Source organism: Hibiscus syriacus, unplaced genomic scaffold (genome assembly GCF_006381635.1).
Source record: "Hibiscus syriacus cultivar Baekdansim isolate YM2019G1 unplaced genomic scaffold, ASM638163v2 tig00113725_pilon, whole genome shotgun sequence".
NCBI lineage: Eukaryota > Viridiplantae > Streptophyta > Magnoliopsida > Malvales > Malvaceae > Hibiscus > Hibiscus syriacus.
In genome coordinates this window covers 17,311,573-17,383,661 of record NW_024063471.1, presented here as the reverse complement: position 1 = coordinate 17,383,661, position 72,089 = coordinate 17,311,573, and the positions used below count along the sequence as shown (strand labels likewise).

The window sequence follows — 72,089 nt, the reverse complement described above, 5'->3', positions numbered from 1 at the left end:
TTGGCGAAGTCCCCGGCAACGGTGCCAATTTGACAACTGTCGTTTCGATGTCAAAATAAATTCCTTATTCTCAATCAATAAATAAATGAAATACATAATAAAGAGAAGTAAGGGTCGATTCCACAAGGACTTAGAAAATTATAAATTTATGTCTGATTTATTTATGTCAGGTGTGAACAGTAAAAATGGGGGGAATTTTGGTAAAAAGACATTAAAATAATAAAAGCAATTAAATAAAAAAAAGTAATTAAAGTAAAAATAAGAAGATGAAGATTGTGAATAAATTCGGTAAAAGTAGCCTCAAGCTTCGCTTTGATTCAATTTCTTTATGATCATTGAATAAGATTTTCTCTTCGGGATTCACGTCGGTTACTTTGTCTACAAGGGCTATCCCCGTGACTCTATCTTGTATACCAAACACCCAAGGCAATCTTTGATTCTGACTTCGATAATTGATTCTAACGACATCAATTGTCGTAGATCAATTACCGTTTAAGTTCGTAGCATCCGACTCAGATTGTTACTTCTATAAGCATCAATTCCGATCTCAATTCCCTCTTGGCAAAACTATCTCCCCAAATGTGTTCCCAGGAAGTCGAATTGCTTTCTATAAGCCGAATCTTCCTCCCACACATTTAATCGCAACAACCTCTTGACCAAAGTCAATCTTTGATTTTGAAAAATGTTTTGATTTTGAAAAATAAGCGCAGAGATTAAGAGAGATATTCCGAAGATATTAAGGGATCCTTTCAATTCTCCTGTTGGAATTGAATCATCGCGACAGCTCTCGGCTTATGAAAAGTTTAGCTAAGAATGACAAAAGTCATACTTAGCATATTGAAAACAAAGCTTGAAAATAAAATAAAAAAGGGAAAAACTTGAAAAGTAAAAAGAGAGAACTTTAATAAAACTAGAGTGAAAAGAATAATGTAATTTGATTGATGAGTTTAGGCTTACCCCAAGTGGGTATTTATAGCCTCTCAAAGCCTAAAGGATAAAGAAAGAAAATAAATAAAATAATCCTAAAGATAATTGTTTTTAATTTAAATTCAAACTTAAACTAGTCTTCTAATGTAACTCTACTCGTCAATCTTCTAGAAGGCGTGCGGAGGAAGTCTTCTAGAAACCGTCGCTGACTGGACCTTTTAGAAACTGCCACGTCAGACCACGTCGTGCCCAGAGTCGTGCCCATGTCTCCAGCCGTGACCAAATAATAAAAAAACTACAGAATTCGCCTGTTTTGTCACAAATTCTGGAAAGCAAGGACATGTACAAAAATAAGTATAACTCGACCAATTCAGGAGCAATAATTTCACAAAATCGAAGAAATAACAAGAAAAGATTAACGATTTTGAACACTCATCAAGATCCATAATTTCTACATTAGAATCGTACACCCAACTAACTTACACCTCGTGAGTACTCAGGGTATCTGTGCCCAGCTAGCAAATAATGTGTCTTGGAACTGACTGAAATATATCTTAATATTCTAATTAACAAGATGATTGTCATACTTTCTAGAGTAACTCGAGTGCCCTTGTTGTTTCTCGAGCGTTACACAAAGGCTATTTTTATGACATCTTATTTCATAAAATTCTTAGCTCTTGTTGTAATCATCAATTGTTCTCCCTTGTAAGTTTTTTAGAGAAGTTCTAGTAGTCCTAAACCCCTTATCGAGCTTTTAGACCAAGTTAGACTTCTTGCCCAAAATTGTGTGATAGTACCAATAATAAGCCATATAGTATCATACTGATCTGGCAGTATCAATACCCTTCCTCGGTTCTGATACTAATTTTACATTTGTTGTTCTGAGAATGCCTTATAGTATACCGTTATATCGAGTATTGATACAGGTATCAATACCATCTTAGGTATCGATATCGAATTAAGGTTTGATGTTTGAGAAAATAATTTAATAAGGGTTTCAATACTTCTTTTTGTGTAGTATCGATACTCCCTTAGTATCGGTGCCAAATTTGACTATTAGAATTTATAACTTAACGCTTGTATTGATACCCCATCCTTGTGTATCGATACTTAATGAACAATATCAATATCCTTTGAATAGGGTACTGATAATACCCAACCAAAAACTTCTTGTATTGGTTATCTAAAGAACGACATTAGTACTATTCATTTAGTATTGATACCAAGACTAAAAAAAACTCTATATTTCTACAAAAATGACACCCAATTTTATCCTTAAGCCTCTCTAAGGCCCTTAAACGTTAATTTAGTCTTATGTAAATTGAAAGGGGTCATAATAAATCATTTTTCATGTTGTATAACATCATAAGCCATAATCTACCATGAATGCACTTACATGCTTATGAACTCATACAAGCTAACTAAACATATCTAATAACTCACAAGTGGTATAGTGGAGTTAAAAAAGTGTTACCATGATCCTAAGTTGTTGGAAACCACTCAAGGCTTAACCAAGCACTAGTTTCTCTTTGTCTTTGTTCTTGAAGCTTTCTCTAATCTCTTTCTCTTGATATTTTTGGATTAATCTTGCAAGGCTACAAAATTACTACCTTTTTTCAAGATACAAAGAAGAAAAATTAGAGTTTGAACTAGAGAATAAGACAAACTTAAGTGAAGGAAAAAAAGATAACAATGGTAAGCTTTTCTCTTCTCTCTAGTTGTGACCTCACTCCCAATTAATGGGATTCAACTTTTGAAATTTAAAATGGGTATATTACCCTATTTATAACTTTACATTCAAATCAAAAATAAATTTTTTATCACTATTTGGGATCAACCTAAACCCAAACCAACTCAACTTGGACGATGGTTTTTCAGCATGGTAAATAGCTTTATCCAGAAATTTCTCGGTTTAGCTCGAACTACAAACCTAAGATTTGGGACGTTACACTCCCACTACTCACCTCCTTCCAGTACTCCATCATTTCCAATATCTTACAAATTAGAATATCATGAAAAGAGGATGTCTCCCTGTTGAGTTAATCAATCATGGAAATAGCCAAGAGGGGGGTGAATTGACAATAAAAATTTTAGTCGAAGCTTTTATAGAAAATTGAAAATATTTGCACAGTGATTTAGAGTGGTTCGACTTTCTCAACCAAAGTCTACGTCCACTACCTTAGCTATCCACAATAAGGATTTTCAAACAAATTCACTAATTTGTTCTTTCTTTTAAGGACCAAGATTAACCTTACAACTCCCTCAAGAATTATACACCAAATTCTTGAGAACACTCTCTCCCAAAGAGAAATACACAAATTTGCAAACTTACAAGAAAAACCTCACAAGGCAATATGTTTGCACAATTCTAAAACAAAGAAAGAACACTCAAAGATAAATAAAATAGAGCACAAATGGTGTTATTGAAAGCAAAATGAATATTGAACGAAAAATTGGCTTGAAATGCTCAAACTTGAGGTTTAATGCTTTCTCTTTGATTCTCTAGCTTATCTTCTTAATTATTGTTGATTAATGGCTCTAAGCTTGTTTAAATACTCCTTTGATCACGTCTAAACGTTGGGGATCATTAGTGTAGTCAATAGAGCCATTAGTGTGTGAAAACAATTAAATAAAACAGTTAGGAGTGTGTGTGCACCGATGCATAGCCAAGGTGCATCGGTACACTATGTGTAAAATTCAAATATTTCGACCGTTATAAGACTTGGTGCATCAGTACACTAGGGGTGCATCGGTACACTAATTACATTTTCAAATAAGCCAAGAGTGCATCGATGCATGGTCTGTGCATCGATACACAAAATACATTCGATGTTTCAAAATATTCAAGAGTGCATCGATGCATGGCTTGTGCATCGGTACACAAAATGCATTCGAAATGGGGGTGCATCGATGCATCAATGTAGTACATCACTTTGTAAATTTTATTTTTGGCTCGTTTTTGGTTCGAAATACTTTGTGAAAATTGTTTCAAAAATATTTTAAGTATAAAACACAATTTTACACTTTTAGTAAGGATTGAAATTGAACTTTGAAAAACTTGGAGTAATATTTTGATATTCGAATAATTGATTCGAATATATTTTGAAAATGATTTGTAAAATCTTAAAATTCATTTATACTTAATTTGTTATATCGAAACATCAAAATGTTTTCAACAATCTCCCCTTTTTTGATATATCAAAACACTTGAGTAATTTTAAGATTTCTTTTGAAAAATAATTTTTGAAATCAATTTTGTAAAATTACTCCCCCTTACTATAACTCTTCTTCTCTCCCTTTTTGCTAAATCAAAAAGACTTAAGCCAATTGATTAAAATTTAAAGCTTAAGCTGCTAAGATCACAATCAAGAGAAAAGTTAGCCATTAGTTTCATAATTCAATATTCATAAACAATGTGAAATGGTAAATTGGTCATATTGTAACTAAAATCTAAATGATGCAAAACTTAATAAACATTAAGCTCAAATTAATATTGTAACCAAACCAATTATATAAGTATAAGCATTCAAAGTTAAACATCCAACATCTATAACTAATTCAAACATTTAAACATTCAAAATGTTAAAACAATAAAACCTAAGTTCAATCAACGAAAATAAAGCAAGAACGGTCTAATCATCCAAAGGAGGATCTAGAGGAGGAGGAGGATAACGTGCTCGTATCTTAAGTGTGAGCGCAACTAAACGTTCATTCATCTCCCGTTGTTGAGCCGCCATAGCAGTTAAATGGGACTCAATGGATACAAACCTTAGATCAAATGACTCCAAAAAAAATCGAAAATATGGAGGCATTTGATACTCTTGCTATGCCGGCTCGTCCTTGGGGACGTGATCATCGATGTCTTGTATAAGTTGTTGAAGCTCTGGATCATCGTCTGCTTTTGGAGTTGGTCGTGAAGAGCTAGGTGCCGAAGGAGGTGGAGCTCTTGAAGAACTTGCTCCTGATGTTTGTTCAATGGGTTTATAAACCCATTGGTCACCTTCTTTTTTCCATCCCCATTTTTTTAAGGAGGTGAGATTGAGTTTGTTCTAGAGAGAGATGAGAATATCAAGACCGACCCTAAGACCAAGTTTGATAAACAAATTACTTAAAAGATAGCTGTAATCTAAAGTTTATCTATTCTTGGATGGGACAGAGTTTACGGTATCTACCAACTCACTAAAAATGATATGTTGTAAATTTATTTTTTTGTTATGTTGGATTCAATGTATCTACCAAAAATCTATGACCCTAAGAAAGGAGTACCTACCTCCGGATGGTTTAAACCACCAAGAGATCATCAAGTGTAGGAATCGATCGTGATGAGATCTTAAGGTACTAACACTATCCTTAGACTTATAGGGTGATGCCACAGTCACCTTTTCAAAATATAAACCTAAGTTATCTAGTCCAAAATGGGTAGCGATTGTGTAGGAGTAAATAAAAACAAATTGACATAAAAGATAGGATCGAATTCCTATGGTTTCGGTTTGACGCTCGTTTTGGACACATGCCGCATTGGAATAGAAGATGCAGACTAATTGATGATAAACAATATATTTGAGTTAAAACGTTTATCAAACTTCCAGGATTTAAGAGTAGGAAGATATTGAAAATTCATATCTTCCATAGCTTGGATCGAAGGGATACACTCTTCCCGTATTTTGTATGACTCAAAACAAATATGGTACCTATGGTAGAGATCTTGTCTACGACTAGGTACATTTAAACAAGAGTTTAGGACAATCATATTTGGGACATTCGGGGTTGGATTTGGATTAGGTGGAGGAATAGGAGGTCGGTTTTGACTTAAACAACTCGATGACGTCCTAGGTTGCTTAGGATTAGACATGGTTTACAAAATTGGAATAGGATAGGATAACCTACAAAATTTGAAACAAATGTGATAACTCCTTGAAAAGGTCATATTTTGGGACCTTTTCACTTAAGTTATTGAATGTCTACGAGCCCATTTAGGACCATTTAGATGCATTTAGGAGCATATAGTTGCATGTGGTGGATTTCAGTTTGCCGTGGCATTTTATTTTTACAGCGGTGCTGCTTTATGGGAAAGGTACTTGTTTGACGGTGTGTAGGTATTGAAAGCAAGGAAAAGAGGAAAGAAAATGCCGTGGCATAAGGAGACTGCTGAGCAGAATGAAAATGCCGAGTTTGATTGGCATTTCGAAAGAAAACAAAGTGAAAGAAGATATTTTTGCAGCCAGCGGTCTCTAACTCCTCGAGAGCTCTGCCCAAGAAATCTACCTCGAAGATCCTGCTTGGAGGAACCGGCACTGCAACCGCCGACTTTGATAATAACGCCGCCTGACCAAGCAGGTTCTGTCTGTCCTTGGGCGTCTGCAGTGGGATTGTGACGGGTCTAAGCCAGCAACCCAGGCTGGATCACAACCAGCTCTGCCCGACTCCCAAGTAACTTAACCATGGTTTTGGGGTTTCCTAGGATGGTTAACACCAAACCTTAGCATTTCTTTTCCCCTCTAAATAGAGGAGGAAGCCATATTGAAGAAGACTTTAGTTCCAGCCACATTTGATCTTAAAAATTTAGAGAAGTCTCATCTTTCTCCGTCAATCCCACTTGCCGTGGCATTTCTCCTTGACTAGCAGAAGGGAGTGGCGTTCTGAGCATCCGAGAGGAGCTAGTCCGCTGGGAGCAATCCTTGGTGGCCAAGGAAGGCATTTGGTAGTGCACGTCGAAGGCTTTCTCTCCTCCCGTTAGTCCTTGCTTTTATATTTTGTTGTTGGGTTGTAAGGAACGAATGAATCTTGCTTTGTGCTTGTTGATTTCGAACCCCAGCATGAACTAATCCTATTTGGTGGGAGTTCGCATGGTTATTTAAGTTGTTATTTTAATGAATGGTTGTTGTTTCATGCTCTATTCTGTTTTGTTTATGATGCTTAAAGCCTTGAGGTTGTAGGAGATACGAGAGTAGCCTTTCCTTATGAGGGTTCATGAGGTTCGAGAGAATGCCTTGGCAATTTATCTTTAGTCTTCAAGAGAAGCTAGGGAGGAACTACATAAACAACGGGTTCTAGATAGTAACTAGGCCTAATCCACCTTAGAGATAAGGATAGGATTTCATTCGACTAAAAGGAGTTATGTATAAACGATAGGTTAGATGTTAATGTTGCCGCAAAAAGGTATTACCGAGACATATTCTATTAGCTAAGTCAATAGGATCACTGCTTGGGCTTACTCCAATCGGTTTTGCCAGGGCATCTTTGGTCTGTCGAGTCCCTTACTAGAGATAGCATAGGGCACATCAGTAGACTCTGTCGGGCAGGGTAAGCATAGAAGAAGCACCATTCATAGAAATAGACTTATGTTTTCCTTGTGTCTCCCATCACTCATTTCCATTGCTGCTTGTCTTGTGAGAAAGCTAAAGTCCTACATATATTAAATCTAGTATTTGCATTTTATTTTGCCTTGACATTTCCATTTGTTTTCACGTATCACAATTTAATTTGCCATGACATATCCATCTGCTACCACACTATCACCATTCCATTATCACCACATCCATTCCATTTTGCCACTGCATTCTCATTTGTACATTCCATAACTAACTTTACTTAGGTGACAAATTAAAGTGTCTTGACAAACCTATTTGATTTCCCCAATTCCTTGTGGAGACGATACTCGACTTATCACTTTATTACTTGTTCGATTGTGTATACTTGCACACATATCCGCACCCATTTATAGTACTCATAAACAGCGGACAAGTTTTTGGCGCCGTTGTCAGGGAATTGGCAACTGGAAGTTAAATTGATTTGTCATAGCATTTTTATTTTACTTGTTCAATTTTTTTTTATGTAGTTTTACTTGTTATTTTCCTTGTCTTTTTCAGGTTTTTATTTTACGTACTCAAAGTGATCCAGCAAAGATGTATCAAACTGGAAATCAAGGAATGGGTCAAGAGGAATATCAACATACCGAGGTAATTCTGAATGCTGGGAATGCAACCAGGCCTCGTAGTATTCGAGATCATTTAAATATTATCATGGACGAACTAAATCCTGGAATTATGGCACCCATGACTCAGACAACCCACTTTGAGCTCAAACCGGTTATGTTCGACATGTTGGACTTTATTGGACAGTTTGGTGGTGCTCCTCATGAGGATGTAAGGCAACATGTTTGGGCATCCAACTCAGCATGTCTATTATGCCACGACAATCACAATGAGAGTGACTGCCCGACCAATCTAGAGTCCATCAACTTTGTAGAGAACTACAATCGAGGCAATAACAACCCCTATTCTAACGATCTTGGATGGTGTCAACATCCAAACATTTTGTGGGGAAATCAAGGAACCAGCAACTCTAGTCAGCCCGCTAGGCAGCAGAACTTCAGTGACTCCCAGGGTTTTCAAACGAATATGCCATGGCGTAATTCTAATGAGGGAGTACCATATTCATCTAACACAAGCTCTTTGGAGGCCACTATGCAAGATTTTATCGCAACAATGAAGACCATGCTGCAAGACCATGCGACCTCTATAAAAAGTCAAGAAGCTCTGCTTTAGAGCCACAGTTCGTCGTTGAGGGCCTTGGAGGGTCAGGTTGGCCAAATTGCCACGGCATTACATTTTTGCCCACATGGCAGTCTACCTAGTGATACTGAAGTCACTAAGGATCAAGACATGGAGCATTGTGGTACATTCACCTCAAGGAGTGGCATCAAAATCTATAAAGATGCTAAGTTTGGGAGGAAGACACTCGGAGAGCCCGATCATGAGATTATGCACGAAGATCCGAAGGTGCAAGAAGATTTACATTTGCTGGAAAATAATGGTGAGGGTTCGAAGAGTACATCCAATGAAGAGAAGAAAAATTTTGCCACGGCAAAAGAAAAGCCCCCATCAGTAGGAGTTGATGACCAAAAGAAAGCTGCAGAATTTTGTCGCAACAAATTTTTATGCAGTGATAATCACTTCAATCTTGATGAAGAAGACGAAGAGGAGCTCGAGGATATTCCAAAGGAGATGAGTAAGTCTAGCTCACCCATAGCTAGACTGGGTATTAAATTTGAACCTTTGAATCCTATTGAATTTACTCATCCTAAACCTCAACTAGCTGCTCATTTTTCTAGGCTAGAAATTGTGAAAGAACTAAGGAATGAAATGGAGATTAAGAAAAAATTCACTAATGAGAAATTATTATTTGCTGCGGTAATTTCGTGGTATGCTGATATTGTCAAATTTCTCGTTAGTGTTGATTTGCTTCCTTACTTGACTGGCCTAGGAAAGAACAAGGTCATACACGATGGTGGCTACTGGCATAGGGATGACCTCGACCTCTCCAACGAATTTGCTGCCCAAGTGATTTCAAGTTGCCACAGCAAAAAGGAGCGAAAAGAGATCCCATTCCACTACCATTCAAATTCATGCATAAAGCACTTTGAATGAGAGAGGACTACTGCAAAAGTCCTAAAATTTAGATGTGAAAGACCCGAAATCCCAAGGAAATTTATTTTTAAGGCAGAACTGTTACATGTGTGGGGCATTTTGGTCTACACTGGTGCTTTGATCGAGCGTGACAAATCTGCACTTTTATGGGACAATGTCGATACTAGCCAAGCATCTTGAAGATGCCGTGACATTTCAGATTTACTTTTGTGCATAAATAATATTTTATTATGCTATCGTTTTAGTTTATTTTCTTTTAAGTGCTTATTTTTCTTTGCAAGGTCCATCCCATACAGCCCACCGAGTCAATGGAGGAGAAATAATATGAGATGCCACGACAAGTTCCTTTTCGAAGGAGCCGACGTCGCCTACGAAAGGCATCTCAACATCAGGAGCCCCCGCTCCCAACTGTTCAAGAAGGCCCTCGCACTCCTCCAGCTGCACCAGCTTCTGACTCCGAGCATTCCAGCCCCGTTAAGCTCCACAAGCGCACTCGCTGTGCAACTGCTACACCACCACCATGAAGCCAAGGTACCTTGCATTGCATTGCATTCATAGCATGTAGTTTTCATTTTTCTTAGATTTAGTAAGCATTGGGGACAATGCTTCTCTCAAGTTTGGGGGAAGTAGGGTTCTCGTATCATTGTATGATAGTATTAGTAAAATGAATATGCCATGACATTAGTAAATATAGAATTAGTTTTCTGGAATTAATTGAGGATGCCCGATGATGAAGAATTCTTGATGGCTAGGATAGAATGTATATGTCTGGTTGAGGATGATAGAACCAACTCTAGGACTTGCTTCTTTGAAACCCTTGAACACGAGTGTATGTTTTCCATGCTTGAGAAACTTAGAAATTTTTTATAAGAGAATTCTTAAATGTCGTGGCATAAAACTGTGAATGATGAAAACCCCGCATAAAAAATATATATATATATATATATATATATAAATTATAAATAAATGCCTTGGCATATCTGTAGAGGAACACTCCGCTATGTCTTGGCATATGAGTGAATGAAAGTAGTCACAGGATGACTCTACCTGACTAGCTCGGGGGTGGAAGGTATGCTCCCTTTCACCTAGAGTGTGGAATGGTAGAATGATGGGCTGACTCACCTCGTAGCAGAAGTAAATAAAAGAAAATAAAGGGGAGTAGTAATTTGAAAATGTCATGGTAAATTGAGAAAGCTTGAGTAGAAAATTTTTAGGTTTGTTAAGCATGGACTGGATACAAACACGCACACACCCACATAAATAATCTTGCCCTAGGGGACGGTACTTGATTTCTCAAACTAGTCTAGCATGTTGAAGCCAAATGCTGAGGGCTAAAATTTTATCCCATATAACTATTCTGCTTCTGAACTTGTCATGGTATTTTTGTTTTGCTTATCACTATCCATTGCTTGAGGACAAGCAATAGCTTAAGTTTGGGGGTGTGATAACTCCTTGAAAAGGTCATATTTTGGGACCTTTTCACTTAAGTTATTGAATATCTAAGAGCCCATTTAGGACCATTTAGATGCATTTAGGAGCATATAGTTGCATGTGGTGGATTTCAGTTTGCCGTGGCATTTTATTTTTACAGCGGTGCTGCTTTATGGGAAAGGTACCTGTCTGATGGTGTGCAGGTATTGAAAGCAAGGAAAAGAGGAAAGAAAATGACGTGGCATAAGGAGACTGCTGAGCAGAATGAAAATGCCGAGTTTGATTGGCATTTCGAAAGAGAACAAAGTGAAAGAAGATATTTTTGCAGCCAGCGGTCTCTGACTCCTCGAGAGCTCTGCCCAAGAAATCTACCTCGAAGATCCTGCCTGGAGGAACCGGTATTGCAACCGCGGACTTTGATAATAATGCTGCCTGACCTTGCAGGTTCTGTCTGTCCTTGGGCATCTGCAGTGGGATTGTGCCGGGTCTAAGCCATCAACCCAGGCTGGATCACAACCAGCTCTGCCCGACTCCTAAGCAACTCAACCATGGTTTTAGGGTTTCCTAGGATGGTTAACACCAAACCTTAGGATTTCTTTTCCCCTATAAATAGAGGAGGAAGCCATATTGAAGAAGACTTTAGTTCCAGCCACATTTGATCTTAAAAAGTTAGAGAGAGAAAGTCTCATCTTTCTCCGTCAATCCCACTTGCCGTGGCATTTCTCCTTAACTAGCAGAAGGGAGTGGCGTTCTGAGCATCCGAGAGGAGCTAGTCCGCTGGGAGTAGTCCCTGGTGGCCGAGGAAGGTATTTAGCAGTGCACGTCGAAGGCTTTCTCTCCTCCCCTTAGTCCTTGCTTTTATATTTTGTTGTTGGGTTATAAGGAACGAATGAATCTTGCTTTGTGCTTGTTGATTTCGAACCCCACCATGAACTAATCCTATTTGGTGGGAGTTCGCATGGTTATTTAAGTTGTTATTTTAATGAATGGTTGTTGTTTCATACTCTATTCTGTTTTGTTTATGATGCTTAAAGCCTTGAGGTTGTAGGAGCTACGAGAGTAGCCTTTCCTTAGGAGGGTTCATGAGGTTCGAGAGAATTCCTTGGCAATTTATCTTTAGTCTTCGAGAGAAGCTAGGGAGGAACTACATAAACAACGGGTTCTATATAGTAACTAGGCCTAATCTACCTTAGAGATAAGGATAGGATATTTCATTCGACTAAAAGGAGTTATGTATAAACGATAGGTTAGATGTTAATGTTGCCGCAAAAAGGTATTACCGAGACATATTCTATTAGCTGAGTCAATAGGATCACTGATTGGGCTTATGCCAATCGGTTTTGCCAGGGTATCTTTAGTCTGTCGAGTCCCTTACTAGAGATAGCATAGGGCACATCAATAGACTCTGTCGGGCAGGGTAAGCATAGAAGAAGCAACATTCAGAGAAATAGACTTAAGTTTTCCTTGTGTCTCCCATCACTCATTTCCATTACTGCTTGTCTTGTGAGAAAGCTAAAGTCCTACATATATTAAATCTAGTATTTGCATTTTATTTTGCCTTGACATTTCCATTTGTTTTCACGTATCACAATTTAATTTGCCACGACATATCCATCTGCTACCACACTATCACCATTCCATTATCACCACATCCATTCCATTTTGCCACTGCATTCTCATTTGTACATACCATAACTAACTTTACTTAGGTGACAAAGTAAAGTGTCTTGACAAACCTATTTGATTTCCCCAATTCCCTGTGGAGACGATACTTGACTTATCACTTTATTACTTGTTCGATTGTGTATACTTGCACACATATCCGCACCCATTTATAGTACTCACAAACAGCGGACAAAATGTATGCAATTCAATCAATCCCAAAACTCAAATGAGTCCACATTATTTCAAGGTTTTCTAAACCGAATCCTAATGGGAAAAGTTTTGAAAACTATTTTGGAAATCAATGTAATTATAATGTGTATAGTTTTCAAACAACATAATTAAATCAAAAACATCAAAACGTAATAAATCAATGATTTTTGATTTTTTGTATATTTCGAAATTCAAAGAAACTTTTAAAAAATGAGTGTTTTTGGCGAAATTGATTATAAAATCTAGTTTGGAATCATTATATAATCAATGTCCGATGTAAAGTTCATCTTAGAACTAATCAAAACTAGTCCTATGCTCAAAATTGACAAAATAGTAGTTTTTAGAAAAATACCTTGAAGATTTTCAGATTTGAGTGAGATTGGATGAAGTTTGCACGATTTTAATGATCGTAGCAAGATTAAGAGTTGATAAACGAGAAGATTTCAACTTGAATCATTAGTTTTGAGTAATTTTAGAGAGAGTTTGAGAGATAGAGAGACACACGGCTATGACTATTTAGGTTTGAGTTTTGAGAAAAATAAAGAAATTAGGCAATTAAACCCAAAATCCCGATGGGTGTATTGATGCACAGCAGAGCGCATCGATGCACATTCAAGGAGTGCATCAGTGCATCTTCATGGTGTATCGATGCACATTCAAGGGATGCATCGATGCACTATCTAGTGTATCGATGCATAGTGCACAAAAAAGTCAAAAATATATTTTAAACACTTAAAATGCTAAATTAATTAGCTCTAGTGGTATTGGCAACTCATAGATCAAAAATTAACTATGTTCAATCAATCAAATCTATCCTTAAACATTATTTGAACATATAATTAATTTCACTAAAAATCATAAACTCCCCCAAACTATTATTAAAGAATGCAATCAAAAATATTATTTTTTATAAGCATTTTTCAAAAACTAATTAAAAGTGCTAAAATTATTTTAAACACTAAGTGAAGATAGGTTAGTTAAACCTAATTATCTTCTAAGTGTCCAAAATCTTTCTTTATCTAAAGGTTTTGTAAAAATATCCGCTAATTAGTGCAAAGTATCAACAAATTCTAGAACTACATATTTAGTGACATGATCTCTAATGAAATGATGTCTAATTTCAATATGCTTAGTTCTAGAGTGTTGGATGGGATTTTTAGTGAGACAAATATCACTAGTATTGTCACACTTGATAGGTATGGTATCTACTTCAATTCCATAATCTAAAAGTTGTTGTTTCATCCATGAAACTTGTGCACAACAACTACCGGCTGAAATGTATTATGCTTCAGTGGTAGATAATGCAACACAATTTTGTTTCTTTGAAAACCATGAAATCATCATATTTCCTAGGAATTGACAAGTATCGGATGGGCTTTTCCTATCTATTTTGTATCCTCCATAATCCGCATCAAAGAAGGCATGCAAGCTAAAGCTAGAGTCTCTAGGATACCAAAGTCCTAAACTAGGAGTGTCCTTAAGGTATCTAAAGATTCTCTTAATAGCTAGTAAATGTGATTCCTTATTATATGATTGGAACCTAGCACATAATCAAACATTAAACATAATGTCCGATCTACTTGTGGTTAGATAAAGCAAAGAGCCAATCATTGACCTATATAATTTAACATCCACACATTTACCTACTTCATCTTTGTCAAGCTTTGTTGATGAGCTCATTGGAGTGGCATGAGGTTTTCCATTTTCCAAACCAAATTTCTTGAGCATATCCTTGACGTATTTTGCTTGATTGATGAAGATGTCATCTTTTATTTGCTTGATTTGGAGTCCCAAGAAAAATGAGAGCTCCCCCATCATGCTCATCTCGAATTCACTCTGCATTAGCTTAGAAAATTCTTGGCAAAGAACAACATTAGTATAACCAAATATTATATCATCATCATAAATTTGAACTACTAATAAATCTTTACCTTTATGCTTTAAAAACAATGTAGTGTCAACCTTGCCTTTTGAAAAACCTTTTTCAATTAAAAAATTTGACAATCTTTTATACTAAGCTCTAGGAGCTTGTTTTAAACCATAAAGAGCTTTTCTCAATTTAAAAACATGGTCTGGAAATTTTGAATCTTCAAAACCAGGAGGTTGTTCCATATACACTTCTTCTTTTATAAAACCATTTAAAATGCACTTTTAACATCCATTTGATATAATTTAAATTCATTGAAACATGCAAATGCTAATAACATTCTAATTGCTTACATCCTAGCTACGGGAGCGTATGCTTCATCATAGTCTATTCCCTCTTATTGAGTATAACCTTGAGCAACAAGTCTAGCCTTGTTTCTCACTATATTAAAACTTTCATCAAGATTATTCCTAAATACCCATCTAGTACCTACATTATATTTATTACTAGGCCTTTCAACTAATGTCCATACTTTACTTCTCTCAAATTGATTTAACTCTTCTTGCATAACCATAATCCAATGTTCATCATTTAATGTTTCTTTAATATTCTTAGGCTCTATGCATGAGATAAATGCAACATAATTACATATACTTCTTAGAGAAGATCGAGTTGTTACCCCTTTGGATGTATCACCTATTATCTCACCATCCTTGACATAGTTGTATTCTCTTGGGTAAGCGACTTCCCTTTCTTCAATGGTTGGATTCTCAAGAACATCATGAGTTTCCTCATCTTTTGTTTCTTTCTTTGATGATGGTTCTCCAACGTCATGTCTAACGTCATTTGTGTTTATAATACTTACATCATCATTCACACAAGAATCCTTCCTCAGAAGGGGATTATCATCGGAAATAACATGTATAAACTCTTCTACAACTAAAGTTCTTTTATTAAATACCCGATAAGCTTTAGAATTTAAGGAATAACTCAGAAAAATTCCTTCATCACTTTTAGCATCAAATTTGCCAAGATTTTCTTTACCGTTGTTTAAAACAAAACATTTGCATCCAAAAGGATGAAAATAACTAATGTTAGGCTTTTTATTTTTGAAAAGTTCATATAGAGTTTTCTTTAAAATAGGCCTAATCATTACTCGATTAATAACATAACAAGCGGTATTTGTGGCTTCCGCCCAAAAATATTTTGGCAAATTATTTTCACAAATCATGGTTCTAACCATTTCTTCTAAAGCTTGATTTTTCCTCTCAAGAACTCCATTTTGTTTAGGGGTTCTAGGTGCTGAAAATTATGGTTAATACCATTAGAAATACAAAACTCAGTAAATCCAAGATTTTCAAATTTAGTACCATGATCACTCCTAACACTAGTTATAGAGTAACCTTTTTCATTTTGGATTACTTTTGAAAACGTGATGAATTTTTCTAATGATTCATCTTTAGTACTTAAGAATAGAACCCAAGTATATCTAGAATAGTCATCTACCAATACAAAGCAATATTGTTTTCCACCCAAGCTAATAGTTTTAATTGGCCCAAAAAGATCGATATGGATCAATTGTAATACTCTTCTAGTTGATACATCATTAATGGGCTTAAATGAAGCTCTTCTATGTTTTCCTTTAGTACAAGCATCACATATTTTATCATTATTAAATTTTAGCTTTGGCAACCCTCTTACTAAATCTCCTTGAATTAGTCATTGTAGAACACTCATGCTAGTATGCTCTAGTGTCCTATGCCATAACCAACTATCATGTTCATCCTTAGCAACTGGGCATAAATTAGTCATATTTAATGAATCTAAATGCACCATGTATATGTTTCATATTCTATGACCAACAAGCATAATCTTATTAGATGTAATTTCAATGACTTTACAACCATTAGTTTCAAACATGACATTGTATCCCTTATAGCATAATTGACTAATACTCAATAGATTATGCTTTAATCCATTCATATAGAAAACATTTTTAATTTGTATGGAAGAGGTATTACCTATAGTACATATACCTTTAATGTATCCTTTTGAATTATCACCAAAAGTCACATCTCCTCTATTTTTGTCATTAAGCTCTATGAATCGGCTCTTGTCTTCGGTCATATGTCTTCAGCATCCACTATCAAGGTACCATGAGTTTGAATTTGTTTCACGTGCCTTGTAGCAATGCTCTTTTTCCTACAAACATAGATTAATTTTTAATTTTTGGTACCCAAATTCTTTTGGGTCCATATTCATTATTTTCCAAAATTCTAGTCCACTTGGGTATCCATTTGTGTAGGATATCCTTATCTTTAGTAGTAATGAGTTCTTTAGGAACCCATATACTTCTAACAATTTTTCCATTAGAGGTTCTTTGGGGACCTCTATGATTTTAGTTTCTAAAACTTTTTCTAACAAAGTTTGGATTTTGAATTCTCTCATTTTTCAAAATGTTTTGTTCCAACTTTATTAAAAAAAACTTTAAGATCATCAATTTTCTTTTGATGATCGTCATGAACTTTTGAAAGTAAGTTATGCAAATCAATATTTTTCTTTTCAAAATCTTCAATTTTGATTTGCAATTCGTTAATCTTACTTTCATGATCATTGTTGGTTTTGGACATAAGACTATTTTATTCTTCAATTTTGAAATATCATTTTTGTATTTTGAAAATAAAGTTTTATAATCTGAAGCCAACACACTATAATCCTCTAATAAGTCATCATAAGATAAATTATCTAAATCAAATGAGTTAGAGGTTACTTAAGAGTTTTCCCCGATGGCCATTAAGCACAAGTTTGCTACTTCTTGTTCCTCTTCATTGGAACCTTCCTCATCGCTCCATGTAGCCACATGAGCCTTGTGCTTCTTCTTGGATTGACCCTTTTTCTTCAATTGCGGGCAATCGTATTTGACATGACCCAGCTTTTTGCACTCATAGCAAATAATAGGGTCTTTCTCTTTTGGATCAATTTTGAAGCCTTTGTTTCGTTTGAATTTTCTTCCTCGGTTGGGCCTCATTAATTTTCTGAACCGTTTGGCAAATAATGTCATTTCCTCGTCATCGTCATCTTCATCTGAATCACTCTCATCTTTTGTAGATTTGAGAGCAACTCCAATGTTCTTCTTCTTCTCCGTATCCTTCTTTGGTTCACCAATTTTCTAGAGGTCTACCTTATCTTGAAGCACCATTTCATGAGTGAGGAGTGAACCAATCAACTCTTCGAGAGCTAAAGGCTTCAAGTTTTTAGCCTCGATGATTGATGTTTTCTTTGATTGCCAAGCTTTTAGAAGAGAGTAAAATAACTTACTTACAAGCTTCTCGTTTGGAATGATCTTTCCATATGATTTGAGACTATTGACAATCGTTGAAAATCTATCTGTCATAGCTTTGATATCTTCATCCGGTTTCATCCTAAAATTTTTAGAGCTATGAGTTAGGAGACTAATTTTAGATTCTTTTAGCTCGTCTGTGCCTTCATGAGTGACTTGTAGCTTATCCCATATCTCCTTGGCGGTTGTATAAGATGAAACTCTCCCGTATTCATCCAGTCCAAGAGCACAAAAAATAATATGGATAGCCTTTGAGTTGAGCTGGAACAATCTTGTTTCTGCTTCACTCCATGTTCTTGAAGGTGTGGAAGGTATAATGTATCCGTCTTCTATAATATTCCATGCTCCCATGTCACTTGCTTGAATGAAGTATCTCATTATATTATTCCAATAGGTATAGTTAGCTCCATTAAAGAAAGGAGGCTTGTTGACGGGCATTGAATCAAGACCAAAGTCAGAGTTTGAAGTAGAGGTCATTGATGACTTGATTATCGATATAACTCTTCACGAATCAACTCAAGAGGCTATTAAACCTTTAAATGAGTGAGGCTCTGATACCAATTATCGAGTTAATCGATCAATGAAATAGTCAAGAGGGGGTGAATTGGCAATAAATATTTTGGTGGAAGCTTTTGAAGAAAATTGAAAATATTTGGACAACGATTAGAGTGGTTCGACTTTCTCAACCAAAGTCTACATCCACTATTTTAGCTATGCACACTAAGGATTTTCCAAAAAAATCACTAATTTGTTATTTCTTTTGAGGAAAAAGAGTAACCTTACAACTCCCTCAAGAATTATACCTCAAATTCTTGAGAACACTCTCTCCCAAAGAGAAATACACAAATTTGCAAACTTACAAGAAAAACCTCACAAGGCAATATGTTTGTACAATTCTAGAACAAAGAAAGAACACTCAAAGATAAATACAATAGAGCACAAATGGTGTTCTTGAAAGAAAAATGAATTTGAATGAAAAATAGGCTTGAAATGCTCAAACTTGAGGTTTGATGCTTTCTCTTTGATTCTCTAGCTTATCTTCTTAATTGTTGTTGATTAATGGATCCTAAGCTAGTTTAAATACTCCTTGGATCACTTCTGAACGTTGGGGATCATTAGTGGAGTCAATAGAGTCGTTAGTGTGTGAAAACAATTGAATAAAACAGTTGGGAGCGTGTGTTCATCGAGGCATAGCCAAGGTGCATCGGTACACTATGTGTAAAATTCAAATATTTTGACTGTTATAAGACTTAGTGCATCGGTACACTAATTACATTTGATGTTTCAAACAAGCCAAGAGTGCATCGATGCATGGTCTATGCATCGGTACATAAAATACATTCGATGTTTCAAAATATTCAAGAGTGTATCAATGCATGGCTTGTGCATCGGTACACAAAATGCATTCGAAATGGGGGTGCATCGATGCATCAATGTAGTGCATCGGTATATCACTTTGTAAATTTGGTTTTGGCTCATTTTTGGTTTGAAATACTTTGTGAAAATTGCTTCAAAAATATTTTAAGTATAAAACACAATTTTACACTTTTAGTAAGGATTGAAATTGAACTTTGAAAAACTTGGAGTATTAATTTGATATTCGAATAATTGAATCGAATATATTTTGAAAATGATTTGAAAATCTTAAAATTCATTTATACTTAATTTGTTATATCGAAACATCAAAATGTTTTCAACACTCCCTCCTCATCAACAATAGTTTCCTTAAGCTTTAGCTAATCGAGCTCCTAATCTCAAATGAAAAAATATTCAATTTACTCAAATAAGTCTTCACCCACACTACCCACAAAAGACACTTTTTCGAAATGATTTTTTCTTAAAAAGTGAGACTTTAAAAACCACATATTTTTATTTTATTTCTTTATGATTATTTTTTTATCTAAAGGTAATGCGATTTAAAAACCCTCTCGTTTCAAAAAAAAAATAGGATTCCTTTTAAAAACGTATGGTTCGAGGAGTCGCCACCAATCTTTGATTAGGGTGTGATTGGGCACCCAAAAATGTTTTGTCATTTTAAATAAATTTTAATTAAAACGACAAGTTGAAGTCTGCATTACCAAAAATCGAGTTCGGGAGTCGGTTACGCATGGGGAAGGATTAGCACCCCACAATGCCCTAAATCGGTACCTAATAGATTAATTAATGTCTTTGCAATGAAATTTACAAATTCAAATTTAATTTGATTTTAGATCCCGTAAAATAACAGAATATGAATTTTAAAATAATATTCAAAAGCACCCAAAATAGATTAAATTAAAATTACCAAGTCTTGTTAGAAAGATGAAGAATATTCAATTATTTAAAAATATCGAGACCAGATTTTAGATAAGTTCTAACAGCCTTTTCTCGAAAAATTTAAATAACTGAATATTTCTTTTTCTTTCACTCCCAAATTTTAATGTGACGAACCATTTTTTAAGTGTCAATAATGGGATACACTTTTAATTTAAAATCATTGAAAACGGCATCTCTAGTGAGTTAAGACAAGACATTCAAACAATTTTAAATTAAAAGGGTATTACCCTTAATCCAATTATGTAATTAGGTCAAGATATGCACGTGAGGATATCATACAAATTGTACAAAATTGATGCATGAATGAATTCATGTGATTCTTAAATTAATTATTTGCATGCTCATACATATGTAAACATATCAACATGTAAAGCACATATGTACCACTAATTAAAGACACCATACTTCTACCTATTTGCAATATCACCTTATGCCGATTTATACTCGTATCAATATTATCCGGAACAAGAATGCATAAAAATGTATAAGATTTATTTGGTATTAGAGTTTCATCTTATGAAATCAGCAAACAAACTAAAATCTAAATAAATAAAAAAATAAAACGTCTACGTTTAATAATTACAAATTAAGCTAAATGAGAAATCGAGTAATTATTAAAGAATCAAAAAATTCGATTACACCTTTAACAATCTAATAACAAAATAGATATTTAAAACCAATTTATATCATTGCAAAGTATATGGGTGACACGAAGATTAACCACCTAAGAAGATGAATAAGCAGCATAACCAATAGCACTTATCTTCTTGCTGGTTCAACAGATCAACGTGAGTCAAGTATTAATCAACTCAAAACTAACAAATATCACACGTAGACAGCTGTTTCACCAACTAACCTTCAAGTTTTCGCTCAGGCTTTGATTATTTGATCCAAGAACGAAGAGGAGAGTCTTAATCCGTCGAAGTCGGGAGACTAAATGCAGAATCGAGCAAAGGGAAATCGAAGGTAAAAACCCTAAAACTTGATGTAAAGTGAAAACCAAGATATGGAGAGAGCTGCTGCTGAGGAAACGTTTTTTTTTTCTTTTTTGATCATCCCCTCCCAAACAAATATTTCTCTTTGTTTTATATGGCTCTAGGGTTTTTTCTTTTGCCTTTTTGTCCTTTGCTTAATTGTTTTTCCTTAATTATCTGATCTTTTCCTTATTAAGAGATTTGAAAATCTCTCCTCATAAAAGAGAGATTATTTTCCTTCTTAGATTGATTTGGATCTACTGTACTTTAGGAAATAATAATAATATTTCTTTTCAAAAGATTATTATTCTTGTCATAAAGCTCATATTCACTTTAAATAAAGCTCATCGATCGGTATATGGAAACATCATCGGCATGCTATTGGTCTCGGGGATTGTAAATGAGTTGAAGGGTGGAATGGGCTCGAATGAAATTCCGGACAAAATGAGCATCTACAGCTGCCCCTCTTTGCTTATTGTCGTGCAACAAGAATAGAGCAAAGATCAAAGGATGATCATATTTGTTCGGTTATGGGGAAATCGAAGGGTTAATCTGCTCCACTGTAACTTCAGGATAAGTGAGACTTGAAAAATCTTTGGAAGAGGAGTATGCTCCCTCTTCTCTCAGGGAGTATAGGACTTGAACAATCTTTGGAAAACGGGTCTGGTCCCTCTTATTTCAGGAGTATAGGACTTTAACAATCTTTGGAAAATGGGTCCGCTCCTTCTTCCTTCAAGGAGTATAGGACTTGAACAAACTTCGGAAAACGGTTCGGCTCCTTCTTCCTTCAAGGAGTATTGGACTTGAACAATCTTCAGAAAACGAGTCCGCTCCCTCTTCTTTCAGAGAGTATAGGACTTGAAAATTTTTCAGAAATGGGTTCACTCCCTATTCTTTCAGGGAGTATAGGACTTGAAAAATCTTCATAAAATGGGTCAACTACATATTCTTTTAGGGAGTATAAGACTCGAACAATATTTGAAAAACAGGTCTGCTCCATCTTCTTTCATGAAGTATAAGACTCGAACAATCTTCGAAAAACGGGTCTGCTCCCTCTTTTTTTATGGAGTATAGGACTCGAACAATCTTCAGCAAATTGGTATGTTCCCTCTTCTTTCAAGAAGTTTAGGACTTCGACCAATCTTCAGCAAACGGGCTTGTTCTTTCTTCTTTTAAGGAGTATAGGACTCGAACAATTGATTTGCTTCACTATTCATCCGTGAATACTTAAGATTGAATTGCTTCAAAGGTCAAACCTGAAAATCAAACATTACCAATCATTAATGTATGCATGAAAATATTATACTTAAAAATTTAAAATTTGAGAAAATTTTTGAAAATCCATCTCTTGTCTCACAACCACTAGATATATGAATTTGCTTTGGCTCAATTGTCATCTAAACATCCCTCTTTTCAAGATTTTGAAACTGGTTATCCCCTCTTGATGTTTCAATATATTCAATCTTCAGCTATCTTTGGGAAAACTGTAGACATTTAAGTCATCATGAATTTATGAATGCCATGATCCTATTTATGCCTAAAATGTATGCAATTATTCAATTTAATGCATTCAAATGAACAACATCTCTTTTTGATCTCAATGGAACTAGGTTTCATATTGGGCACAGAACATTTGACCAGTTCACCCCAGTTAACAATCTCAATACCATATATTTTGGTTCAACATGACCTTGATTTCTTTCTTTCTTGAAACCCGCCAGTACCCATGACCATCTTCCTGATTAATGACAATCATTTTGGGTCATCCTTTAATGGGTTGAGACCTTTTATGTATTCCAAAGTTTTAACTTCCCATAACCATTCAAGCATACATGTTAAAACTATTGTCAGCTTTCGAATACCTGCATTTTCCAAAACGTTTTACACAATAATACATAATGATTTCATATACTTCAAGTTAAGCAATATGTTTTTACTCTTCAAAGTAAGATGCTTGAAAAATGGAATTTAACAAGAAAATATCTCTTTTTATTTATATAAAAAGTAGAGAATTTTTGGGTAACAACATGCCAAACTTTTAACTGGAAAAAGTAAAAGAATAAGAGAGTAGGTGTCTTCAGATATCAATAATGAAATTGCTTTTGAACTGACACACCGTTAGAATGAATCGAGTGTAGCTTCTGTCAAAAGGATCTCTAAAATTTTAACGATGCGTAAACGTGTGAAGCTCTTTCTAAATTACCAAATCTCCAAATGTTGGATGCCATAAACCAATATTGAATCTCATGTGCATTTAATTTCTCTCTTGGTTTTTTCAATCGAGACTTATTAATCTTTAGTCTCAACCCTGTCACCAGCTAACATTGTTACTACTCATATCATGAGCTCTTTCAACTTCCAAAATCAATTCAAAACCTCCACCATGCATGAATTCTGAATATAAACAAAACTCAAGCCGCCCTTTGTGGGTTTTCAACTTGAGACCTCATTTGGTTTCAAGACGCCCTTTTTGAATTTTCATCTTGAACCATCTTTTATTCATTTTTTCTATTTCTTTTTCCTTTTTTTCATTTATTCTTCAAGCAAAATATCTCTTAACCGCATCATAATTCACTGGATAGGGTAATTCCGATCCATCCATCTCAGTTAGGACTAGAGCTCCCCCAGAAAAGGCTTTTTTGACAACATAAGGTTCTTCCCAATTAGGCACCCATTTTTCTCGGAAATCTTTTTGAATGGGTAAGATCCTTCTAAGAACTATATCCCCTTCGTGTAATTCTCGAAGGTAAACTTTCTTATCATGTTCTCGTATCATACGTTTCTGGTACATCTGATCATGATAAATAACTTTTAATATATTTTCTTCAATCAAATTCAATTGGTCATATCTAGCTTGTACCCATTCTGCCTCATTAGCTTTACCTCTAAAAAAACCTGAAGTGAGGGAATTTCCACCTCAACAGGGAGGACAGCTTCCATCCCATAGACTAAAGAAAACGAAGTGTCCCCAGTTGACGTCCGTATTGAATTACGATAGGCAAAAAGAGAAAATGGTAACTTCTCATGTCAATCCTTATAAGTCTCAGTCATATTCTCTATAAGCTTCTTAATGTTCTTATTAGCCGCCTCTACTTCCCCATTCATCTTCGGGCAATAAGTGGTGGAATTATGATACTTTATTTTGAATTGTTCACAAAAAACGTCATCATCTTATTGTTTAAATTCAATTCATTGTCGGAGATAATCCTATCCGGTAACCCATATCTATAGATGATTTCCTTCTTTAAGAATTTACATACTGTTGACTGAGTAGCATGTGCATAGGAAGCTACTTCTACCCATTTGGTGAAGTAATCTATTGCTACCAGAATGAAGCGATGACTGATTGAAGCTTTGGACAAAATTTGTCCAATAACATCCATTCCCCACAATGAGAATGGCCACGGAGTTGTCATCACATGCAACGGATGAAGAGGGGTATGTATCCTATCTCCACATATTCCTTCATGTACTTCTTCAAGAATTGTTTTGGCTTCTTTAGTGTCCACACACCTTAATAGGATATGATCCAAGCTTTTCTTATATATGGTCTCACCATCAAGCACATATATTGCAAGATATCATAGTACCAGGGTTTCCATCTTCTTCTTCTTTAATATTAAAGCAATGGGTTGGATACTCATAAGCCTTCATTTCAATAGGCACCATATTTGAGTGCTCGTTCATCTTAAATAATGTTGCCAAAGTAGCCAATGCATCTGCCATTTGATTATCTTCTCTAGGAAGTTAATTGAAAGTTACATCTTCAAATTCTTCGATAAGTTCCATAACTAATTTACATTATTCTACAAGCTTGGGATCTTTTATTTCCCATTCTCCTATGAGTTGGTAAATTACCAGAGTTTAATCCCCATATACCTAGAGTATTTTCACTTTGCGTTCAATGGAAGCTCTAAGACCCATAACAAAAGCCTTATACTCAGCCATATTATTCGTACAATCAAAATTGAGCTGACTGGTAAAAGCATAATGCTCTTCGTCTGGTGAGACCAAGATTGCCCCAATCCATGCCCCAAGGCATTTGAAGCACCATCAAAGTTCATCTTCCAATATTTACTAGTGGATGTAACTGCTTTTTCCACTAAAATAGCCATTAAACCCTCATCTCAAAAATCAAAGTTCAACGGCTCATATTCTTTAGAAGATCTTCTTGCAATAAATTCTGCTAAAGGGCTCTTTTTAACTTCTTATTGGCGTACATACTGAATATCAAATTCGAACAACATGATTTGCGAACGAGCTAATCTTCCAGATAATGCAGGTACACCCATTAGATACTTCAAATGATCAAGCTTGGATATAAGCCAAGTAGTATGATATAACATATACTACCTAAGCCTTCTGGTAGCCCATACTAATGCACAATACAATATTTTAATTGGCGAGTATCTAGTCTCACATTTGGTGAACTTCTTACTGAGATAATAGATAGCCCTTTCCTTCTTCTCAGTTTGGTCATGTTGTCCCAGTACACACTCTATTGAATTTTCATAAACTGATAAATAAAGAATTAAGGGTTTTTCTGAGATAGGTGGCACTAAAATTGGAGTGTTCGAAAAATATTTCTTCACTGCTTCAAATGCCTCTTGACAATCCTCACTACATTCCTCTGAGTTATTCTTGCAAAGAAGACGAAATATATGATTACATTTTTCCGTCAACTGCAAGATAAATCGAGCTATATAATTCAATTTCTCCAAAAATCCTAGAACCTCTTTTTGCGTTCGTAGGGGTGGCAAATCTTGAATGGATTTTAATTTATCTATATCTATTTAATTCATTTTCGGCTTACTACAAATCCCAAAAGCTTCCCATATGTCACCCCAAAAGTATAGTTGTTTGGGTTGAGTTTTAGCTGTCATTTTCTTAGCCTTTAAAAGAGCTTTATTAAATTCTCAATGTGTTCTTCCTCGGTCTTGGTATTATGTCGTGAAACAACGTCACCATGGCCCCTTTGATATGTTACCCCTATATTTTTCAATACAAATTACGTTACGTTATAACAAAACGTACCTCACATGGTAACAAACATCGTTTTTTTCAATATATTCATGGTGCATTTTAATTTGATTATAGCCATTGAAACCATCCATAAATGAGAACAATGAATTTCCAGCAGTATTATCCACTAAAGTGTTTATATGTGGTAGAGGAAAATTATCTTTTGGACTAGCTCTGTTGAGATCTCTGTAGTCAACACACATACGAACTTTCCCATATTTCTTTGGTACTGGGACTATATTTGCCACCCACTCAGGATATTTGGCCACTTTAAGGAACCTGACATCAAATTGTTTCTTCACTTATTTAATTTTGAGCAACATCTCAGGTCTCATTCTTCTCATCTTTTGTTGTACATGCTTACATTCAGGCTTAATCAACAATTTATGGACAACCCTAAACCTAAAATGTCTTCATACGACCAATCCAATACATCATTGTATTCTTAAAGCAATTCTATCAAATTCTGTCATCCTTCAACAGACAGAGTGGTACCAATCTTTACTTCGTTCTTATCCTCATCCATCCCCAAATTCAAGATCTTAGTAAGTTCCTCATGAGGCAGAATCTGTTTATATTCCTTTTCCACCATTTTTAGAAGTTTAGAAGGTAGTTCACATCCCTCATCATCATCACAATCTTCGATTTCCCCTTAACATATAGGCATTTCGAAATCAATCTCTGGGTCAGTATCATCAGCATTTATATTATTGATATCTGAGTTCCTGAAAGAATAATGAAAGAGAAGATATATATACATTTGGGATAATCTTTTCCCATATAAATAAATAGAAAGAAATAATACATACAAATATATACCAAAGAATGAAAAATGTATGGGAGAATGTTTGTCATTTGAATTAATAAGAATGCATCTTTTATTGAAAGTAAGCAAAAAGAAATAGCTTAACCCTTTACATAAAATCACATATTGCCCCAGGGTATGAAAAATAGGGAAATATTATAGTGCATTACTCTGTAAAAGATATGTAAACTACAGGCAGTTAAACAGCAGTCCAATTGTTCAACACGAAACCCGATGGTGCAGGATAAATTCTTGTAGCTCATTCTTCTTCAAATTCATCATATGTGATTGCATTAATGCCTAGATCTCCCAAGACATTCTCAACCATCATTTCCTTATTTCGTAAATCCCCTTGGAATATATGTCCTCCTGATACGAAAGTGCTACCCAACGATGGGAAGGTCATGGTTCCCAGCTAAGGTCTTCGCCAACTAATCTTGCATTTCTCATTTCCTGGCTCTCTTTGGCATCCCTCAACTTTTCTCTTAAAGTTGGATGACCCCAAACCAAACCTATCTCTTTTAGTAATAGGGTAGATTGGATTCACCAATCCTTGCAATTGACTTCCTAGCCCTTTTCTAACTTTTACCCCTCTTCTGAGGGTCAATTTAAGTCCCATTTTGGTACAGTTTGACAATCTAGGCTTTGTTATCTTCTTCCCTTCGGCCACTAATATGGCATTGACAAACTCTAGTGATCTGAAAGAATATTCAACAACTTGCTCTTCCACTTCAACATACGAAGTAGTAGTAGAAACCGAAGCAATAATGTCCTCTTCAGCGTGAATACATACCAACCTTCCATCAATTATAAATTTAAGCCTTTGGTGTAATGTTGATGGAACTACACCGGCCTGATGAATCCAAGGCCTTCCCAACAAAAAGTTGTATGTGGGCATAATGTCCATCACTAGAAACTCCACTTCATAAGTTGCTGGACCAATACTGATAGGAGTATCAATCTTGCCTAACACTTCTCTTTTAGTCCCATCGAAAGCTTAAACCACACTCTAACAATTCCTCATAAGTGTACTATCCATTGGCAACTTCTTCAAAGTCACCAAGTGCATTACATTTAAACCAACCATTGTCAACCAATACTTTGGATAGAGTGTGCCCTTTGCACCTAACTATGATGTGCAGAGCCTTATGACTTCCAATCATCCCACAAGGGATCTCATCTTCAGAAAAAGATAGAAATTTATCAGCCTGTATGTTGGCAACTAGTCGGTCCATTTTTTCTATGAGTAACTCCTTAGGAACAAAGGTCTGGTTCAAAATTTTTAATAAAGTGTTTCTATGGGCCTCTAAACTCAGAAGAAGTGATAAGATATAGATACGGGAAGGCAACTTGTGTGGTTGTTCAATGATATTGTACTCACTGTGTTTTAGGAATTTTAAGAATTCCACTGCCTCGTTCTCAGTTATAGTTTCATTAATTACAGGCTCATGTTCTTTTATCTGCAGCTCCCCCTTCTTCCCTTTATCAACAATAACCTTCTTCTCGTGCTCTTTAGAATAATATATGTCACTTCTAGTAAAGTGTCTCACCTCATCTATTTCCTCATTTTCATTCACATTCTCTCCCATCTGACAATCATACCTCCATGGAACTTATTTATTATCTCTATATGAGAAAAGAGATGGAGGTATAATAACCACCTTTGGTGCTACCCTTTCTAACACCCGAGTCTTCGGAGTAATGATAGGGGAAAACTAGCATTGTAAACCCCTTTAGATGATCCTTCTGAAGCTCAAATTTCTACTTCATCTTCTTCAACAGTCTCTTTGAAAAACTCAATTTCTTTGTTATCCATCATTTCTTGAACTAGAGATAGGAAATCAAGACACTGTTGAATATTGTGTCCTTCACAGTTATGATAATGGCATACCTCTTCACTGTTAAATATTTCAGATGACGGATTGGGCCTCGACAGTCCTACCTTAATCATTTGGCACCACACCCAATACATAGGCGATTACACCTCACTAACCTTTCTGATAATTCTTCTTTCTTTCTCTTTAGTAACTGTGTTAATCTCTACCCCTACATAGTTTGACAATGGATTTTGGACTATATTCGACTGTTCGTTGTCACCAAAATTGATGATATTCCTTGTTCTCAAAGCAGTGCAATTTTTTATAGAATTTCCAGGATTCTAGGCATGGTACTCATATTAAACACTAGAATCGTACCATTTGAGATAAGGAGGTTGTATTGGTGCCACATGATACGGTGAAACTACATGTCGATCATATAATATCTAAAATAATTCCTTATAAGTTATCAAGATAGGGTTGAATTGAGGCCTCTCTCTCCTCTGGTCCCTTGCCCCTTGTCTATTTTCATTTTGGGTTGATGACCCTATTCCCTGAGGTTGAGACACGATGATATTATTAGAATCATATTGTCCCACATTGCTAACTTTATTTTCCTTTTTCCTCATTAGTGGTCTCTTATTAGACTCCCATCCCTCGAGCTTTCAACTTTTAACTTCCATTTCAATCATTTCTCCAGCCATAACCATGTCAGTAAAACTTTGTTAAGGATTACCTATAAGGTGTGTGAAAAATAGAGCCTTTAAGGTATTAAAGAAAAGTATATTTGTTTCCTCCTCTTCTAGTGTAGGATGGACTTGTACTGCTATGTCCCTCTATCTTTGAGCGTATTATCTAAAACTCTCGTTAGACCTCTTTTCCATACCTTGCAACAACATTCTGTTAGGACTAACATCTTTCACATGTTTATACTGCTCTATAAAGGATTTAACCAAATATTTTCATGACCTAATATTAGCTCTACTCAGTTGATTATACCATCAGATTACTGAACCCGTCAAGCTTTCTTGGAAGCAATATATCAATAACTGATCATCCCCTACATATCCAATTATCTTCCTACAAAACATCGTAATATGAGCATAAGGACACCTGGTACCATCAAATTTCTCAAAGTCAGGAATCTTGAACTTTAGAGGCAAGACAAAATCAGGAACTACACTTAATTCTTTAGCATCGAGTCCATACACACTGTTATCTTCTTTCATAGCTCTGACTTCGCTTTCTAACTATTTCCATTTTTCCTCCAATTGCTTATTTTGGTCTTACTTAGCTTCTTCATCAAGGTCTAGAACCTGGTGATATGGATGTTCTTCAGGTTGTGAACTAGATCCAGGATAGAGATTCATAGAGGCACCGACTGGGTTGATGTGTACTTTCCCAGTATGAACAGGCGTTTCTTGAACATTCTGAGATTGCGCTTGGGTGAACCCTGGGGGTAAAGTGGTCACTTAGTTATAGTTCCAGGCACAGGGCTTTTTCCATATTCATTATTCCTTCCTTCCAATAGACTTGCAAACTTATCAAACATTTTCTTCTGAGCGTTCAACATGTTTTCTTGCATCTTCCTTATATTCTCTTACAACTCTAGTTGGGTTTTCTCAATTTGAGCGATTTTATCATCCATAGCTTTCTTCTGGTGCTATAAGGATGCTTGGAAGTTTCCAGTATTCTGTAGTGTACCCTTTATTGTTAATTTTGACGTTTTGAAAATGAATGCAAACTATGCGGGAATAAAACGTTGAACAAATAGTCATAAAAGTGCGAATAAAATGCAGAACAAAAAACTTAAATTGTAAATAAAATGAAAATGTATGTAGAAAGGCATTGATTCATAAAACGTTATCAGTCTTAGAACAACTTTCATTTAGGACAAAAACATTGTCATTACAAGAAAAATCCATTACAGAAAAGGCCTAGCTCTAGTGCTCAGCTCCATTATCTCATTAACAAGCCAATTGACCCTTTTTCCCAAATCTGATGTTATATTTGTATAGCTCTGGATGACCCTTGATTGGATGTCCATCTCTCACAACTGTCTTGTAATACTGCTTAATTGATTCATGGTTTCCATGATTACATGATTCATATTTGTCTTCCAGTCTTCAAAACGATCACTCGAATTTTGCCATTGCTACCTGGTATTTCGGACCGTGTACTCAAGACCATTGATTTGTATATGCCAGCTTCACAACGCATCCTCTGAATCATGAACCTTTCTTTGCAAAATAGCATTTTCTTTGAGGTTAACCCTTAAATCTGTCGCCAAGCGCTTACTATTCTCTGTAAGCAAGAAATTTTTGAGCTACAGAATGTAGGTGTTATACTCTTCATTCTTTGCCTGAGCCTGAGCTAACACTTCATCATGTCTTGATTCTATGTCTTGCATCTCTTGATTGAAGACCTCTATTCGTTCGTTCTTTGTTCCACATCTTTGCATCCAAAGGAACACTTCATCTTGCTTGCCTTGGAGCACACAATCTCGATGTTTTCTTTCTAATTTCAATCCTTCACTGCCTCACCTCTTTTCAGCTTCGAGCTCGTCTATTCTTTGTCCTCTCATCTCAAGTTCACTTAGCATGCTATTCATCTCTATTTTGAACCCTTTAAACATATTACATTTCTTAATTTCTAATTTTTCTATTCTTCATTTTCCCTGATTGATCTTGTTTAATCTACTTTGATTTTCAACTTTAAGCTCCTCAATATTAGCTTGCAACCCTTGATTTCAAAAGTGAGCTCCTCTTCTCACTTCTTGCTCAAGGTGTACCTCTGTCTTAATTCTTTAGTTTCTTTTCTTTCACTACTCAGTGCACTAGCCCAGGGCTTTTTCTCTATCTCGAGTTCTTGATCTTTTTTCTTCTTCTCTGCCTCTACTTCTCTAACTTGGCGTTCTCTTTCAGCTCTGACGTCCTTAACTCGACGATCATTTTATCCTTGAGCTCCAACTTCCTCTGCTCTGGAGTTTTTCCTAGTCCAACAATTTCTCAGGCCCGATTCATTTTCCGGCAATCTTTCTGGAAGTCCGTGAAATCGACCTCAACATTATCTTTTCTCTTTCGCATGAGCTCAAATTGTTTCCTATAGAATCCACTATCGAGGTCTAACATGAAATTCTCTTTCCAAAGAGCTTCACACTCTGCCTCCTTTCTGGCATTTTCGGTTTCGTACTCACTCTTCAGTATTTCAAACTCAAATGGAACGTATCTGAACTGCGCTTCTACAGGAATAACTTGATCATGATCCGCTAAGGGAATGACATCATTTTTCCTTACAGCTCTCCATACCACATAATCTGGTGTTAACATGACCTTAGCTGCTACCACATCAGCTCGAAAGGTTGACTTCCATGCATCTAACATTAAACGAGTGATTTTCTTGTAGTGATCTATGTGGTACACAAATTCGGATTTACTCAGACCTGAGGTGGCTGGGACAAATTGGCGCGCCCCAAATTGCCTTAACACCATTAGTGGAGCATAACATACTCCGCCCCATAATCCTAACAGATTTACCCAATTGGACTCCCCACATTTGTACAATATTTTGACAAAAGCTAACCAGGGGATTTGCCACACTATATCATGATCTTGTAAATTCCTCAAAAGTGAAACCCAATATTTTCTTGTTAAATGCTCATGCCATTCTTTGGTGATGAAATATTCTAAGGGTGAATAGGTAGTTGATAATCGACGATTGTATTCTCGATCAATCTTCCAGAAGTGGCTACGCATCCATACAGTAAGCAACTGGACACACCCAGCGAAGCGGCTACTCTCTGGTCTTTTGCAAGTTTTAAGTGACCTAAATGTTTTTGCCAAGATTTCAGGAACATGATTCACTTTCCTTTCCAAACGCTCAAATAAATCAACTACAACGGATTCTACATGACAAATAACTTTTAGGAAAATTACTAAGCCATAAATTCCTAAAGCGAACATTTCCATACTCTTCTCAATATCACTATGTTTGACAATAAGTTCTTTAAGACACGACCAAAGGAAACAATCAGACTCTCCTTTCTTTTGGATTCTGTCAGCTGCCCATTTCTCACCCATTCCGGTAATCTTCGCAAGCTTACTTCTGAAGAGTTGTACTATTTTGAGTATATTCTATCTAAGTTTATCATTTCGAAAAGAAACATGGAGGTGCACTCTTCCAACATGGGAGTCATGTCCTCCTTGTTGAAAGTGAAACAACTATACGTTGGATTCCAAAACTGGATCAGAGCTTTGATCAAGGGTTTATTTACTTTCACATACAACAAAAGGGCTATGTCACCATACTTTTTCCAGAAAGCATACTTCGGATCAGATTTCTAACTCTCCCAGATTTCACGTAGCTCTTGCAGATCATTTTGCTTCAGACTGACTGGAGTGACCTCTGGTAGTGCTGATATATAGTATTCAATCATACTATCACCCTTCTTTCTCTGAGTTTCTTCAGACCGTGACCTCACTTTTGCATTCTTTATTTTATTGTTATGAAAACTCTTGTCCATTTTATGATCGCCTTCTACTTTGATGACCACTTCGTGAACCAACGTTTTTCTTTATAAATGATCATGTAATGCAACAATAATAAACATAAACAAGAACAAAAATAAAATTACGTTGGTATATACAATGAATAATCTAATAAAATAAAATAATAAAAAAAGTATATCATAAACCTTACCCAAATGTAATCTACCCAACATTTTACCCTCATGCCTTTGTTGGGCAACTAAATCCTAACCACAATTTTTCTAGTTCACAGAAATATAAAACTTAACCGCATACTATTCTAGTTCTCATACTTCTTGCAAAAATAAATAAATAAATTCGATGAAAAGGTTAGAATGCATTTCCCCTTTGTAACCGCGGACAAAGATTCAGTATAAGATGGCAAAGTTTTGGTATCACTAACAGGGTCCTCAAATTGTCATTTGTTAGTGCCCCTTGGGCTTGTCAGACCCTCGATCCTCGCCCATTATAGGCTTAAAAAGAATTGAGTTCAATTCGAGAGGATACATTTCCCCATGTTCATGCGAGGAAACTCAATGTTTCACTAGTAAACATGAGGCATATGTACCCCAGAGGTTACTTGCAAAAGCCCATTTGGAGAAAAATAATTTTGCTCACGTAAGCGTAGCGTTCACCTCTACCTAACAGGATAGAGCACAATTAGAAGGCTCTAAATATAGAAAGGTTATAGCGATAGCATGGGAAACTCGTAATCCTTTGCCTCGATCCAAAAAACAACAGACTAAAGTAAAGGTCAGAAGGCTGAAACATGTAAATCACACATTAGTACAATTATTTCTTAATTAATCAAATTACAAATTAAAATACAAACACAATTTAAAACACACAAGGGATCAAAAACCAAATTAGAACAAACTTATAACTTTCATTTGCAAAGACAATTAATTAATCGACTATCGGCCTGACTCTCTAAAAAACTCCCCAACAGAGTCACCAAGCTGTCGAAATGATTTTTTTCCTTAAAAAGTGAGACTTTAAAACCCACATATTTTTATTTTATTTCTTTATGTAACTAAAAGTAATGTGATTTAAAAAAACCTCTCGTTTCGAAAAAATTTGGGATTCCTTTTAAAAACGTATGGTTCGAGGAGTCACTACCAATTTTTGATTAGGGTGTGATTGGGCACCAAAAAATGTTTTGTCATTTTAAATAAATTTTAATTAAAACGAAAAGTTGAGGTCTGCATTACCAAAAATTGAGTTTGGGAGTCGGTTACGCGTGGGGAATGATTAGCACCCCACAACGTCCTAAATCAATACCTAATCGATTAATTAATGTATTTGCAATGAAATTTACAAATTTGAAATTTAATTTGATTTTTGATCCCGTAAAATAACAAAAATGTGAATTTTAAGATAATATTCAAAAGCACCCAATATAGATTAAATTAAAATTACCAAGTCTTATTAGAAAGATAAAAAAATATTCAATTATTTAAAAATATCGAGACCAGATTTTAGATAAGTTCTAACAATCTTTTTCTCGAAAAATTTAGATAAATGAATATTTTTTTCTTTCACTCCCAAATTTTAATGTGCGAACCATTTTTTTAAGTGTCAATAATCGGATACACTTTTAATTTAAAATCATCGAAAACAACATCTCTAGTGAGTTAAGACAAGCCATTCAAACAATTTTAAATTAAACGGGTATTACTATTAATCAAATTATGTAATTAGGTCAAGACATACACGTAAGGATATCATATAAATTGTACAAAATTGATGCATGAATGAATTCATGTGATTCTTAAATTAATTATTTGCATGCTCATACATAGTAAACATATCAACATTTAAAGCACATATGTACCACTAATTAAAGACACCATACTTCTACCTATTTGCAATATCGCCTTATGTCGATTTATACTTGCATCAATATTATCCGGAACAAGAATACATAAAAATGTATAAGATTTATTTGGTATTAGAGTTTCATCTTATGAAATCATCAAACAAACTAAAATCTAAATAAATAAAAAAATAAAACGTCTACGTTTAATAATTACAAATTAAGCTATATGAGAAATCGAGTAATTATTAAAGAATAAAAAAATTCAATTACACCTTTAACAATCTAATAACGAAATAGATATTTAAAACCAATTTATATCATTGCAAAGTATATGGGTGACACGAAGATTAACCACCTAAGAAGATGAATAAGCAGCATAATCAATAGCACTTATCTTCTTGCTGGTTCAACAGATCCACGTGAGTCAAGTATTAATCAACTCAAAACTAACAAATATCACACGTAGACAGCTGTTTCACCAACTAACCTTCAAGTTTTCGCTCAGGCTTTGATTATTTGATCCAAGAACGAAGCGGAGAGTCTTAATCCGTCGAAGTCGGGAGACTAAATGCAGAATCGAACAAAGGGAGATCGAAGGGAAAAACCCTAAAACTTGATGTAAAGCGAAAGCCAAGATGTGGAGAGAGAGCTGCTGCTGAGGTAGCATTTTTTTTCTTTTTTGATCCTCCCCTCCCAAACAAATATTTCTCTCTGTTTTATATGACTCTAGGGTTTTTTCTTTTGCCTTTTTGTCATTTCCTTAATTGTTTTTCCTTAATTATCTGCTCTTTTCCTTATTAAGAGATTTGAAAATATCTCATAAAAAAGATATTATTTTCCTTATTAGATTGATTTGGATCTAATGTACTTTAGGAAATAATTATAATAATTTTTTTCAAAAGATTATTATTCTTGCCATAAAGCTCATATTCTATTGAAATAAAGCTCATCGATCGATATATGGAAACATCATCAGCATGTGACTGGTCGTGGGGATTGTAAATCGGCTGAAGGGTGTAATGGGCTCGAATGAAATTCCGGACAAAATGAGCTTCTACACCCTTATTGGCTAAAATACTTTCTTCAACTAGAACAAACACACCTAATTACAACAAGAGATCCTTAATGCCTAATCCTCCTTCAAACTTTGACAAACAAACTCAATTCTAACTCACTTTTGCACTTGAAGTTGAGGTATCATGTCCTTTCCAGAAAAAACGAGAATATAGTGGGTCGATCCTTCTTACCATGCCCGTAGGAAGCACACGTTGCTTGTATCAAAAATTCACTATACCAAATAACACCGAATGAATCAACTGGAGTCTTTCCGCAAATGCTTAAACTATATTTTGACCAATAAAACAATAATCTATAATCAAAGATTATTATATAATTTTTAATAGTCAAATTATTCAATAAAATTTAAAAAAAAATTAAAGGGATATTTCTAATTTTAGAGTTTAGGCATGATATAAAATGGGTATTGAATCTTAGATTTGGTATTGGTCAAAATTGTAACCAAGGAAATAAGGCAGAAGAAGGTGATATTAGTCGGGCTCGGCAGTATGTAAGCGAGGGCAAATTTGTCCATTGCTACGAACCTGTAGGGCATTTCAGTCCAAAATAAGTAGTTGAATTCTATCAAAGAGAGGTTCATATAATCTTAAAAGAAAGAAGGAAAACGAACTTGACCTTGAAAAAAATAGACGCAATTGACTCGGCCGCTAAGAGAGTTCGCTAAGGACAGTGTTCGTCTCGTCAAGAGATGCCTCAAACCCGATCGTAAAGGTTACTCTTTTCTCCTGTTTTTCTTTCCCCCCCCCCCTCCTTTTTGGTATTAGAATTTTGCTGATCCATCAGAAATCTGATTGAAACTTCCATTCTTCTTTCTTATTTCAGAATTTACCAAGGTGGCTTTCCGTATAGCGATCGGATTCGTGGTTATGGGATTCGTTGGGGTTTTTCGTCAAGCTCATTTTCATCCCTAATAACAACATTATTGTTGGATCTAGTTAGGCACGCTTCAGTTTTAAAAATTTCTAGTTGCTTTCGTGGTTTACTGAATTGATTATTAAGGATTTCTTACCCAAGTGATGTTGATCTGATTTTATTCTAATTATTTTAAAATCAAACCGCCGAAAACCCAAAGCTCTAATCTTTTTGAAAACCCGATCGTTGAATGCTCTTGGAAAATGAAATTTGTCTGTAATTTAATTGCAGGGTATTGGGGAAAGCCATGAACTTGAATTTGTTTGATTAGTCGTAGTTATTATCTTCTTGATGAATCCTTGCTTTGCATACCAGAGGTCGTTATTGTACCGAGGTTAAATTGAGACAGTTGGTTAATAGTAAAAGGATTGGGGTTGAGGGAAATGTTTTCCTTGTATAATGATATTATGTTACAAACCTTGCAAGACTAGTATTGAGCATAAACAGTTGTTAGCAGACCTGATATTCCGTGTATGCATGATATGTTTAAACATGTTTTAGAATCCTAATCATGAGTATTATGTGTATTAAGGATTTTTTCTCATGTTTATTACATTGTTTTTGTATTTATTTCTGTTCTTGTCATGTTTCATTATTGCATCCAAAATTTTCACTTCTTGTGATTAAGCTGTAATTTGCTATTATCAATGAACATTAAAATGGTTGAAGCTCACGATTTTAGTTAAAAAGAAAGAAAAGAGGGGACGAAGCATAGGGATGAGCGGTATCTTAGTTCATATTTGCTTATGCTGTTCAGGGTCCTAGACAAAGGATTAATAATATTACATGTGTGGTTAGGTTTTGAGTGCACCAGACGAAGTCTATTTCAAATCGTATGGCTTGTTGGCTGCCATAGAAAGATAAACCAAATATGGCAGCTTAACAAACTGCTACATTTCTCTACCTTTTAGTAAAACCATCTGACAATACACATAACAAACGTCGTAGCATAACATCATTGTAAACTGATATTTGCATTTGCCGTGTTTCATCTGTGTTTTAGTTTGATATATATTCGCCATGCTTCGAATGCTTATGCCGAACCTTTTGTTCAAATTCTAGGTGTGCTTCATGACGCTGATTTACTGGAAGGATGGGAACTGGTAGAGACTTTGAGCAATGAGATAGAAGAAAGAATTGTATGTCATAGATTTAGAGCTACGTCATGTGAGTTTGTGAACTGATGTTAATCCGAGACATGTACTGTCCCGGTTTTGTTGTAAGAGAATCTTGTTGAATAAAGTACAATCTTTGAGTTTTGTTCCAAATGAATTTTTATGTTTCATGCTAGCACTTTGCCTGATTATAATCCAATAAGATATCACAAAACTGAATGTAATTTAATTCGCTGTTAACCGATGTCTCTGTGCACATCTGATCCCAAGATTGTACGAATCCCCGGTTAACTCTAAATCAGTTTTTATTTTCGGGATATTTTTCTTGATATCAAATGGCATTGACCACATACGTAGATGTAGAATTCGGAAATGGTCTTCTAAAGACTCAATGTATGCAAATCTCTAATAATATTCAACATACATGTCCAAGAATTACACTTAGGTAGGAGCAACGTAGATTCATATTAAACTCTGCCAAAAGAAGGGCCTATGCTAGCTGATATGACTAAATAAAGGATTACTAGATTATATATTAAGTGTATCGGTAGCCGCGTACAATTCTAAAGAACAAAAAGACCTTTGCCATGAGTCAGTATTCAACAATTTTGTTGAGTTAATCGAATGCCGAAATTGGCCAAGAGGGGGTGAATTGGCAATAAAAATTTTGTGGAAGCTTTTGCAGAAAATTGAAAGTAATTGCATAGCGATTTACAGTGGTTCGACTTTCTCAAACAAAGTCTACGTCCACTACCTTAGCTATCCACACTAAGGATTTTCCAACAAATTCACTAATTTGTTCTTTCTTTTGAGGCCAAAGAGATAACCTTACAATTCCCTCAAGAGTATACCCCAACTCTTGAGAACACTCTTTTCTCAAAGAGAAGATTACAAATTTGCAAACTTACAAGAAAACCTCACAAGGTAAGATGTTTGCACAATTCTAGAATAAAGAAAAGAACACTCAAAGATGAATACAATTGAGCACAAAAAGTGTTCTTGAAAGCAAAATGAATATTGAATGAAAATAGGCTTGAAATGCTCAAACTTGAGGTTTGATGCTTTCTCTTTGATTCTCTCTTGATTCTAGTTGCTTGATGTTTCTTGTTATTGATCAATGGCTTCTAAGCTTGCTTAAATACACCTTGGATCACTTCTGAACGTTGGGGATGATTAGAGAAGATATTATAGCCGTTTTAGTGTGAAAACATTTAATAAAACAGCTTGGTGTGTGGGGGAATCGGTTCCCCCTTGAAGGGAATCGGTTCCTAAGTGTAAAATTCAAATATTTCGACCGTTGTACAAGGGGGGAATCGGTACCCCTTGGGGGGGATCGGTTCCCTCCGAGCATTCTGGAAATCTCGGAGCCAAACCATTCAGGGGGGAATCGGTTCCTCCTATGGGGGGAATCGGTTCCCTCTGAGCAATCTGGAATTTTTGGCTTTGAATTGGTTCGAAATACTTTGTAAAATTATTTTGAAATTGTTTTATGATTAAAACTTAATTTTACACTTAAGTAAGGATTAAAATGATTTTTGAAATATTTGGAGTAATGTTTTGATATTCGAATAGTTATATCGAATATACTTAGAAAATCATTTGGAAAATCTTAAAATCCATTTAACTTAATTTGTTTATCGAAATATCAAAATGTTTCAACAATCTCCCCCTTTTTGATATAACAAACATTTTAGTAATTTTAAGATTTTTGAAATCAAGTTTTGAAATTAATCCCCCTTACTTTAACACTTCTTCAATTTATCAAGTAAAACATTTAACACTTATTCTTCTCCCCCTTTTTGTTAAATCAAAAAGACATTGTAAAACAAGGTTTTGAAATCATTTAGCCAATTGATTTATTAATTATAAGCTTAAGCTGCTAAGATCACAATCAAAAGAGAGGTTAGCCATTAGTTTCATAAATCAATATTCATAAATAATGTGATATGGCAAAATTGGTCATATTGCTAATGATGATGTAAATGATGCAAAAATGAATAAAACACCAAACATATAAGTTCACACCATTCATAAATCCAAAATCCAACAATCCACAAAATCAAACAATCCAAAATGTTGAAACAATATTCTTTTTGTTCAAAGTTTTAAAACTAAACACATAATCAAACATCCGGATCGGTAGGAGGAAAACGGGCTCGCATAGCGGCCATCTCGTGTGTGAGTTCATTGATACGAGCGTTGGTTGATTCATTGTTTGCACGCATCTCCCGAAGAATATCTAATTGTTGAGCTCCCATTGTGGATAAATGAGACTCTATAGAGGTAAAACGCGAGTCCATGGTCGCATATCGAAAATCAAATGTCTCCATAAAGGATTGAAAATATGGAGGCATTTGAGTCGACTGTTGTGCGTGCTCCTCGGGTTGTTCAGGCTCATCTTCAGCTTCATCGATATCCCTCATTAATTGTTCAAACTCGGGATCTTCGTCAGCTTCGGGTGGAGCTTGTGAAGAACTAGCTCCCGGAGTAAGTGTAGAAGATCGAACCCATTCACCGGTTTCTTTGTTCTTTACCCATCCCGCTCTCGTTAAGGAAAGAAGATTGATTTGTTTCTTAAGAGGAAAAACGGCATCTAGACCAACTCGGAGTTCGGCTTTAGAAAAGAGATTACTAAGGATACAACCGTAAACTAGTGAAGAACATAGTTTCTTATTTGGTACTAAGTTAACGGTTTCAACGATTTCAGCAAAGATAATCTCGGAAAGGTTTATTTTTATATTGTTTTCAAAACAATGCAACCACCAAAGGTCTAAAGCTCTAAGAGTAGAATAACGACCCCCGGATGGTCGAAACCACCAAGTGATCATAAGATGAAGAAAACGCTCATGGAGATCTAAAACACTTGCACTATCATTCCGTTTATATCGTGAGCCTAAAACTTGTTTTTCGTTTGATAAACCTTCATTGTCCAAGCCTAAGGCATTGGCTATGTAATCCGGATCAAGATGGAAATATTGACCTAGGAGGTAGGAACGCACTCCTATGGTTTTGGTTTTGTCACGATTTTTGATACAAACGGCATTACAGTAGAAGATACGAACAAGTTGATGATAGACAATGGGTTCAAGTTCGAAAAGTTTATCAAATTTCCATTCGTGCAAGATAGGGAGATATTTAAAGTTAATATCAACCATAGTTTGAAGAGATGGGATACGTTCTTCCCTAATCTTATACGAGTCAAAATATTGGTAAAACCAATAACGATAATCTTTAGGACCCGGTTGATTGAAACAAGAATTTTGGATAGTCAAGTTAGGATCAAGATTTGGAATAGGATTTTGAGGAATAGGAGGAGGATTTGGTTGACGACTAGAACGACTAGATGAAGACCTAGGACGTTTAGGATTTGACATGGTGAAGGAAATCGGAATAGATAGAATAACCTGCAATTTTAAAACAAATGTATGCAATTCAATTAATCCCAAAACTCAATTGAGTCCTCAATATTTCAAGGTTCTCTAAATCAATCCTAATGGGCAAAGTTTTTGAGAAACTTTTGAAAAATATGGTTTTGAGAAACAATATATGTATAGTTTTCATAACAACATAATTTAATCAAAACACAATAATTTGAAGAACATATTTTATTTTATTAATTTCGAAAATTTAAAAGTTTTTGAAAATTCTTGTGTTTTTGATGAAATTAGTTGTAACATCTAGTTTCTATTCACTAAACAATCAATGTCCGATCACTATTTCAACCTAGAACTAATTACAACTAATCCTATGTTCAAAAATAATGAAATAGAGAGTTTAGAAAAATTACCTTGAAAGATGAAGATTGAGGGGATTTAGATGTTGTTTGCACGACTTTAATGATTTCAACAGGTTTAGAAGATGATATTTGAAGTAAATTCCGATTAATATCGTCGATTTGAGACAAAAATGGAGATTTGAGGGTGTAGGAGGTGAAGAACGGTGGAAGAGAGGGAGAGAAGAGGGTTTTGGGGTTTTGGGGGTGTTCTGCCCGATTATAACAGAACCCCAGGGGAGTATCGATTCCCCTGTGGGGGGAATCGGTTCCCCTTCAAAGGGGGAATCGGTTCCCTCAAGGGTGGATCGATTCCCTCTGCACCAAAATGCTAAAATCCGATTTTTTTAAGCACAAAATGCTAAATTAATCTTTTCTAATGGTATTGGCAACTCATATATCAAAAATTAATTATGTTCAAATAATTAAATTTGTCTTTAATTGATATTTGAACGTAAAATTAATTTTTCATCAAGAATCATAAACTCCCCCTAACTAATAGCAAGAATGCAATCAAAAATTATTATAGTAAGCATTTTTCAGTATTTATTAAAAGTGCTAAAATTATTTTAAACACTAAGTGAAGATAGGTTGGTCAAACCTAATTCTCTCCTAAGTGTCCAAAATCTTTCCTTGTCTAAGGGTTTTGTAAAGATATCTGCTAATTGGTGCAAAGTATCAACAAATTCTAGAACTACATCTTCCTTAGTGACATGGTCTCTAATGAAGTGATGTCTTATTTCAATGTGTTTAGTTCTAGAGTGTTGGATGGGATTTTTAGTGAGACAAATAGCACTAGTATTGTCACACTTGATAGGAATGGTACCTACTTCAATTCCATAATCAAAAAGTTGTTGTTTCATCCATAAAACTTGTGCACAGCAACTACCAGCTAAAATGTATTCGGCTTCAGTGGTAGATAATGCAACACAATTTTGTTTCTTTGAAAACCAAGAAATCAGCATATTTCCAAAGAATTGGAAAGTACCGGAGGTGCTTTTCCTATCTAATTTGCATCCTCCATAATCCGCATCAGAAAAAGCATGCAAGCTAAAACTAGAGTCTCTAGGATACCAAAGTCCTAAACTAGGAGTGTTCTTAAGGTATATAAAGATTCTCTTAACAGCTAGTAAATGTGATTCCTTAGGACATGATTGAAATCTAGCACATAAGCAAACACTAAACATAATGTCCGGTCTACTTGCAGTTAGATAAAGCAAAGAGCCAATCATTGACCTATATAATTTAACATCTATACATTTACCTCCTTCATCTAAGTCAAGCTTTGTTGAAGAGCTCATTGGAGTGTCATGAGGTTTCCCATTTTCCAGTCCAAACTTCTTGAGCATATCTTTGACGTACTTAGCTTGATTAATGAAGATGCCATCTTTTCTTTGCTTGATTTGGAGTCCCAAGAAAAATGAGAGCTCCCCCATCATGCTCATCTCAAACTCACTTTGCATTAGCTTAGAAAATTCTTGGCAAAGAATATCATTAGTAGAACCAAATATTATATCATCAACATAAATTTGAACTACTAATAAATCTTTACCTTTATGCTTTAAAAACAATGTAGTGTCAACCTTCCCTTTTGAAAAACCTTTTTCAATTAAAAAATTTGACAATCTTTCATACCAAGCTCTAGGAGCTTGTTTTAAACCATAAAGAGCTTTTGTCAATTTAAGAACATGATCCGGAAATTTTGAATCTTCAAAACCTGGAGGTTGTTCCACATACATTTCTTCCTTTATAAAACCATTTAAAAATGCACTTTTAACATCCATTTGATATAATTTAAATTCATGAAAACATGCAAATGCTAATAACATTCTAATTGCTTCCATCCTAGCTACGGGAGCGTATGTTTCATCGTAGTCTATGCCTTCTTCTTGAGTATACCCTTGAGCAACAAGTCTAGCCTTGTTTCTCACTATATTACCACTTTCATCAAGCTTATTCCTAAACACCCATCTAGTACCTACAGTAGATTTATTACAAGGCCTTTCAACTAATGTCCATACTTTACTTCTCTCAAATTGATTTAATTCTTCTTGCATAGCCATAATCCAATGTTCATCATTTAATGCTTCTTTAATATTCTTAGGCTCTATGCATGAAATAAATGCAACATAATCACAAATATTTCTAAGAGAAGATCGAGTTGTTACCCCTTTGGATGGATCACCTATAATCTCACCACCCTTGACATAGTTGTACTCTCTTGGATAAGATATTTCCCTTTCTACAATGGTTGGATTCTCAAGAGGATCATGAGTTTCCTCATTTTTCGTTTCTTCCTTTGATGATGGTTCTCCAACTTCATGTCTAGCGTTATTTGAATTTATAACACCTACATCATCATTCACACAAGAATCCTTCCTCGGAAGGGGATTATCATCGAAAACAACATGTATAGACTCTTCTACAACTAAAGTTCTTTTATTAAATACTTGATAAGCTTTAGAATTTAAGGAATAACCCAGAAAAATTCCTTCATCACTTTTAGCATCAAATTTGCCAAGGTTTTCTTTACCGTTGTTTAAAACAAAACATTTACATCCAAAAGGATGAAAATAGCTAATGTTAGGCTTTTTATTTTTGAGAATTTCATATGGAGTTTTCTTTAAAATTGGCCTAATCATTACTCGATTTACAACATAACAAGCAGTATTTGTGGCTTCCGCCCAAAAATATTTTGGCAAATTATTTTCACAAAGCATGGTTCTAACCATTTCTTCTAAAGTTCGATTTTTCCTCTCAACAACTCCATTTTGTTGAGGGGTTCTAGGTGCTGAAAAATTGTGGCTAATACCATTAGAATTACAAAAATCAATAAATCCAAGATTTTCAAATTCAGTGCCATGATCACTCCTAACACTAGTTATAGAGTAACCTTTTTCATTTTGGATTATTTTTGAAAATGTGATGAACTGTTCTAATGCTTCATCTTTAGTACTTAAAAATAGAACACAAGTATATCTAGAATAGTCATCTACCAAGACAAATGCATATTGTTTTCCATCCAAGCTAGTAGTCCTAGTTGGCCCAAAAAGATCTACATGGATCAATTGTAATACTCTACTAGTTGATACATCATTAATGGATTTAAAGGAAACGCGCTTTTGTTTTCCTTTAGCACAAGCATCACAGATTTTATCATTATCAAATTTAAGCTTAGGCAACCCTCGAACTAAATCACCTTGAATTAGCCGTTGCAAAACACTCATACTAGCATGTCCTAGTCAACTATGCCATAACCAACTATCATGTTCATCCTTAGCAACTAGGCACAAATTAGTCATATCAATAGAATCTAAATGCACCATGTAAATGTTTCCTATTCTATGACCAACAAGCATAATCCGATTAGATGCAATGTCAATAACTTTACAACCATTAATTTCAAACAAGGCATTGAATCCCTTATCGCATAATTGACTAATACTCAATAGATTATGCTTTAATCCATTCACATATAAAACATTTTTAATTTGTATGGAAGAGGTATTACCTATTGTACCAATACTTTCAATGTGACCTTTTGAATTATCACCAAAAGTCACTTCTCCTCCATTTTTGACGTTAAGCTCTATGAACTGGCTTTTGTCTCCGGTCATGTGTCTTGAGCATCCACTATCAAGGTACCATGAATTTGAATTTGTTTCCCGTGCCTTGTAGCAATGCTCCTTTCCCTACAAACATAGATTAATTTTTGATTTTTGGTACCCAAATTCTTTTGGGTCCATATTCATTAGTTTCCAAAATCCTAGTTCCCTTGGGTATCCATTTGTGTAGGATATCTTTATCTTTAGTAGTAATGAGATCCTTTAGGAACCCATATACTTCTAAAGATTTTACCATTTAAGGTTCGTTGAGGATATCTATGATTGTAGTTTCTAAAATCTTTTCTAACAAAGTTGGATTTTGAATTTTCTCCTTTTTCAAAACGTTTTGTTCCAACTTTATCAAAAGAAGTTTTAAGATCATCAATTTTCTTTTGATGATCATCATTGACCTTTGAAAGTAAATTTTGCAAATCTAAATTTTTCTTTTCAAACTCTTCTAGTTTGATTTGCAAATCTTTGATTTTACTTTCAAGATCATTGTTGGTTTTGGATATGAGTTTATTTTCATTTTTCAACTTTGAAACATCATTTTTATATTTTAAAAATAATTTCTCATAATCCGAAGCTAACCCATTATATTCCTCTAATAGCTCATCATAAGATAAATCATCAAAATCAGATGAGTTAGAGGTTACCTTAGAATCTTCCCCAAATGCCATTAAGCACAAGTTTGCTACTTCTTGTTCTTCTTCATCGGAACCTTCTTCATCGCTCCATGTAGCCACATGAGCCTTGTGCTTATTCTTTGATTGACCCTTCTTCTTCAATTGTGTGGGCAATCATATTTGACATGCCCTGGCTTTTTGCATTCATAGCAAATGATCGGGTCCTTCTCTTTTGGTTCATATTTTGAGGCCTTCATTTCTTTTGAATTTTCTTGCTCGGTAAGGTCTCATCATTTTTCTGAACCGTTTGGCAAACAATGCCATTTCCTCGTCATCATCATCATCATTAGAATCACTCTCATCTTTTGTGGATTTGAGAGCAACTCCAATGTTTTTCTTCTTCTCCTTCTCCTTTGGTGTTTCTTCAACTTTATCAAGGTCCACCTCATCTTCAAGCATCATCTCATGAGTGAGGAGTGAACCGATAAGTTCTTCAAGAGTTAAGGACGATAGGTCCTTAGACTCGATGATTGCCGTCTTCTTTGATTGCCATGATTTTGGGAGGGAGTAGACTAACTTCCTCACAAGCTTTTCATTTGAGATGATCTCTCCATATGATTTGAGACCATTGACAATCGTTGAAAATCTATCCGTCATAGCTTTGATGTCTTCATTTGGTTTCATCCTGAAATTTTCATAGCTATGCGTTAGAATACTAATTTTTGATTTCTTTACCTCATCGGTACCTTCATGTGTGACTTGAAGCTTGTCCCATATTTCTTTGGCGGTTGTACACGATGAAACTCTTCCGTATTCATCTGGTCCAAGAGCACAAAAGATAATATGGATGGCTTTGGAGTTAGCTGGAACATTTTTGTATCTCCTTACTCCACAACCTTGGATGAGTGATAGGCTTAATGTATCCTTCTTCTACGGCATTCCATGCTCCCATGTCACTTGCTTGAATGAAGTACATCATTCTATTCTTCCAATAGGCGTAGTTAGCTCCATTGAAGAAAGGAGGCTTGTTGACGGGCATCGAATCGAGACCGGAGTCGAAGTTTGAAGCGGAGGCCATTGATGACTTTAATAATCGATATAACTCTTCCCGAATCGACTCAAGAGGCGATAAAACCTTCAAATGAGTTAGGCTCTGATACCAATTGTTGAGTTAATCGAATGCCGAAATTGGCCAAGAGGGGGGGTGAATTGGCAATAAAAATTTTGTGGAAGCTTTTGCAGAAAATTGAAAGTAATTGCACATCGATTTACAGTGGTTCGACTTTCTCAAACAAAGTCTACGTCCACTACCTTAGCTATCCACACGAAGGATTTTCCAACAAATTCACTAATTTGTTCTTTCTTTTGAGGCCAAAGAGATAACCTTACAATTCCCTCAGGAGTATACCCCAACTCTTGAGAACACTCTTTTCTCAAAGAGAAGATTACAAATTTGCAAACTTACAAGAAAACCTCACAAGGTAAGATGTTTGCACAATTCTAGAATAAAGAAAAGAACACTCAAAGATGAATACAATTGAGCACAAAAAGTGTTCTTGAAAGCAAAATGAATATTGAATGAAAATAGGCTTGAAATGCTCAAACTTGAGGTTTGATGCTTTCTCTTTGATTCTCTCTTGATTCTAGTTGCTTGATGTTTCTTGTTATTGATCAATGGCTTCTAAGCTTGCTTAAATACACCTTGGATCACTTCTGAACGTTGGGGATGATTAGAGAAGATATTATAGCCGTTTTAGTGTGAAAACATTTAATAAAACAACTTGGTGTGTGGGGGGAATCGGTTCCCCCTTGAAGGGAATCGGTTCCTAAGTGTAAAATTCAAATATTTCGACCGTTGTACAAGGGGGGAATCGGTACCCCCTTGGGGGGGATCGGTTCCCTCCGAGCATTCTGGAAATCTCGGAGCCAAACCATTCAGGGGGGAATCGGTTCCTCCTATGGGGGGGAATCGGTTCCCTCTGAGCAATCTGGAATTTTTGGCTTTGAATTGGTTCGAAATACTTTGTAAAATTATTTTGAAATTGTTTTATGATTAAAACTTAATTTTACACTTAAGTAAGGATTAAAAATGATTTTTGAAATATTTGGAGTAATGTTTTGATATTCGAATAGTTATATCGAATATACTTAGAAAATCATTTGGAAAATCTTAAAATCCATTTAACTTAATTTGTTATATCGAAATATCAAAATGTTTCAACAAATTTAAACATATTTCATTACATTAGGGGTTGAGGATCGAGGATCATATGGGATAACATTAGAAGTTGAGGTTTGAGGAACATTTGAGACAATTTCGTAAGAGAGATTGTAAAATAAGCTTCTCCTCATCCTTTGATTTCCCTGAGAAACTTGCCTTTGCCATCTCCCTTAGTTTCTTCATATCATTCTTTGTACTTTCCTCTATTTTTTGTCCGACGAGAGCTGTCTCTGCAGTTGTGCCTGTAGCTTGAAAAATTGGTAAGCCTGAACCTGGACTGAGCAGTGGGACTATGGTTGCAGTCATGGAACTTACTTGCCCGACCTGGAGTTCCCTTCGACCACTCCTTGCTAACTCGGTTTCCCTGGTTTGAGGAAGGCCCGGAACTAAGACGGGTTTCTCTTTTGAAGAACTTGGTATGACTCCTGTCCAAGGTTTCCTTGGGAGGAAAGGCAACAGAAGACCCTTGGCAGCAAACTTCAACCCGAGTTTAAAAGAACTTTTTTGTGGCTTAGACAGATTTAGAAGGCACTTTATCAGTGCATACCATTCATTTACAAGCTGAGAAACAAAGGAAAGGAAAAGGAGAGCCAGCAATAGGTATCCCAATGTTTGTTCCCTAATCAAATTCGATTTATTCATACTGATGGAGAGACCAAACATGCCAGCCTCACTCAACAGCGAAATGCTTTCCACAATGTAAACTCCCCTCATTTTGTGTGGTTTGAGAGTAAATAAACATATGAACTGCACCAGAGTGACCATCAATGCACAAAGGCTTTGGCTTGATCTGTGTGTCGAGTAGGATCCAGCAATCACTCCCAAGCAGACTCTTCTTAAAAGATCAATAACGATATAGGAGGATCGAGCACAGCCTAAGACCCTCGTCGGCAATGGAATTTTCGTTTCTTCATGTCTGTCATCCGAGCTGACTGCTCTCATTCTTCCGATCCCATTTTGACCACTCCCGACCCACCTATGCATAATGTTTGTGTCATTCTGGTCAACAAAAATATACATTGGAGGACCCTTGTGATCCTCAAATAGAATGCCAAAGCAAGAAAGTAATGATGAAGGCAGTCCATCCATAAAAAACCATCTTCCATAAGCAGGTCTTCCCACAATAATGAACCACAATTTCTTACACCATTGCTCCTCTGCAGTGACATATCTGATCTCTTTGTACCGAGCAAGGCTGCCAGTGAAGACTACGATTATAAGAAAAGGCATACCGATAAAATGAAGGCCGCAGGGATAGCTAGAAACAAAGCTCCAGTGATGATCCCTTCAATTGTACGACCTATGAATCACATATCTCTTTAGATTCCACCTATCAATAATATATTCAAAACCCTATGCCATATAAGCATAATTTCTCACCTCTTATTACAAATGCAGCAGACTGAGATATACAAGGCAGTGCGAGAATTAAAAGGAGGAGCTCAAATCTCGGAACCGAAATCATCCATTGAGCTGCTGCACCTATCCTCCATCTTAAGAAAACTAACAGTGCGAAGTGAAGCATTAGCAAACTACCAACTCCTATGCTAAGCCAGAACAAGTTCAGCTCCATGTCCTGCCACCTGATAAATAAACTACTTCAGCATCCTAAATTTACGCATCTTTCGAAACAAAATTAGAAAGTTAAAGTTCTGTATCTGACCCTTTATAGTTCTGCATTTTTTTGACAACATTACCAGAAGATAATGGTTCTCCTCTCTGCGTAACCAATGAATAGAGATATAGACGTTTTCACTTAAAAGCATAATATCAACTTCAAACCGAAATACCAACCAAGAAAAAGGTGAAGTATTCATTTGAAGTTAGAGGTAGTCCAAAAGGAGTATTTTCTTTGCTTATGTTGTGCCTTCCATGGAAGTTTGGGTCAATTTCGGATGGAAATCGTAACTTTTGTGGCATGTTTGATGGGTTAATGAACTGAATGTCACGGTAAGCTCTAAAGGATCTCTTTAGGAGCCTCCCTTGATCCAAATAAACATTGTGAGGCCAAAATGAACAGCCATTCTTTTTCCAGGGAAGTTTCTGTCGAGGTATGAGCCACCTAAGACCTTTTGTTGTCTCAGAATATTCAATGGTTTGATCAGCTAATAGCCAGTCTGAAAGGACAAAAACTTGCAGGAGTCCTATCATTCCCTGTGATGAAAATTTTCTCATGTCTTTACTCTGAGCTTAAAATATGATGGCACAAAATTTTTTAGCTTGTTGACACAACCAAGCTATTGAAATTGCTTACATGTAGATTTTTTGATGCATCGGAAGCAATGTAAGTATTACTCGCGATTGCTCCGAGATTTGTGGAGGAAAGTGAAAGAGTTGCAGCAGCTAGAGTTGTTGCTAAGACTCCAGCAGTCACAAATGAGTGTAGAGATGTTGATATTGCAGGTGTTGAATCTGTTTAAATTTAAGAACATGTTCGTATATTAACCTTCGGTTTCGCCGATTCTGAAAACCAAATCTGGGTAATTCCTGGATTATGATGAACTCTAATCGTTGAAGAGATTAATGGGAAATTTGTTAAACTTACAGTGAATAATTTCCAATCTATTAGAAGCCACGTTCATATTTCCTGAAATATTATTCACTTTCCCCTCGGGAATAGAAACTGACACCATATTATTAGCTATTGCCATGACAGTCAAGGAGTAAAGAGCTCTTGAAAGTTCCTTAAACCTATATGAAAAAAAATGATGCTAAAGATGCAACACTAGAATGACATGTTTGCTTCTGATATTGAATGTTCAGAATTTTCATATGCACCTGCCTTATGAGTCTCCCTCCATTCACTTCTATCATGGAGGCCTCGAAACCGAAAATCAGCTTTGTAAACTCAACTACTACATTGATATTGGACTCCTTAGTAACATTTTCTGAACTCGTACTTAACCCGATCCCAGGCTTCTTGCAATCTTAGAGAAAAAAATCATCAATTAGTTCTCAAAGAAGCTACATCGTGGGCTAGGAACATTCGAAAGTGCCACTAACATTTGAAAAGCATACCATAGAGGAATGTAAGCGAGTTAACAGTTGAGACAGGAGTGCCCGTTCTGCCAATCAGCAAACCAACTTGTAGTTTAACTGTGATTATTTGAGTTTTTGGTGCAATGTTCTTGAGCTGCAAAAGTTATAAGAACTTTTAGTTAGGATGTAAATCTATATCCAAAGGGATGGTATTTCAAATTTTTTTGATGAGAATGTAAATTTGGTTGCTTACACTAAATGCAAATCGGCTGTTTCCATGAGTTCTCTGGTTAACAGGTATTAGACTACCAAAGTTCACATCTAACGCATTTAGGATCTGCTCTGTTGAATTTATGACTGGAATGCTGAAATCCAAGTACACCTTCAGCTTGTCCGTTCTGTTAGTTGCGAAAACTGTTCGAGGAACCCCATTGATCGACAACTCGTATGATGGAACAGATGACAAAAGATCAACCAGCACAGGCCTTCTGTCTAAGACAAGTTTTGGAGATATGAACAACAAAAGGTTCAAAATCAGATTTTGTACAGTAAACTGTCACCAAGACTCTTCTGTGTCCTTGAAGTACTCATATTCGTACATATGTGGACATTGTAGGGTATGGTCCTCCAAATATATGGAAAACTTGGAGCAAAAAAATCTAAACACACTCGGGTTAGACACAATCGGGTTAGACACAAAACCATATACGTCACATTCTCCCAAATACAAGTAACAAAGTCTATAACCTCAATGCACAAAGTCGTTGATCGGTTTCTTACCGAAGTGAATGATTAAGGTGGAAGAATTGCTTCTTGTGAAATTATTTCCAGCCCTATCCTTACAAATATCATCAGCCATTGTTACCACAACACGGCCATTTATGCTTTTCAAGGATAGAACCAGTAGGAAGCTGTATTTAATGTTAGGTTCAATGATGACTTAAAAAATGAATTGTTCTCAATTTAAAGCATGAAGACAGCTAATTGAAGTTTTAATTTCTGTTGTTTATTGCACACAGCAAGGCCTCAAAAACCTCATCTCATATTCAACAAATTAACAAGCTTTGAGCAAACCACCCCACTTACATCACAATTTGATGAGTTCAAACACGCTAAGCCACCATGTCGTATGCAAGCTTCACTGAATGTAATGTCGATTGTAATCTTTTCAGCATTCGTGTAATTCTGTTTGCTTAAAATAATTGCTGTTGGTGGGATTTTATCTGACAAAAGAGTCTAAACCTTAAGCAAATCACTGCACTATCAGAATCATAAATGCCGAGCCTTCAATCTGATATACTTACCAATAAACCATGAATAAGATGAACAGTTTTTCTCTCCGTTCCGGTTTGTGACGTTGAGAAGGAAGTTCTGCTTATGATTTGCAGTTAAGTTTCTCAGAACTAAGTTATCAGCATGACAAGGTTTCAATATCTGCCCATCCAACTGCTCATTAAGAACAAAGTTAAATATCTTAGTAAATTACCAATGTGCATACTTTCGGTCATCATTTCAGACATTGAGATTTGAATTCCTAACATTTTGGACTCGGCCTTTTTAAGTGATTGAAATCAAACAGAGTGACAAAGAATTAGCAGGAGTAATACCTCACAGTAAATAGAACAGCTACTGTTCCTGCAAGCATTAGAACTGTTAGGCCTTTCAAATGAGTACCTAAAAACAGCAGTAGATAACCTTGACCGCGGTGGGGGAGTTTCATCGAAATGAATGTAAACTTCTGACTCAGTAAAGTTTAGTGCACCAACAAGCATTACTGCAACAAAGAAACTCAGTTTAAGGAACTCGAAAAACCCCATTTCAGGAATTGCCATTTACTTTCATAATTCAACCAACAAACAACCAGGAAGAGAAGAAAAATATAAAGAGAAGTTGTGAATTGTTGAGAGATTTATTAACGGCTTTTATGTATATGAATTCTGGTGCTTATTTATGTTTGAAGAGGGTGAGTAAAGCTCAGGTCAACCACCTCAACCACAGTAGTCAGTCCTCATTTACTGCTGATATAAAGAAGTTCACATTCCTCTATAGCTACCATTGGCTATGGCTGGCTGTCTTTACTTTAATGCAATTGTTTTTTTTGTTCTCTCTTTTTTTTTTGTCTTCTCATTTTTTCCTGTGTAAATAAAAGAAGTTAATGCATGTCGACCCCATTGCAGACTGCAAATTTTGCTCCTCAAAGTCTCATTGACATAAAAGCTTTTGTGGGCATTTATATTAACAACTATACTTCATCACATTTCCCAAGTTTCTTTATTGGGTTTTCTTTATTACTGGATTTGAAAATTCCTTTCCATTAATACTCGTAAATATTCAATTGAAGTGTTATAATGATCAAATTCCCTGCATTTTTGCTGTAATAAAGGAAAAACCTGTAATTACCAATACCATTGTTTGAACTCATTTACAGAAAGATAAAACATTTTTGTTGAAAATATCCGACCGGAGAATGCAACAACAACAAATAAAGTAGAATCACTGATCCCACATTGAATGCAAATGAACACAAGTCATGTCCTGCAAGTCTGTTTGGAGAAACACTCCTATGCAGGATTTAAATTGCGGTTGCGGCTGTGTTTTCGATTACCTTGCGATTATTGCGGTTGGAGACGTAACAAATGTTGTTGCAGTTCTTAGAGGTACCGCCGTCATGAATTGTTTTTTACGATTTGATTTATTTTTTCTAAAAGGAGCTGATTCACCGCCATTATTGTCGTAATTGGCCCACTATTGCTGCAATTGGTCAGTACCAACGAGCTTTGAATCTGAAGCCATAGACCAGGCAAATTTCTAAACTTTGGAGGAAAGAAAATAATTGTTTTACACAAAAAAAAAATCGTCATTGGATTATTGATATGAAAGAAAGAAGAAGACCTGGAATGATTTACTGAAGGAAGAAATCTTTGGGTCCTATACAATTAGTTTGTCTGAGAAATTTACTTAACATCATGTTCACAAAAGCATTGAACAGAAAAAAATATATACATAGTGTCGTAACCAGTTTTTGCCCGGCTACGAAATTTTATTACTTGACGGGAAAAGTGATATGAATAAATGGTTTTTAAAATGTTTAGGGAGTCGCCATCGGCCTTTTGGGTCAGGTAGGCCTAAAAATTATCTTTTAAAAGAGTTTTTAAGAAAACATCTGTTAAAAGATAAACTGGTATGTGTTTTAACCAAAAATTCGTTATTTTTAATAAAAAATATATTCGTGGTCGATTATATTTGGGGAAGGATTAACACCCCACAACGCCCAAAAATTGATAATTATTAATTATAAATTGTCTATATTATTAGAAATTTAAAATTTCGAAGATATATATTTAATTTATATTCCTGTTTATTTCAAATCTATTACTATAATTTTAAGAAAATCTATTAATTTATATATATATATATATATATATATATATAAGATATTTATTTATTTAGAAATATCAGAAAATGACTTCTAGGTGCTTTAAGACAGTTCTTTTCTTAATATTAAAAAATAAATAAATATTAAAACATTTATCTAAAAATAATTAAAAAATAGATTAATATATAATTTAAAAGTAGGATATTTTATTTTTTAAGAATATCAGAAAAGGACTTCGAGGTGCTTTAAGACATCCAATTTCTTAATATTAAAATATATATATATATATAAATATTAAAATATGATTATTTTTCTAAGAAAATAATTTAAATAAAATAATATGTATTTTATGGTTTTTATAAGTAAGATATTTATTTATTAAACAATATATATATATTTATATGACTAAGATAAAAATAATAATAAAATAATAATGAAAGTACTAATTTAAACATATCAATATTAATAATAAAGACAAAATAAAATTGCAAATAAGTAATGATCAAAATAAAAGAATTTAAACTTATAAAATTAAATTGCAAAATATATAAAACTTATGGTCACAATGAAAAGAATTAAAATGTAAAACATAAAACCTAAAGGCTTTAACTCGAAATATCATAAAATTTTAATGCTAACAGTATAATTTATCCATAATTAATAAATTAGGATTAAAATAAAAATAATAAAACCTAAGATACTAAATATAATATTTACCCTAAATATGTAAATATACTGGAAATGACTAAAATAAAAATAAAATAAAAATAACATGGTTAAAATTAAATAATAACAAAACTTATGGTAAAAAATAAAAGTTATTAACATGAGTGATTAAATTATAACATATTTAAGATTAAAGGCTCTAGTTTAAAATATTATGAAATATAATAGTTAAGAGTGGAATTTAGCCATATATATTAATTATTCAGGTTAAAATAAAATTTATTAAAATTACCGGGCACTAAATAAAGTATTTACCATAAACATTTATAACTACTGGTAAGGACTAAAGTGTAATAAAATAAAATAAAGAGACAAAATTAAAATATGTCGAGACTTGATTTAGTGACCAAATTATAAACTTACAAAACTCAGAGGACTGCAAAAACAATTTACCTATGCGGGAAATTACGCACATATCCTCATCAAAACGACGTTGTTTTGATGAGGGTATATAATCCCAAAATCAGGCCCTAAAACGCTAAATTATTTCATTTTCTTTCTTTTTTTTTCTCTCTCAAAGGAGAGAAAGTTCTCTCCCTTCTCTCTAAAGGTTTTCGTTCAAATGGAGTCCGGCCTTCAGCCGAAGTCGTGCTCTGACGCCGGCACTGCCACTGCCACCGGCCACCGTACATGGTGGTCGAAATTCGGGAAAATAGCCACAAATGCTCCTGTTTTACTTCTAAGGCCGAAAATGGCCTTCTCTTATGCTAAAATGCTTTAGATCATTCCAGATCTAAAATAAACCGTAGGTTTTTACCTTCGGTTATACAATGATTCCGGCGAGGTTTAGGTTCCTCGTCCGTGGTAAGTTTCTTCGCTTCTTTTTTCTTTCGTCGTTTAGGCTCTGAATGTTTGTTGGTTGTTGACGCTTGTTGTTTTTCTTTTATGTTGTTGATATTGGTGTGTTCGTCCTTGCTCTCCTCTATTGTTGTCCATGGTTCTCTATTTGTGGTTGTTGTCTTCTCTTCGTTGCCGTGTTTTTATTTTGCAGGTGGGGTGTCTTTTATAGCCACCACCGAGGATACTCTCGGACCAGTTAAAGGAATGGCCCTCGGTGAGTCTCCGAACTATGGTGGTGACTCACCATAGGGTAGCAACGTGGAGGGGCTTCTGGATCTTCTGGAGCGTTCTGGCGAAGCGGTGGCAGCAGCTTCCATAGGGTAGCAACGTGGAGGGGATTCTGGATCTTTTGGCTGCTAAGATGATGAAACCCTTGTTGGGTTTAAGGTTTCCTGCTGTTGGGCCATAACAGGGCTCCGGGATTGGGTTTGGACCAGGTTGGGTTTTTGGGCCACTGTTGTAATTGGGCTTCGATTTTGGGCCTGTAATATGTAATAATAATATTTATTAATAATAATAAAAATATAATAATAATAATAACAATTATAATAATAAAAATAAAACGGGCCAAAATTTAGTGTCTACAGCTGCCCCTCTTTGTACATTCTTGTGTTAACAAGAATAAGGAGAAAACGAAAAGACAATAAATTTTTGTTCAGCTAACTTCTCTTGATTAAGATGGAAATGTTGAACAAGTTCTTATTATTATGAACTCTTCCATTTTCCACTGGGGATAATAATTTATCTTCTTTTGTGATTTAATCTAGCAAAAAGTTGAACAAATACTTATTCTTCAGATGAGTTCTTCTCATTATGAACTTCTTCTGGAGATGCTTATATTCAAAAGAGGGGTTGTTGATTCAACTTCAATATGTGATGAATTAAATTAAGGTTGAACAAGTTATTCTCATTATGAACTTCTTCTCCTTCTTTAGATGAGTTCTTCTTATTATGAACACTTCTGGAAATGTTGATGCTGATCTATCTCCTTCCGTGATAGCGTCAAGCAAAAAGTTGAACAAATTCTTCTAATTATGAACTTCTTCTTCCTCTTCAGATAAGTTCTTCTCATTATGAACTTCTTCTGGAAATGTAGGTGTTGATTTATCTCCATCTGGGATAAAATCAAACAAAAGGTTGAACAAGTTCTTCTTATTATGAACTTCTTCTTCCTTCTTCAGATGAGTTCTTCTTATTATGAACTTCTTCTCTTCTTCAGATGAGTTCTTCTTATTATGAACACTTCTGGAAATGTTGATGCTGATATATCTCCTTCTGTGATAGAGTCATGCAAAAGGTTGAACAAGCTCTTCTCATTATGAACTTCTTCTTCCTCTTCAGATAAGTTCTTCTCATTATGAACTTTCTCTGAAAAAGTTGATGTTGATCTATCGAGTGATGAATTCGAGCAAAAGGTTGAACAAGTTCTTCTCATTATGAACTTCTTCTTCCTTCTTCAGATGAGTTCTTCTCATTATGAACTCTACTTGGCAATGATGATCCATCGAGTGATGAATTCGAGCAAAAGGTTGAACAAGTTATTCTCATTATGAACTTCTTCTTCCTTCTTCAGATGAGTTCTTCTCATTATGAACTCTACCTAGCAATGTTGATCCATCGAGTGATGAATTCGAGCAAAAGGTTGAACAAGTTCTTCTCATTATGAACTTCTTCTTCTTTCTTCAGATGAGTTCTTCTCATTATGAACTCTTTTGGAAATGTTGAAAATATTCTGCCCAGAGGTATTTTGAATGGCCCTGAGGTCTTATTATCTTGCACTGTAGGTCTTACAGATGACCCTGATGCTTTAAATATCAAAAAATTCACGAAGGCTTTTTGAAAACATCATGCACTGTAGGTCTTACAGATATGGGAAATAGTTTACTAAGTAAGAAACTTTGAAAATCGTTTTCTTACTATTCAAAAATTTCATTTTTAGAAAAGATTAAATAAGAAACTTTGGAAATCGTTTTTTCATTATTTTCAAAATAATATGTTTATTGGGTAACATGCCCCAATCTCAAGATAATGCTCATTCTTGTGGATTGAGTCCATCTCTTATTCAGATGTTTGCATGATTCCTGTATTTGAGGTTTTGAATTCTACATTCTTCTTGTAAGGTATTTTCCATCATGAATATTCTTTTTCATACGAAGATCTATAAAACTTCATGTTTGGATGCAATCAAATGTATCGATGTAATGAATTGTCTATTGTGCAAATAATGTTCTTATGAATGCATAAATGTTGATGCAATCTTCATTTGACTTTAAAGTGATGAACTTGGTCTTCCTTCACTTGATCATTTATTGCCAAGGTTACCTTTGGATATCAGTGTAGCAACCTATGCCATCAAGCTTGTATTTCTGAAGAACCATCTGATCAACTGGTATCTTTGTATCTTTTTTGTTTCATGAAAGTCTCAGAGAAAAATGTTTCATTTATAGAACTCTTGCCGTAATCAGACTTATGACCTTGATGCCCCATTTTTTTGTGGATAAAACCAACTTACTTTATTTGCTTGGATTTGTGTAGAAATCCAATAAAGCTTTCATCTTTGAAAAGAGAATCTATCATTTTTGAAGAGAGAATATATCATCTTTGAAGAATGTAGATGTAGATATGCCTAACTCATCAGAGAATAATTAGGAGAGTATAGTCGGTTCTGATTTGACTCTTGAAACACATAACAAGGAGGATTTATCCTAATTCCTTTCATGTCTTCACATCTAATTAGATCTTGAACAAGGCAACTTGGACCATATCATGTCAAGATGTTTAATAACAACTTATTGTTCAATCTTAGTTGGCTCCACTAGTTTCTTGTTGTTAAAATTTCAGCTTCCCTTCTGTGGAAAGAAATCTTCATCATATTTTACTTCTAACCTTGGGGTTGAAGAAGACAGACTTTATCTTGGGTCCATAAATGGAAACACCATATGATCGCAATATTGGTTTAGCACCATAATTATAGTTCGTAAAACATTTGACAACACATTCATCCTTTCTTGTGATTTCTGCATAGATGTTTGGTCAATGAAGCTCTTTTCATAGTGTTTAAAGCTTTTGTATGATGTCACAAGACCACTTAAGAACAAAACTCAGTGGGAATAGAAGTGAGATGTTGGTGTGTTTCATGCCAAAAAGTTGGTCAAATTTACAAAATATGCTAGTGTCGAATTGAATAAGAGACACTAACTGATCTTGATATCGTCTCGAGCAAGTGTGATATCGATCACGTTTTGTGTTATAATAAGTGTTGTAAGAAGTAGAAACATATCAGCTATAGGAGCTATGTACGAAACGATATCCATGGAATTCTTGCCGCTGGGGACGAAACGCACATGATAAAACCAAAATAGATGAAAACTCAGTTCACCTTGACTGACAATAATAACCCCAGTAACAATGGGAATAAGGGTAATATACGTAAGTCGAGCCTCCTTCTTCAATGTCATCAAGTAAATAAGAACTGATATGAAAAACAGTTTCGTAACCCCAACAGTGTGGTTGAAACTAACCGCTAGGAACCTCAAAGAAATATTTTCAATCATCATCGACACACAAAATATCAAACTTGAAGCCGAGATCTTGAGAAACTAAACCCTAGATCGAATGGTTCGTATGGGGATCATCTTTATCTATGTAACTGTGGTGTCGCTTAACAAAGAACATGCTGTCATGTGACACATGGTTAAGAAGATTGGGTATTTGAAACTATACTTGCTGAGTAGATATTTGTTCAACAACATGATAATAATGTAACTGCCTGATGAATGAAGCAATTATGTATAGTCAGCTCTACTGTCACTGCTTCACCATTTTCATTCTTCATTCCTTTCTGTCTCATTAGAAATATTTGCTCAAAGCAATGATCTTGACAAAGGATGATATGGGCCTTCAACATGCCCCAACATTTGCTATTATGAACGTTCAAAAATACATCAACATTCATGATTCTGATTGAAAGGGTTTTCAGCATGCCCCAGCATTGGCTAATACAAACATTCGAAATGTGTCAATATTCATGATTATGATTGAAATGGGTTTTCAACATGCTCCATCATTTACTTCTTGTTGATGTGAGATTTCAAAATGCCCAAATATTCATACTGTCGTGGACCGTCAAAACGCCCCACATGGATCATTTCTGTTGAAACGGGCTTTCGATATGCCCCAATATTCTATTTCTGGTTCACTATCAATGTATGTTTGACTTGAATAACATAATCCCCACGAGGTCCAATTTTGACAAGGCATTGTTGTGGGTACTTGTGGCTTTATTCGTGACCCAAATATGTTTATCTTGAATACTATCATTCTGATGTCACTAAACAACAGTTGTCAAGTAACTTGAGGAATTCTCTTCATGTTGTCACAAACTTAAGAAATACTCAATCATTCTGACGGAAATGTCTGAGATATGTGCCTCTTCTGAATGAGGTGCCCATTCTTTCGATCTGGAGGGATCTAGTCGGACATAATGGTATAAATCGCTTGGTAATTTATTTCAGGCTGACACGGTGAATCTTGTTTTCAGTGAAGGCTCTTGAAAAGTCTGTATCCATGCAACATGTTGATTCTGATAATTACTCATCTGATTATGAAGTTATCTTTCAGGATGATTTCACAAATATTGATGGTTCTTCTGACACCGAGGAAATCCTGAATTCTGATTTTGATGAGGAGAATAAACTGTTATACTTGACGAAAATAGGGTACTCAGAGGCTGAGTCTTCAATAGCTATGGAGATATGTGGTCCGAATTCATCAATTGCAGAGTTGCCAGATTTTATATGTGTTGCTCAAATGGCTAAGGCTGATGACGCACTTCTTCCCGTATAAGATATGAAGCCATTATGCAATGATCCCAATTGCAAGAAAATACGAAACTCGGGCTATGATTTTTGAAAAAGGAAGAAGCAGAGGAAGCTTGAAAAGAAGCTTCTTAATGAAGATGATCATGCAGTTCATCTTCCAAATCCAATGATTGGTTTTGAGGTTTCTACCAAATCAGATCAGATAACTTAAAGAACACTTTCAGAAGATGTTATTGGGCCCCCTTATTTGTACTACGAGAACGTGGCACTTGCTCTATTTGGTGTTTGGACCGAAATGTCAAGGTACTTATACGATGTAGAGCCAGAATTTGTAGATTCGAAGTATGTTTTTGCTGCTGTACGGAAAAGGGGCTATATTCATAAGCTGGAAATTAAGAACAGATTTCCTCTTATTATGCTTACTCCACGTACCATACATGATATTTTTCCATTGACAAAGAAATGGTGGTTTTCTTGGGATCCAAGAACAAAGTTGAACTGTTTACAAATATGTACAGGAAGTGCCAAATTGACATAAATGATCAGTAAGGCTCTTGAAGCTTATGACGATGAGCCACCTTTGAGTGTCCAGAAGTATGTTCTTGATGAGTGCCGAAAATGGAATCTGGTATGGTTTGGAAGGAATAAAGTTGTTCCACTTAAACTTGATGAGGTGGAAATGCTTCTAGGTTCCCCTAAAAACCATACACAAGGAGATGCTAGAGACATGTTCCCCGGTGGTATCAATGTTTTGTCTCTTTTCTCTAGGATCGGTGATGCAAAAATTGCCTTCTGCTGTCTTGAATACCTTTGAAAACAGATGTGTAAGAACTGAATAATGATCGATTGGAGTAATTAATGAGTAGATTTGTCAAATTCGACCTTGTTGTCGATGACATTCCGTGTAACAACCTTACCGAAAGAAATAAACATCACTGGGATGAACTAGAAGATTTTTATTGGTGCATTTTCTTGCAATGATTGCTACATCGACTGTCTCTTCTGTTGCTCCAAGATAGAAACCTCCATATCCCATTCTTCTCGAACCATGGAAAGGTTTAGTTGAAATGGGCTTTCAGTATGTCCTTTTAGTACAAGATAATCATTCTTGATGAGTTGCTGATAATGTCACAAGAGAAGGCATTACAAGTTCAATTCTCCAGACTTTTTGACTTTTTGGACCACTTTCTTTCAAGAATGTGAAATGCTTTATCTTTTTGACATCACTTTCTTTTTCTACAATAAAGGTAAAACATGCAACTTACTTTAAGGACCTTCCTCATTTGAGACTGTCCTATTTGAATTTTTTTTTCTCCTTTCTTTATCGAAGAATGAAAGAATTTTGTAAAATATTGCCTATTATAGGTTCACAATAGAATTAAATCATAAGACATGAAATTAATGAATATCAAATAAATCAACTACTCTTTTAAATCATTCAAAAATCATAGTCCTATGTCAAGTGTCAAAATTATTGACTGATTTAAGGTGTAGGTTGATTCTGGTAAAGTAGGTTTTCTCAGGTTAGTCCAGCATATATGTCTCTTTGGGCTTTCATTAACTTGAAGAAATGGTTGTTATGCTCATCTTGTAGAGATACTTTTTGTTTTTATGCTCATATCGTAGAGATACTTCTTGTTTCCAGACTCTCCGGAACATCTTTAGGATGTGTGGTGTTTCATTAAGAGCTTAAGATCGTCTCTTATGTCGTTGTTCCACCATTTAATATTCGAGCCTCCTTTTCAGGTTTTCAAATCGAATCCTCCTTTGGTTTCAAGATGTTATTCAAAATTTACATATTGAACCCCCCTTTTATCATTTTTCATATTATGCATTAAAGATTTTTAAAAACCAATTTTTTTTGCAAATAAAAATCAATCTTGAGAGGCAGAATGAATTATGAAGATATTCTCTTTTAATTAAATGCCTTCAATCTTGCTTTGCTTGACTTGGATCTGCTTTGTAGAGGATTTTTTCATAAGATTCATTCATCTCCAGTATTTCTTGCTCTTCTTGTTGAATATGAATCTTTGAACTAATTGTACTTGATCAATCTTGTAACTTGAGGCTCCATGAGTCACTCATCTTGGTTCAATGTTTTTATTTTTCCTTTTTTTCTCCTTTTTCCCCTTTTTTTCTTTTCATCTTCAAGTATAATATTTCTTGACAGAATCTGAGTTTATTTGGTTTCTCGAAACTTTCCCATCTATTTCTGCCAAAATCAATGCTCCTCCAGAAAAGGCCCATTTTTTTACAATATATGACCCTTCCCAATTAGGCATCTATTTCCCATGGAAATCTTTATATATAGGCAAGATCGTTTTAAACATTAGATCACCCTCTTGGAACTCTCTCAGATGTACTTTCTTGTTGTGATCTTTCATCATCCGTTTTTGATGATTCTGTCCATGGTAAATAGCTTTCAATCTCTTCTCATCAATAAGGTTTAATTGATCAAATCGAGTTTGGATCCATTCAGCCTCCTCCAATTTTACCTCATTCAAGATACAAAGTAATGGGATCTCAAATTGGTAAGACTAAACAATAAGGTGTTACCCCAGTGATGTTCGAACAATATTTCGATATACATATAAGGCAAAAGGTAGCTTCTAGTGCCAATCCTTGTAAGTTTCAGTGATCTTTGTAATGATCCTCCTAAAGTTCTTATTTTCTCCTTCAACTGCCCCATTCATTTTTGGGCGATATGTCAATGAGTTTGCATGCTTAAACTGTGTACAAAGTTCAGTTCTCATAATACATAGAAGTCTTTGTAAAAAGATGTATCTCTAGGGGGGTGAATATTCAAGATTAACTTTCATTTACATGAAAACAATGTAATTAATACATAATATATTTATTTAAATCAATCATTTTTTCTTCTTTGAGTATGCCCCAATCACTCGAAATTATCTTCAATAAGTTGATCCATAATTCCTCATCTCGTCTCTTCTTGTAAGAAGATTCACGGATAATTGAAAGTTTGGTTCTTTTGAGGTCATTTGGTTTATGATGGTTTTGTATTTGGAAGGACAAATGTGTAACTTTTGAAGTCGTGTATGTGGTGGAAGGTAGTATCATAAACCAATCAACTCTACCCAAGAGGGTAAACATATAGAGTTGGTGTCTCAAAAACAGGTATAGACATGTCTTCAGAATCTCAGATAAATGTAGTGTCAGGATTTGGTTTTGTAAGGATCAAGTAATTAGCGTTGGGTGGGATATGGAAAGATATAATTTTATCACTTGCCAAAGATCTATAACTCTTGAAAAATTAAAAGAATATTTAATCTACTTGATACTCAAGAATTTCAAGATTAAAACTTAATTCCTTGTTCATAACCATAAAAGCAACACAAATTTATTTATTGCACAAAAGCAGAGAAAGGAACAAAAAACAAGTTCAAAGAAGATGCTGAAAATGAAAGGTACTATAGTGGTAGATAACAACTTCCACTTGTTTATCTATCATGCCTCATTATAATGTTGGGTGTGTAATAGGACTAAGGTTTTTTTTCCTCATTTTCCCCCCATTTTTTGATCATTTTTTTGTCAACTTCTTTGGATAAACCCTCAAGTGCACAAATCTTTGCTTCTTCCCGATCAGTTCGTATCATTATCTTTTTCTTCCCCGAGTGAAAATTGGGCTCAATTTTATATTCAGAACAACTTCCTTTGGTGATGATAGTTTTGTTCTGATTCTGAATGCATCTTGCAGCTGTGATTGGAGTAGTATTCACCAGACTCTTTATATTGCCCACTGCTTCACTTGTCCCCAGAAAAGCTGATATAAATGTTTGAGGTTTCTTTAGAGTTATATTATTCCCATTCATTCTTAAACCTATGGGCCATTATCAAATTACATCTCTTTTCATTTCTTTCTCATTTTTTAGCATCAGAGAAGTATCAGGAATTGAATCTATCATACATACTTCATATTCCTCAATTTTTCCTTTTTTCTTTTCAATATCTTCTATTGTATGATCTTTATTTGTCTTGACCCTGTTAGCTTCATTTTTGGGTTTAAATTCCAATTGTTTGATCAAAGTGAATTGACTGTTAACATCCACTTTTATGATTTCATGAACCAGAAGGTCTTGAACTTGTCGTTTGAAGTTACCGCAATTCTCGATGGAGTGTCCTCGGATTTCAGCATGATATTCATAAAAGACTTTATCATTATACCATCTCGGGTAAGGAGGCAACAAAGGCTTAGCCTAACATGGGCTAATAAGATGGGCTTTGAGTAACTCATGATATAACTTACTGTATGAAACTGAAGGAAACTTGGGTAGAATTTCCCCTGACATCACTGTCACATTAAAATTGTTTACTTTGCTTTCTTGAAGACCTTGTGACTGACGATCTAGATGTTTGCTTTGTTTAGCTTTCTTCAATGGTACTGAAACTTCTTCCATGCTTCTCTTCAACTTGATATTTGTCACATTTTCTGGGGTAATACCCGATTTTTGGAGATTTATAGAATTTCCACATTCCCTGACAAAGTTCTGGTCATTTGTTTCCATTGTATCAGCTACATCATTCATAATCACATCCAAATCTTTAACAACAAGATCCTCTAAGGGTTTCTCTCCATGGATTACAATATTCACCAGGTCCATCAATTTGGTCAGTTGTTCCTTTGAATCATCTTGGAACTTTTTCACTTGATCAGTCATCTTTTGTTGTGTCTCGATAAATTGCTCTTGCAGTGTCTTGATTATACCAACCCTTGCTAAAATCTCATTCATAGCTATTATCCCTCTTTAGGAAGGCCAAGTTAGCTCCACTTTGATTTCAAAAATTCTATCATGGAATTCTCCACGAATTATTCCACGTTGTCGTGATTAAATGTATGTAAAATAGTTTGAAATAAAATGTAATTATGCCAAGATGCAAATGCAAAAATGAAAATGTAAATACAAATGAAAAAATGCAAAATGCAAAATGCAAAATGCAAATGTAAATATATGAATGTAACAATAAGAATGCAAATTGTGCAAAACAAAAGCAAACATAAAAATATAAATGAAAATGCAAAGATGCAAAACGCAAATGTATGTATGAAAAGGTGTTACTCAAGAGTGATCATCTTAGAACATATTTCATTGAACAAAAAAGTTTCTATGCATCAAACAAAACTTTACATATAGGGGACAACTTTCAGTCCTATCTTCAACAAAACTTTACATACAGGGGATAACTTTCCCTCCTAACTTCTCTAAAGCCAAGTTAGTTTCTATTCTTGCTCAACAGTTGAATTATCAGTCTGCTTCAATTCCTCGTAAAGTTAGCTTGGTCTATCAGCTTATGGGCCATATTGCTTGTCTGGACTGCAGCTTCTTCCATGATATGTTGGTATTTTTTCATTTTCTGTGTCACTTCTTGGAGTTGCTCGTTTTCCCTTGTAAGAGAACCTTTATGTCCAAGAAGTTCTTGGATTAGATCTTCATATATGTTGCGGTTTTTTTTCAGTTTGGTGACTCCTGTTATCCACTCTTCTGGGGTATTTCCTATGCCATCATTTTGAAAGGCTTGACTGACCTTCTGGAAATCTTCATGCATGGTTTCCATTTTGGTGCTCAATTTATCGTTTTCAATCTTTAAATGACGTATTTGAGCCTCGGACCTCAACAAATCTTCTTCCTTATGGATGCCCTTACTGATACTCTTACCTTTGAATACTTTTGGTATTAATCTAGCAGGACCTTCAGTTTCCAAACTAGGTCGATCATTTATCATAAATTGTAAGGTTCCATAATCCAAAAGACTTTGGACTCTACGTTTGAAGGCAAGATAATTCTCGATGGTATGTCCTTGAGCTCTGGCATGATATTCATAATAAACGTTGATGTCATACCAATTCGGATACGGAGGTTGGAACATTTTTATGTAGTACGGGGCCACTTCTCACACTTCAAGTAGCTTATCATATAACTTTTTATATGATATAGGGATAGCATCAAAATGAGAACCATATTTTATCTTGGATCGAACCTGAGTTTTAGACGTCGGGAGCATACTAAACTTTGACGATTTCAGATTACATGATTTCTTCTCATCTATGGGAGCTTATACAGTTGTCACCATTTCTTTGGTATCTCCAGACAATTTGTGAATACAAATAATGACTGTCTCTTTCTCTTTTTGTGCAAGAGTCTCTTTTCCTTTGGCCAAAACAGATATTCTACCCATCATCTTGGACATCTTCTATCTTATTTCTCGTATCTCCTTTTGCTCTTCAATGGGCATATGATCTTTAGGTGCATAGCTCTCCTTTATCCTCGGAGTTCTCTCAGGATGTCTTTCCTTGGCCACATCATTTTTTGTTTGATCATAAAACTTTTTGTCCATTTACGATTTCTTTCCAATTTAATGAATAGTCTTTCAAGTAAACACCTTTTGATTATGCTATGATCATGCAATGCAAACAAAATAAATCAATATAAACAAGTTAGAGCAAACAACGTGTATGAAAAATAAAAATGAGAAATGAAAAAATAATTTGGTTAGTACCAGTTAATGGAAAGAAAAAAAATTCTATATATCAAGGTATAAATCCTAACCTCATGTTTTCTAGTTCCATGCTTTGTTTGGAAAAATTAACCTAACTGCATGATTTCTAGTTCGCAAGAATTTATTCAGAAAAAGGAAAAAAATCAAATAAATTAAAAAGACAAAAAAGTTAGAACTTATTTCTCCTTTGTGTACACCTACGAATAGAGGTTCAGTACTGTCTTAGATCGGATGAATTTCTAGGGCTTACTATATGCAGAGTTTCAGTTCTAAGAGTAAAGGTACATGAATTGTCCTTGTTAGTGCCCCCTTGGGTTGCTAACACTCAATCCTAGTCCACTACAGACTTAAGCGGATCGAGTTGAATTCGAAGGAACACATTTCTCTATGTCTGACACGAAGAATAAATTCTCACGAAGACATAAAGCATATGAATCCCGAAAGTTACTTGCTAGGTCTGACACGGAGAATAAATTCTCACGAAGACGTCGCTTTCACTCCTACTTAAAAGGGACAAGCTTGATTATAAAACTTATGTTATGCAATACAAGTGATGTGTGTGTGAGGAGAAATGTTCAAACCTGTGACAAACAAATAAATAATGAAATTTAAATACTGAAAATATTAAAAAATAATATAGATATAAATATTATGAAAATAATAAGTATATAACAATTTTGAAAAGAAAGAATTATAAATTAAATATATGAATTTTTAATTTCTAATTAATAGAGATAATTTATAATTGATTTTAAAAGCTTGACCAATTCCCAGTGGAGTCGCCAAGCTGTCATAACCAATTTTTGCCCGAGCACGAAATTTTATTACTTGGCGGGAAAAGTGATGTGAATAAATGTTTTTAAAATGTTTAGGGAGTCGCCATCGGCCTTTTGGGTCAGGTAGGTCGAATACCTAAAAATTATCTTTTAAAAGAGTTTTTAAGAAAACATCTGTTAAAAGATAAACTGGTCTGCGTTTTAACCAAAAATTTGTTCTTTTTAATAAAAAAGGGATTAATGGTCGATTACATTTGGGGAAGGATTAACACCCCCACAACGCCCAAAATTGGTACTTATTAATTATAAATTGTCTATATTATTAGAAATTTAAAATTTCGAAGATATATATTTAATTTATATTCCTGTTTATTTCAAATCTATTACTATAATTTTAAGAAAATATATTAATTTATATATATATATATATATATATATATATATATATATATATATAAGATATTTATTTATTTAGAAATATCAGAAAAGAACTTCTAGGTGTTTTAAGACAGCTCTTTTCTTAATATTAAAAAATAAATAAATATTAAAACATTTATCAAAAAATAATTAAAAAAATAGATTAATATATAATTTAAAAGTAGGATATTTTATTTATTTAAGAATATCAGAAAATGACTTCTAGGTGCTTTAAGACAACCCATTTCTTAATATTAATTTATATATATTAAAATATGATTATTTTTCTAAGAAAATAATTTAAATAAAATAATATGTATTTTCTGATTTTTATAATTAAGATATTTATTTATTTTTTAAAATATCGAAATAGGACATCTAGTTGCTTTAAGATTGTCATTTTCTTCGATATTAAAAATAAATAAATATTATTATTAAACAATATATATATATTTATATGACTAAGATAAAAATAATAATGAAAGTAATAATTTAAACATATCGATATTAATAATAAAACAAAATAAAATTGCAAATAAGTAATGATCAAAATAAAAGAATTTAAGCTTACAAAATTAAATTGCAAAATATATAAAAATTATGGTCACAATGAAAAGAATTAAAATGTGAAACATAAAACCTAAAGGCTTTAACTCGAAATATCATAAAATTTTAATGCTAACAGTATAATTTATCCATAATTAATAAATCAGGATTAAAATAAAAATAGTAAAACCTAAGATACTAAATATAATATTTACCCTAAATATGTAAATATGCTGAAAAGGACTAAAATAAAATAAAATAAAAATAATAGGGTTAAAATTAAATAATAACAAAACTTATGGTAAAAAATAAAAGTTATTAATATGAGTGATTAAATTATAACATATTTAAGATTAAAGGCTCTAGTTTAAAAATATTATGAAATATAATAGTTAACAATGTAATTTAGCCATATATATTAATTATTCGTGTTAAAATAAAATTTATTAAAATTATCGGGGACTAAATAAAGTATTTACCATAAACATTTATAACTACTGGTAAGGACTAAAGTGTAATAAAATAAAATAAAGAGACAAAATTAAAATATGCCGAGACTTGATTTAGTGACCAAATTACAAACTTACAGAACTCAGAGGACTGCGGAAATGGTTTACCCATGCGGGAAATTACTCACATACCCTCGTCAAAACGACGTCATTTTGATGAGGGTATATAATCCCAAAATCAGGCCCTAAAATGCTAAACTATTTCATTTTCTTTCTTTTTTTCTCTCTCAAAGGAGAGAAAGTTCTCTCCCTTCTCTCTAAAGGTTTTCGTTCAGAGGGAGTCCGGCCTTCAGCCGACAGCCGTGCTCTGGCGCCGGCACTGCCACCGGCCACTGTACATGGTGGCCGAAATTCGGGAAAATAGCCTCGAATGCCCCTCTTTTACTTCTAAGGCTGAAAATGGCCTTCTGTTATGCTAAAATGCTTTAGGTCGTTCTAGATCTAAAATAAACCGTAGGTTTTTACCTTCGGTTATACAATGATTCCATCGACGTTTACGTTCCTCGTCCGTGGCAAGTTTCTTCCCTTATTTTTTTCTTTCGTCGTTTAGGCTCCGAATGTTTGCTGGTTGTTGATGCTTGATGTTTTTCTTTTTTGTTGTTGATATTGGTTGTGTTCGTCCTTACTCCCCTCTGTTGCTGTTCGTGGTTCTCTGTTTGTGGTTGATGTCTTCTCTTTGTTGCCGTGTTTTTATTTTGCAGGTGTGGTGGCTTTTATAGCCACCATCGAGGATACTCTCGGACCAGTTAAAGGAATGGCCCTTGGTGAGTCACCGAACTTGGTGGTGACTCACCATAGGGTAGCAACGTGGAGGGGCTTATGGATCTTCTGGAGCGTTCTGGCGAAGCGGTGGCAGCAGCTTCCTGAGGCGGCGGGGTGGTGGCAGCAAGGGAAGCGGCGACGTGGCCCTAGGGTGATGATACCCTAAGGTTTCCTCTGGAGGCTTCTGGACCGTTGGATCTTGTCAGATCCAACGGTTGAGATTGAAGCGGCTGGCTGCTGAGATGATGAAACCCTTGTTGGGTTTAGGGTTTCCTACTATTGGGTTAGAACTGGGTTTCGAGATTGGGTTTGGACTAAGTTGGGTTTTTGGGTCACTTTTGTAATTGGGCTTCGATTTTGGGCCTGTAATATGTAATAATAATATTTATTAATAATAATAATAATTATAACAATTATAATAATAAAAATAAAACGGGCAAAAAATTTAGTGTCTACACATAGACCAGCAAGCAGAACAAAAGTTTCAACTTTTTTATCACATGAACTTGGAATACACTAGATTGAATTTGAAAGCACTGATCCCGAAAATATATTATTAAATCAGAAAGATTTTAGTTATCTGCTATCAACTCGCATAGAAGACAAAAAGCAAGCCTAGTTCTCTTCCCCTTGCAGCTAAAGTTGGTCTCAGGTCATACCAACTTAAAGCAGCTAAAGTCTGTTTTGGATTATTTGTGATTTCAAATCCCCAGTTAATCCCCCTTAGCACTTAGATGATCTAACATGGAAACTGACAAGTTTTTTTGGTACTATAGAGAGGGGTGCAAAAATTTATGTCAAGTAGTGCGAACTTAAGAAGTTGTATTAAAAGTTTTAGGGGCATAGAATTATAAAATTTTAGAAGGTATCGAAATTAGTAATCAATAGAAAATACAAAAAAAAAATCTAAAATATAAGGGAATTTAAAAATTCTAAGAGGTACGACCGTACCCTAGCACCCCTCGATCTATCAAGGGTATTGCTACTGCATGGGAACATCTCATTTGAGATTGACTGTATTGGTTCAATGAGTGAATTTCTGTGCGAAATTCAAATTATGTACCAAGGAAAATTAGTTTGTTGAATTGAATCCAAAAGAAACAAAGCATCAGCTCTTCCAAATATGTTTGCATGTCAAAAGACCAGACTCAGAATTTTTTTTTGAAAAGAAATAGACTAAAATGATTGAAATTTCTGAAAAGACACAGAACACAACACCTGCTGAGAATAAGCATTTGCTAAGATACATGATATTGTTTTTATATGACGGTAATGATACCATCAATAAAGAAAATTCTAAACATATATTATTTTATAATATTAAAAAAATATTATCCCAAGTTTAATCC

The 72,089-nt window shown here is 34.8% G+C and overlaps 3 protein-coding genes and 1 pseudogene across 3 annotated transcripts; 1 reads left to right on the top strand and 3 right to left on the bottom strand.

Annotated features, from left to right (window-relative positions):
- Positions 1-31,811: 31,811 nt before the first annotated feature.
- Positions 31,812-32,882, bottom strand: LOC120187716. Its single transcript, XM_039191367.1, has one exon. The coding sequence runs from the start codon at positions 32,880-32,882 to the stop codon at positions 31,812-31,814; it is 1,071 nt and encodes a 356-aa protein (XP_039047298.1).
- Positions 32,883-36,624: 3,742 nt separating this feature from the next.
- LOC120187715 lies at positions 36,625-38,405 on the top strand (annotated as a pseudogene).
- A 10,131-nt stretch (positions 38,406-48,536) lies between these two features.
- LOC120187714 lies at positions 48,537-51,127 on the bottom strand. Its single transcript, XM_039191366.1, has 7 exons — positions 51,022-51,127; positions 50,731-50,888; positions 50,271-50,630; positions 50,140-50,195; positions 49,857-50,059; positions 49,709-49,776; positions 48,537-49,652 (listed from the first exon to the last, which is right to left on the bottom strand). Exons 1-7 carry the CDS (start codon positions 51,125-51,127, stop codon positions 48,537-48,539), a joined length of 2,067 nt encoding a protein of 688 aa, XP_039047297.1.
- Positions 51,093-52,381, bottom strand: LOC120187442. Its single transcript, XM_039191152.1, has 5 exons — positions 52,236-52,381; positions 51,709-51,947; positions 51,495-51,609; positions 51,255-51,403; positions 51,093-51,167 (listed from the first exon to the last, which is right to left on the bottom strand). The coding sequence occupies exons 1-5, from the start codon at positions 52,312-52,314 to the stop codon at positions 51,162-51,164; spliced, it is 588 nt and encodes a 195-aa protein (XP_039047083.1). The 5' UTR covers positions 52,315-52,381; the 3' UTR covers positions 51,093-51,161.
- Between the last annotated feature and the right edge of the window lie 19,708 nt (positions 52,382-72,089).

Bases quoted from the DNA above. Each gene is read 5' to 3' on its own strand.
- LOC120187442 (XM_039191152.1), bottom strand. From the start codon at position 52,314: ATGGCTGATGATATTTGTAAGGATAGGGCTGGAAATAATTTCACAAGA. The intron at 51,948-52,235 runs GTAAGAAACCGA...AACTTGTCTTAG, and splicing joins CACCTTAATCATTCACTTCG to ACAGAAGGCCTGTGCTGGTT. The intron at 51,404-51,494 runs GTATGCTTTTCA...TTTTTCTCTAAG, and splicing joins CTCGCTTACATTCCTCTATG to ATTGCAAGAAGCCTGGGATC.
- LOC120187714 (XM_039191366.1), bottom strand. From the start codon at position 51,127: ATGGCAATAGCTAATAATATGGTGTCAGTTTCTATTCCCGAGGGGAAA. The intron at 50,889-51,021 runs GTAAGTTTAACA...AAATTTAAACAG, and splicing joins TAGATTGGAAATTATTCACT to ATTCAACACCTGCAATATCA. The intron at 50,060-50,139 runs GTCAGATACAGA...TTTATTTATCAG, and splicing joins AAAATGCAGAACTATAAAGG to GTGGCAGGACATGGAGCTGA.
- LOC120187716 (XM_039191367.1), bottom strand. From the start codon at position 32,882: ATGGGTGAGAAATGGGCAGCTGACAGAATCCAAAAGAAAGGAGAGTCT.